Below are 72,089 nucleotides of genomic sequence, written 5' to 3'. Positions count from 1 at the left end.
CGCGTTCCAAAGCCGGGCGCCTTCGGCACCCTCACACTAAAAGAGCCGGGCGGAGCCCGACGTACGCGTTGCGAAGCCGGGCGCCTTCGGCGCCCTCATACTAAAAGAGTCAGGCGTAGCCCGACGTACGCGTTCCGAAGCCGGGCGCCTTCAGCGCCTCATACTACTGCATGCATTTCTGTACTGAAGACGCCCTCGCAAAAGTAATATAAAGTGACTTTGTTTAATTTTATTGTTCTATATTTGTTGTGTTTTATGGTGACTTCTTAGTGTCTTATTGTTAGTTTGCTTTTATGAAACTTGAATTTTGGGTCATTTTCAGTCTCTGACCACCTGCAACGGAACGAGTTCCGCTGGAAAGCAGTCAGGCCTGCGCAGACGTTGATCTTTGGCATTTGCAGACCTTGACGGCCATCATCGGATATAAATTAATATACCTACGAATAAAATTTACATTAACACAAATGTTGCGAGAATATTACACTTCGTTCTTAAGGCACTTTATGCGCTCAGTTCAACGCCAGCTCAAAAAAAGCATCATACTAAAGAGAACCAACGAATAAATATCGTCTTATTTTTATATCTGTACAATTTTGTTACAGGCATCTCGGATGTGGACTTCGATTTTTATAAAGAAGGCATCCTAGAACCTGACACATGTTTAGATAAATCCTCGTTTGGGTGCGAGGTTTTGGTGGGATATGGCGAAGGTATGTTCGAAATTACATGTATGTCTTTAATGTAGTCAGAAATTACGTAGCTATCGTCTACGTCAGAGTAAGGTAAATTTATACTCAGCAAGAAAAAATGTTTTACCTAGAATCGAAAGGTAGCCTCTGACCACGCAAATTTTGCAAAAACTGGGCAGTAAGAATGCATACAAACCTCTTTAAGCTCTATATTTTGACATGGCATGAAAACTTAAAGCGGTCCTAATCTAACTTAATTTCATTTTGGAAGATAATTTATTTCATGATTAAATTATTAAAGCCAAAATTAAACACACAATAATTTAATACAGTTAAGTACTTCTCATAAACTGCCTGAGTTAATGGAAATTAAACATTCGACTTCTTCCACAGAAAATGGTACTGAGTACTGGACAATGAAATTTGCGAATGGACCAGAATGGGGGGAGAAGGGGTATGGACGTATGCGTCGAGGTGTTAACGCATGCGGTATAGGCTACGAGACGTACACCGCCACCGTAGCGTAAAGGTGACAGTCCATTTCCAACGACAGCTGTACTACTGTTCATTTTACTATGGGAATTGACAATAACTCCGACGCGTTCAGTACCAGTAGTGCAGCTGCGGTCAGAAATGGAATGTTACCATAACGGAATAACAGCCTTATCCTCCTAAGGACCAACCATACAAGAATTAAATCTAATAATATTTGCATGTGAAAACTGAGTTGTTTATTTTTTTTACCATACAAAAGAAATCCAACTCTGTTCCATTTGAAAATGACTTAAATTTCGTCAAACTTTAATAAGCACTTAAGACCTTGAGGCACAGAAGGTTCGCGTGTAAGCTCCGAGGAATCTAAAGTTAATCCCGGTATGCGGTCATTAATGGTTGCGTTTGGATTGCCACCACAGTTCTTGTTCCTCGCGTTGTCCCGGCATTTTGCCACGGCTCATGGGAGCCTGGGGTCCGCTAGACAACTAATCTCATGATTTGACGTAGGCACTAGTTTTTACGAAAGCGACTGCCATCTGACCTTCCAGCCCAGAGGGGAAACTAGGCCTTATTGGGATTAGTCACGATGTTTTCCTTCACCGAAAAGCGACTGGCAAATATCAAATGATATTTTGTACATAACTTCCGAAAAACTCATTGGTACGAGCCGGGGTTTGGACCCGCGACCTCCGGATTGAAAGTCGCACGCTCTTACCGCTAGGCCACCAACGCTCTCCACCACCACACCACATGAACCACATCACATCAGATTGCCACCACAGTTGCATTACCAATATTTACTGATATGAGTTCGCCGCCGCATTACGCGATCATGACATTCAATCGGTCACAGAAATTGACATATATAGCAGCAGCATCAGCGCCGCAGCAGTAATGTCGTAACAGTAAAGCTGACAGTCCATTTCCAACGACAGCTGTACTACTGTTGCGACGTTACTGTTATTCATTTTACTATGGAACTCGACAATAACATCGACGTGTCGGAGCAGTAGTACCCAAAGGGTAAAAACTGGACCCTATTACTAAGACTCCACTGTCCATCTGTCTGTGTCCAGGCATGTCCAGGCTAAAATTTTCACAAATTATGTATTTCTGTTGCCGCTATAACAACAAATACTAAAAAGTACGGAACCCTCAGTGGATGAGTCCGACCCGCTGTCCGGTTTTACAATAGGTCAATCGTAAAGGCCTATCAATTAAACTAATTAAAGGATGACTCACGTTAGACCGGGCCGTGTCCAGCCCGGAGCTTCCGGCGCATCGTTTTCTATGGAATGCATCATGTGATCGCCTGTCATGTCATAGAAAAGTAAGCTCCGGAAGCTCTGGCCCGGACACGGCCCGGTCTAACGTGAGTCATCCTTAATACTTCGGCAGTCGCTAATGGGTCTGCATGAACTGTTGCCTGTAGTGACTTTGAAAACTTAAATATCACAGCTGACTCCCATCTAATAGTATACACTTGCAACCACTTTGGTGTTGTACATTTATTTCTTCTTTATTTATTTTTCTTCTTAAGTTAGGTTAATTATAATATGGATATAAAAGTAAAATATAAAAACACTTACAAACAATAAAAAAAAAAATATATAAACACATTATAAAAAACCTAACCTAGGGTGCCGCCGGCAGCGGGGCAGGGCCCAAGCTGCCGGTGGTCAGGGCCGCAGAGTGAGGAATCGACGTACTATACGCGCCGTGTCCAAAATTACTGCCTTCTGCATCTGACCCTTGATCCAACCACCTAGCGCGAGTCTCTCTAGGTGTTGGTCGAGACTCTTCGCTATGAGACCGTTCGCTGACACGACTATAGGAACAATGATCGTCGAGTCAACATCCCACATGGCGGTTATCTCGTGAGCTAAGTCTATTAGGTACTTGCTGGACTTGTCCTTCTCGGCCTTCACGAGATTCTCATCATGGGGGATGGTGACGTCGACGAGCACGGCCCGGCGCTGCGATCGATCTATCAGCACGATGTCAGGCTTATTGGCTACAATAGTCCTGTCAGTGATGATAGATCGATCCCAATAGAGCGTGGCACGACCATTTTCGAGAACTGGCGCAGGTGAGTACTTGTAGTACGGCACTTCACGGTCCACAAGGCCGTATAGGAGGGCAAGTTGCTGGTGAATAATTCTGGCTACGAGATTATGTCTGTGCAAGTACTCGCCGTTAGCAAGATGAGAACAACCAGAGATAATATGCCTGAGTGACTCTCCGGGACGGCGGCATGCCCGAAAAATGTCGACCGTACCGTCCTTCAGGATATATCTCCGGTAGTTATTCGTCATGATAACTTCGTCCGCAATTGCACAGGCAAAACCCTCGGTTTCTCCGAAGAGGTCCCCGAATCGTAGCCAGTTCACCGACGCGGGTAGGTCTACATCGGGTCCCATGAGGGCCTTGTAGAACCGCCCGTGTAGCTGCTTATCCTTCCATACCGCCTTGCGGTCCTCGGTGCTTAGTACTACAGGTTTGCGCCAGTTCTCGTTCGCCAAGGAGAGCGGCGTGAGGCCCCTGTCAGCTGCCACTACACCGCATAATTAAACTAATCACGTACTTAAACATTAAAACTCAAATGCAAGTGATGGAAAGCCTATCATCCATCATCTCACATAACCTCAGACACTCCCGGCACACATTCGCCCATCTCCACGCAAACAAGTCACACTCTGGCGCTGATGTCAGGAGTGCGTTGAGCAGCGATAACGCGCGGAAGAGTGGCGAGTTTCTGTGCGATACTGTGCGCGCCGCCGGCACGGCCAACAGTGGACGCGTTCGCGGCCTCAAACAGACTCGAGGAATATCCGGGACGTACAACCTCACAACTCGAACTATCAATTCCGGACAGTCCGAGTCACCGCGCAATATGCGACCAAAGAATTATATGACAAAGAACAACTCTCAATCTTCAAAAGTGTGACGAAAAATGAAATGCAAGTGTGTGCGTAAATTGTCTATGTGAGATCAAAAATAGTGATGTCATGTTACAACATATTAATAATCTGTCGATGTTTGATTGCTTTATCGACTACTTTTTCAAATGTGTTATTTTAAACACTAAAATTCTATGACATTATGACGTATAAATAACACTTGCACTGCGTTTGCCATAAAAATCGTTGCAGACTTATCTTAATGTAACTCTTACTGTGTTGGAAAGTGAAGTTATCATGACACGCTAAACATGAACACCTTCAAAAAAGTATAACAATCGTTATTATTTGAAGTCGGTTATAAAAGATAATATTCTAATGATGTCTTGTGAAGAAATAATTACATAGCTATTAATATACCGACAAGTTATCGATACTGTCATATGAACATTTTGTCAAGCCCTAGCGTAAACTAACAGTTTATGTTTCTACACAATATATTCTAAATTATTGACTAATATGATAAAATATTAGCACGGAACGGAAGAAAAACTTATAATTAACTGTATAAACCGGCTTCTTACACTTTTTACGCTGTTAATTTGACAAAATATCGCTATGAAAATTTCGCTCGGAATATCATAAATCCTCTGAAATGAGTATTTGCTTGGATTATTTGGCCCTGTGACACTGCAATCCGGCACACTACAAGACACCATCTTCACTGAATTACTTTATTTAATACTTTTCGTCCTAATCCGTGTATATTTTTCAATTTGAAAATTACCGTGATACGCTCTTGGCCGTCCGCGGCCGTCGTCAAACTCAAAAGTGGTTACGTTTTCTCATTGGTAGTCTGACTCTTTCGCACTTATGGGATGTTCATATACGTGATGGCTTCCCTTTCGCACACTTAAGCTGTCTGTCAAGCGCAAGCGAATCCTAGGTCTATGTATGCGACAGACAGTAGTTAGTAAGATGTCGTTACGCCTTACATAGTTGTCCGTGGGTATTTGCTTACCATAAGGTTCATTAGGCGATTCGTCTGCACGTTCTCCTTCTATATCTTCTAAATTACCGAACACGAAAAAAGTATTCTAAATTATCTAACGAGTGAGCAAACCGAAGCAAAGTTCTTACATTCAACTTGGAACACACGGCTGACTAAGGACACGTGCCGGCATTTAGATGTTTCTTTCCGAGCTGTCAGAGGATAGTTTGTTACGCAGTAACATTAGTAGTTCTAATTTAAATGAAATCGGTTAAAGTATTTTCTACGGTATTATAATTAAATATGTTAGTCATTAAATTATGAGCAGATTTATCAAGGGATTATGAAGCTACAAGAGTCTAGAAGGCCAAAAGCTATTTCTGGCGCTTCGGGTGTCTGCACAGCCAAAGTCAGGGGCCTGGATAAATGCACCGCCCTCACCCCAGCTTGGTACACTGCTAGACAACGACTCGTTAAGAATAGCAGTGGCACTCCGGTTGGGGGCCAGTGTGACCGAGTGTGTGTTTGAGCTGCCAAACTATGCGCGGGGCGATTCCCCAGGCACCAATCCATCAACGAAATAATACGAAGGACAATGGTCGGCTAGTTACTGGAGCCGTCTGGCTACGGACGAGAAAAGGCCGGACGGAGTAACCTTGATTCCATGGCGGAGAGCACGCTGTCTCTTTTCGGTCGCGACTTGTGCAAGTATCTTTGCCGCGTCCCATCTGAGGCACCCCTCACGGTGTGTTGGCTCGGCGGCGGGATCCGCCGCCAAGCTATAAAACACACCAAATACTCCGGCCTGGAATCAAGTTATGATATCTTGCCGGTGGCAATTGAAACCGCGGGGCCTTGGGGCTCTGAGGCTCGGCGCCTGATTGGTGAACTGGGGAGGCGTCCACAGCAACCCCCGCTCTGGATCGTACCTGGTTCAACAGATCTCAATTGCAGTGCAGCGAGGGAATTCTGGAGGCATTATCTTTGAGTCGGGGACTTTTGAGCCAGGTACGATGCAGGGTGGAGGCGCATATTAGGCGATTAGTTTATTAGTAGTTTTAAATGTTGTGTTATTTATTATTAATGTTTTTTTCTGAGGGATACTGTGACAAGGTGCGAAATGGTACTGATATTTAATTCCTTAAACGTTCATCGACAAACTTCCTGCTTCGCACAGCTAAATTGTGGTGGAATGAACTAATGCCTGCGGTATTTCCGGACCGACATGACCTTCAAACCTTCAAAACGAAAAGAGCGTACTTCCATCTTAGGGACGCTCCGTAGCGAACGAGGGGAAGAGTGATAGAGAGACACGAAGCGATTCGATTTGGATTCGATGGCGATTGTCACCTTGACTAGGCCGCCTGTTCATCAATAAGTTATTTAGTGCAAGCTCTTAGGGCTAATCTTCAAGGACCATATTTGTCTGAGTCCGAGTTCTTACATGTAATAAATAAAAAAACAAGTATTCACACAGCAAATCCAAATTTCTTTTATTTTATATTAAGACAACAGAAGTTTTGTTGAAAAGGGTTTTGACAAATGTTAGTAAGTATATGCTTATTGTAGCATAGTTAATATAATAAGGCAACACAGTCACATTAGCTTATGTACGTTAAGTGCCATTGACAAAGACTAGCTTATTGTGTATAGACATCAACCATGGAAGTTCCTGCATAAATTCAAGTATAAAATTTAGAATATTTTTTCCTATCTACAATTTTATTCTACAGTCTAGAGGGGACTCTGCGCGGAATCGTCTAATGTTTTACGTGTCCGTGTTAATTCTTATTATGAAAATTAGGAGATATCAAGTAACTTTTCACGAGCTTCTAGTTGTTGGAGAAAGAGATATGATTTGATGACTCAAAATTATATTTAAATAACATATTAACATTGTAATTAATGATAATCAAATGACATCATTAAGATAACACACAGGTTTGAATTTGCCTCCTTATTTAAGTGCGTTATTGCATTTCAGCGGACACTGCATAAAAGCCGTCACTCGCTATACCGCACGCTTTGACCCCGCGACGTATGCGCACGTAGCCCCTTTCGCCCCATGTCGGTCCATACGAATTCTTCATTGTCCAGAACTGTTTACCATTTTCTGTAGAAGATATCAAATGCTATTAAGTACATTACTTATGCTAAAACTAAACAGATAATATAGTTTTATTATTTATTAGAGACTTTCTAATGATACTGCACTTGACCTAATAACGAGACTGAAATTTTTGATGATTCCACCAACTCTCATTAGTCCTTACACCCTGGCGGGTGCTGCCTCTGCGTGCGTCCCATGACACGGGCAAGGGCAGCATCCGCTCGGTGTTCCCCTTACATTTCATTAAAGTGTCAAAAGGGCTCTACGTGTTGGCTTCGGCTCCGCGCACGCCTCCCAAAGGTCTGGAACGCCATTGTTCCGTGATGGGAAAGACATGTATTATGTCAAATACTAAAAAAAAACGCAAAAATATGTGTCTATGTCTACCTACGCATAAGTTCTGGTATATACAAACCTTCTCCATACGCTACTAAGAGCACGCAGTGATCTGAAGGCTTGCCGGTGCACAAATCAGGTTCCAGGATTCCTCCAGAGTAATGTTTAAAATCAGCAGAATTTAAACCTGAAACGACAAATACTTAAAACCATTTTTTTTAATACGTAATGTACTATCTTATCTATATAAGAGCCCGTTCCGGGGTCAAACAGATCACTGTGTTATGTCTTTCCTGTAGACATACACAAGAGTTAAGGGCTATAAAGGTTAATTAGAGTTCCGTACCCAAAGGGTAAAACGGGACCCTATTACTAAGACTCCGCTGTCCGTCCGTCCGTCCGTCCGTCCGTCTGTCACCAGGCTGTATCTCACGAACCGTGACAGCTAGACAGTTGAAATTTTCACAGATGATGTATTTCTGTTGCCGCTATAACAACAAATACTAAAAACAGAATAAAATAAAGATTTAAGGGGGGCTCCCATACAACAAACGTGATTTTTGACCGAAGTTAAGCAACGTCGGGCGGGGTCAGTACTTGGATGGGTAACCGTTATTTTTGTTTGCCTTTTTTTGCATTATGGTACGGAACCCTTCGTGCACGAGTCCGACTCGCACTTCCCGTTTTTTTTTTTCTTATTTAACCCTTATCCACGTGAAAAGGTCCTCCTTTTATTTAAAGAACTATGATAAAATCATTACTTACATGCCCACCAGCTGTTACCTATTGCCCACAGGAGTAATTTAATTCGCTTTCTTTACTTTTCAAAAGGGCCCGGCCTTATGTGCCGAAGGACCCAGCATAGTTTATGGCGGCCTTGCTTCGCAGAATGGTCCATTCTTTACTTTATGAGCATAATGTAATAAGTAAATTTTTCGGTTATAAGTATAATGTTATACTCACAGATAGCTGGAGGTCCCAAATTTACTAAAAAGAGTATTAAATAGTCTTCATGTGTAATTTTCGTTCCCCCCCCAATAGCTAGCACGTGAGTAACTGCCATACTCTTATTTTGACGACAAGTTTGCTTTTCTGGATGATATGGATAGTCTTTTTCCAACATAACTCCAAAATGGCTCTGCATGTAATCCCTCCTTAAATAAATAATAAAAGGCGGTTGATGAGTAGATACAGTTAGTTTGATATTTACCAGTCGCTTTTCGGTGAAGGAAAACATCGTGAGGAAACCGGACTAATCCCAATAAGGCCTAGTTTACCCTCTGGGTTGGAAGGTCAGATGGCAGTCGCTTTCGTAAAACTGGTGCCTACGTCAAATCATGGGATTAGTTGTCAAGCGGACCACAGGCTCCCATGAGCCGTGGCAGAATGCCGGGATAACGCGAGGAAGAAGAGAGTGATGAGTGGATACAGTCAGGGTTAAGCCATGGCCAAAGCTGCACAAATCTGTGTATAAAATCTTCCTTTCTAGACATAAACCCTTAATTCGGCAACGAAACGTCCAACATACTGGACAAACTTTGATCTTATTTTTGTATTTTTTTCTTAACCAAAATCATTGCTCCTATTGAGCGCCGAACGAGGTTTGAACTCACGACCTTCCGTGTTTTCTGTCGATTTAAGGGTTATAGTAATGCATAATTGTATTTTATACAATCGTGATATAATGGAGGGCTTCTCAGTCGAGTACCGTGCCGTGTTAAGGAAGCTTGTTGAGTTACATGTTCTTGCTAAATTAAATTTTTAGTAAGTTTTTTCTCGATTTTGGCGAGCTGTGATTGGTCAATTTCATTAAAGTTGACAAAACCATTTCGAAATTAATAATTTAGGTGAGTTGGGAGGCATACTTATACATGAAAATTGAAAAGTACCCAATTACAGTTTGGTGTACGAAATCTTAATTCAACCATTACAGTCTAAGATGAGTAGAAAAAAAGAATTGTACTGTTTAGTATGTGTATCCGTTGATAATTTTAGACTTTGACTATATACACTTAAATAAGTATCCCATATTTGCATTTACCCATTTTATAAACAACGAGGTTTGGCAGTTAACAAACTTATCACGAATTATGTACTTTAAAAAATGTCGTCTTATGGAATAATCGTACGAGTTTGCTATTTATTGTAAAAGGAAAAGATAAGACTTGCTGTATGAATGTCCACGGGTCGCCCCCATTGCATCCAGTGTTATTGTAACAGTCAAGGGCCTGACTCTCGGAGAACGCCAGACACTCCCTATGCTTCATAGCGTATCTGGCTTCCATCGCAGCTGTAAACAAACAACTCGCTTCTTTAACCAATATGTCCTGCCCACCATGACCTACAGTGCCGAGACATGGACGCTCACTAAGGGGGCTGAGCATAAAATCCGCGTAACACAGAGAGCTATGAAGCGTGCCATGCTCGGTATAAAGCTTCAAGATCGAGTGAGGAATGTTGAGATTCGTCGCCGCACCGAGGCGCATGACGTGGGTTTCGTCATTACCAAATTATAATGGAATTGGGCGAGACACGTTGCTAGGCAGAGTGATGGCAGGTGGACTTAAATGTTAAAAGAATGGTCGCTGCTTTCGGATGAAAAAAGCGCCTGGCGGCCGTTGGCTCATTGAGTGGACGACATCCGGAAAAGTGCGTGTCACTTCTGGATGAGATTAGCTCAGGACCGGGACAAGTGGCGTACTAGAAGAGAGGCCTATGCTCAGCAGTGGGTGATAAAGGATATGCTGATGATGTAAACAATATGAAAAATACTGAATAATTCAACACATCATTTCCCTCAAAAAAAAAAAATGTATTAGACAACTACTTTGAGGCGTTGAATTTTTGTTTGATATTAAAATTAAAATACACCTACCAATTGAACTAAAGATAAACCCGCAGCCACATTTTCCTTGATCCTTGACAGGTGTGATGACCCCCATTTTCCTCCAGTCGAATTCATTGGGTAAGGGTGCCTTTGTGCGATAAGGGATAGTTTTTGATACATTACGTACAGGCACGATACCGCGATATAATTCAAGCTCTTCGGGTGTTAAATCAGAAAAATGATTAACCTTAAACACCGTCTCAGGATACTTTTCATTTCGAAAGTTTATATCTTTTAAACTTTCCTTGAAAATTTCGAGTCTTTCCAAATATTACCTTCCATTGTATACTTTTCCATGCTGCTTGATGAAGTCTTTGAAAAGATTTTCGGCGTTGTCTAGATCGTAGTACGGTTTTTCAAGAGAGACAGCCATAACGGCACTGCTGGCGAGGCAGACCGCCACCCAGAAAGTTATTAGCATTGTATATTATTATAAGAATAACAGCCGAAAAGATCGTAAAGAAACTGTAGACGATGCACATTTAGGAGTCATTTTATATATAAACTACTTGTTGTTATATGTACTTAGGTACGTGGATATTATCGCATGAGTATTTTATGACTGAATGTTTGTAGTACTTATCACAAAAAATGCTATAACAATTATACGACCGCAGGGTTCTTAGGTATACAGTTCTGTGATCAGTGTCTGAATTTCAAAAGCATGGGTTTGAATCCTGGCAAGAATAACTAGGTAACTTGGTTTCGTTGCTATGGTTGGTTTCGTTGGTTGTTTCGTTATGAAGCTTGGATAAATCTGTGATGAAATCCATTTAGGTATAACCTCATTCATTATCCAAAAAACACTTCATCCTAAGAGCGTTTTCATATTGTCTGATTAGATATCGGATGTCAGAAGGAAGTAAAAAGTAAAATAAATACTAATATGTGTTTATTTATGCATTTAATAAATCATTATTACTAGAGTTACCAAGAAAAGTCTGCAGCGATTTTGATAGCCCACGCAGTGTAAGTGTAATTTATACGTCATAATTTCATAGATAGTTTGACATTTAAAATAACACTTTCACAGCGTGGGCTATCAAATCCGCTGCAGACTATTCTTAGTCTGACTCTAATAAACTATAAATAACGCAAAAGAGGTGGAGTTAATGCCAATAGCACTCTCCTGAAGCTGTTTTTGCCATAGGCGCCTTCCGACATCCGATATCGATATAATTATGATATTTTCCTTCATATAAAACACGATTTGAGTCTTCGCGGAAAGAGAAAAGTCATTAAATGTATAGTTTCCTTATAATCCCTGACTCTTCTTTCCAGACACCCCGATTCGGACTTTAAGATACGTCAAATTGCTCATATAACGTCTAGAACCGATAAGAGTGTCAAAAGTGGCGTTTTTGTTTGAATAAACGTCACTTTTGACACTGACATATCTAATCCATATCATATCTAGAGTTGATAATATATTAAAGTTCGAATCAGGCCGAGACTCCACATTACTTAATCATCAAAGAGTAAAAGCTATTTAATCCCTCTAGGCGCAAAACATAAAATCACCCGAGAGGGACTACCGCGAACATCGATAATGTAAATTTGCTATCTGCCTCTCTATTACTCGATTATGCAAGAACGATAGAGATGCAGATAGTGTAATTTTGAACTCGCTTTAGGTAGATGTTTTTACCAGTAAGGGCAATAAGGTTAAATTAAAATCAATTTAAGTAATATTTTGTATGTTGCTTGTCATATATTTTTTATTTGTTATTTTTCTACTTGACGATCATAATATAAATTACTATAGATTAGTGTAAAATAATTTACCGATAACGATAACTTTTACGATATTGCATGTGGAATGTGGAAAACTAGATAGTATTTTGGTTCAAGTTTGCCTTCGCATGCCATGTTTTATTTCTTGCATATTTTTGCGTATTTTTTGCACCCGGCACCAAACATTATACTTTAAGGTTCCTTAGGAATCGAATAAAATGTTATAATAAGAATCACTTTTCTTTTCTTTTGCCTAAATTAGTTATATGTATTGATAGCCGAGCAAGCGAAAGATTCCAATATTAAGCACAGAGCGTAGCAAGTGGTTAGAAAAGTCGAATCTTGAACCTTGCAAGGGCTTCAAGGCACGAGGGTTAATCAAATTTTGGGGTTAATCAAATTTTGAAGTCGGAATGAACGCGCGAATGTTAGCAAACTGATAATTTATGTATCATTATGTGATGTCAGACTCAGGTGCACGTACGAATTGGCCTGTAGGTAAGTACTTATAATGGTACAGTCACCTGCAAAAATATGTTACACAATACACAACGAAGGCCGCAAAAATATCTGACACGACCTTATTTGAAGAGCTATAAGAGCGTGTCACATATTTTTGCGGCCTTCAAAGAGTAACATATTATTGCAGGTGACTGTACCCTTGGAATCTTTGGGCTTAAAACTTTCTTCTATTCAATCGTATAGAAAATACGATACGACGGTAAACCGAACCGACGTTGATCAGGGGCCAAATTCGACACGTACAACTGTCAGATTTCGCATCCACGTCAAATCAACAGTTGATTTTATCGCATACTGAGTGTTGATTCCATCAACGGTGGATAATATCATTGGGTACAACCAAAACTCCACTCTAAACTAAGGGTGGTTCGATTTGGTTTGCTTGTCACCCTAACTGTGGATTGTTAATGTCAAATTTTGACATTGTACGTATTCGAGAACTTATGATTTTTCCCACATCAACGGGAAATCAACACGATACGTCAAACGTCGCTTGTCGAATAGGGGTCCAGCGCACGCTTTAGCCGCGTCGGCAAAATGACAGAGCGCCGCTTCCGGTATCGGAAGACGCCATTTTGCGAGCTCTAGATACTACACGCGGTACAGTCTGCGACAGTCATGTCTCTTTAAAGTCTGTCTGGTACACGAACCTTACCGCCGCCATACAATCGAAATAACGCTCTCATAAATTTGTCTTTAGTATTTACATATATAACTTCGCCTTAACTATACCTACTCTGTCTCTTTAGGTATATCCTCGTGCCGCCCACCATATAAAATTATAGCCAAGGAAATTAGAATCTTGTTGTATTTTCAATTGGGTTCATTTTCATTTGTTCGAAAATTTTACGAGACAAATGAAATGCTACCTACTTTCTTATTAATTAAGGTTGACATTCCATCGCAACTGAGTGTACATCCTACTGTACATTGGGCGGCACGAGGATATAGGTACTTAAATAAAAGTAAACAAATAATTTGTACATTTTCGGATAGTTGTAGCTTTTATTGATTAACCAACCAAATATAAAACCACCATCTGTCATTGAACTTTAACCTACGGTATTAGATCATGTAATGTTTTCACCTACCTACCCTCAACTGGATTAAAAAGCCATTTGAGGGTAGATTTTGTTTACTCTTTTTTTTTTTAATTTATTTATAATAACAGTACAGCTATCATGACAGTTGCCCAATGCGATAGTGTAGCAAATATTTAACCTAGGACTTAATACTATTATTATTTCAAGGAATTACATATAACATAATACAAACAAAGTGATTTTATTGAAGTCATTCTCAGAAAAATGGAACACATCAATCCGGGTAGCAACTCGATTGAGCGTGCGCAGAGCTCTCGTCCACGGCGCCTCGCGCAGCAGGCCGGTGCGCGCGCGCGGCTCCGCCAGCAGCGGCGGTCGGCGTCGGCGCCACACATACCGCGGGGGCGCGCACAGGCTCACCGTGGCCAGCACCCCCGGGTTACTGATTCTACCGCGCAACAATTTAAATATTGTAGCGATGCTACATATTTGCCTAGGATAAATACATGCTTTTCCATACAAGATAACCGGTACAACATGACTGTCGCATTTCCAACAAAATAACATACACCAGAGTATGACACTTATGTAAAACTATAATGTACCTTCTCAGCTGTAGGTTGTTTAGCATATCCTGCCTCCTGGTTAGCTGGTTTCGAAGAAACAAGTCTAAAGAGTATGCCACTTGAACGGAACTTGTCACCCAAATTGCGCGGAGGTTGTTGAACCAAACCTGGCTTCATGCATATCAAAATGATCCCCCTGGTCTACCCCAACTGCTCAAATAGGTCACTTCCTAATTTAATTAGTATTTTAGAATCATTTTCGGAATTTTTATGAAACATAAATAGTGAATATGAAGGTGTGAAAAGGTTGAAATTTTGACAGGAGAACTGTCAGAGAGTAGACTATGCGTTTAGTTACCGCATCGGAAAGAAGGTATTCTGAATGAAACAAGGTAGGAAACGTACGATAGAAATATAATTATTAGTAATTATTATTAACCACTTAAAATATTACAAGTATTAATGAGCATTGATATTTTTTCGAGAGTCATATGATTTGGAAAAGGTTTAAGTTGGTTTGACGTTTGATGCGTCGATATGGATCGAAACGGAGGGCTGGGGATTTTTCTAGAATCGACAATGGATGGGGAGTTGGTACTGGGGCACGCTAGCATTTATACAGTTCCTAATTGAATATCGAAATAAACCGCCTCGCCCCCTTCCGCCGCCTGCCCTGGCCGGTGGAAGATTGGGATATATGTAAAGTGCGCCGTGTGTGTATGTGTTGTGCGCGAAAAGGGCGTAGCCCACCGAGTGCTTTCCGTGCCGCCGGCGAGAGCAAGCATGGCCGACGGTCGCGTTGCTCCGAGCGCCGTTGCGCGCTCCCTGATGTGCTGAGCGTCGTGGGGACGCTGGTTTTCACCGCAGGGCGCAGTTTCCAAGGCCTGTGGACTGCGTGCCGCCTGGCGATCCCGAGGTGCTTCACACAGGCCTCCCCTTCACTTGCGTGGCCTGTCGACTCCGAGGCGCGACACGTTGGCGCCACCATCAAGCCGTAGGGCACGGCCTTGACCCGCGAGCCGTGTGTCGGACAGCCTTGCCGCGGTCCGACGACCCCAAGGTCTCATCGCGCGGGTCCTTCTTGTGGAACTCCTGAGCGCCGCGGGTTGTTCTCGCCCGGGCTTGCCAAAGCCGGAGCTTGAGGAACGCCCGCCGCCCACCGTCAGCGATCCGCCTGCTGCGTTAAATACCAGCGGGCCTGTGGATGATAGCTACGTTCGGTACCCGTGAGTGCACTAGACTTTTATCCCAGGTTTTGGCCAAAACCCCGCGTCTCGTTCATCTCGCGATCGTAGATTAAGGTTTACTATAGTGTCACCCCATAACCGCCGACAGTTTAGAGAAACCGATTGTATTCTGAGCAGCGCCCGCCCTAAAGCGGAGTGCATTGTAGTAGTTAGCGAATTGTATTAAATTGCATGTCATATATTTGGTCTTATCTTTTCAATATCCTATCAAGTTCCCATTAACCAGGTTAGAGTAATAAGAGGACCCTTGCACTCCAAAGGTGAAATGTTTTACTGCGGATCTTATCCGAGGCATCACTTCCATTAATCATTTAGACATCTTAAAAACCTTATTATTTCCTATACACAACAACATTATTTTTTATATACGACAATGGCGCCCGAAAAAAAGTTTTAAATATCAACCTGGTTGCTGTGAGCTTGGGAGAGCGATAAGATAAATGTATAAAATTAGTATCAGTTAAAAAAAAAAGAATTAAATGCAATTATTGGTCTTAAAAAAATACAATACCATTTAATTTGTAACTTTACTTGTGACAGAGTAGCAAATTTATTATTTATTGTAATTATTATTAGGCTACACTATGAATAGTTAGCATAGCGCTTAGCCACAAATTATTTTTTCTACCACGCTCCAGTCGAGAGCATAGTGGTAGTTTACTTCAATACTTCATATATCTACCGAAGTGTTATTAGCTTATAATACTTAGGTGCACACCCTGACACAAGTAAAGCAGCAATCTTACCGACATGTCGGACGAGGAAGGGGACGAATTCCATGACACAGGTGCGAGGGAAGTCAAACCCCCCACCACTACTCGTGAATTAACAGGATTCAATCCTTCGTATGTCAATACACGACCGCGGGGTGCTGCTGCAGACGCCCACCTACCCGGCCCATCCACGCCAAAACCACTAGAGTCTATTTTACCATATTTGGGGGCTCCGGGCCTTGTCCGTCAAACCAACTCAACCTTAACAGGGGCAGTCACTACAACCCCTACGACGGGGACTACAGGCAGTACAGAACGCATCGTGCATGTATTGCGCGAGGACCATTTGCGGTCGTGGAATTTGAAATTTTCAGGTGACTCAGATGTCACCGACTTCTTCCTTAGGATTGATGACTACAGACGTAGCCGAGACACTCCGGAGCGCAAAGTGCTTAAATGTTTTGCAGATTTACTAAGCGGTAAAGCCTTAGATTACTATAGGCACATACGCGACGGAGTCTCCTCGTTGTCGGAATTGCAAGATCTTTTCAGATCGTTTTTTACATCAATAGACAATGATTATACTTTAGAAAAAACTATTCGAGAACACCGACAATCACCAGGCCAATCATTACATTTTTACATATTGGAGATGCAAACTATGAATGCGCGGCTGACAACAAAATTATCGGAAACAACCTTACTGCAGATAATTAAACATAACATTTTGCCATCATATGGGCACCTGTTGGCTGTCGACGACTCGAATAGCATCCAAAATCTTATTGCCATAGGCAAACGTTTTGAAGCTTATTCAGGCTTACCTGGGCCTACAAATAATTCCAAAACAACAAAACAAATAAAACAAATTAACGAAATTAAAACTTATAATCAGAGAAATCTCAAGAGCAATAATACACAAAGACAGGTAAATAATAAAAACAACCAACTTACTTGTAAAAAATGTAAAAAATCGGGACATTCATACCAACAATGCCGCACTATTCCAGGCATTGTTTGCTTTCAGTGCGGTCAGAAAAATGTGCTTACAAGCACTTGCCACAAATGTAATCCTGCCAAGGGCAGACCAGCGCCGGAAGCAGACAATGTCCAAAAAAACTAGATAGACCAGGAGCCATCAAAACAATATCAAACACACTATATTTAGGTGCGGTGACTCCTGGTGTAAAGGCGGTTGAAGGAGATAACCGAATTTACATTGATTTTGAGGTACGAGAACGAATATATACAGGTCTAATGGACTCAGGAGCAAATTTAAGTATAATAGGGAACAATTACCATAAACATTTCTTAAACTTAGGATTTAATTTAATAAATTACACTACAACTGCGACTTGTGCAAACCGTTCTGTCGTTGAGGTCATAGGTAAAATCCTATTACCAATCAATTTCAGAGGGATGCTTTATAATATCATGTTTATGGTAATCCCAGAAGTATCTGATGACTTCATTTTTGGCATGGATTCTATATTAACACTAGAATTAATAAATATTTTTAAATTAAAAGATATTCACCTTCTAAAAAGGAAAACATCACTTAGGCCGGAGTCACTAAAAACATTATGTGCCATAGTGCCAAAACATGATCTCTCTCCTCTCGAATCAATTCAATTGGACAAAGTAATAAATGAATTTAAGTCAATCAGTACAGAGGAGCGAGGTCTGGGTAAAACATCTCTAGTAGAGCACAAGATCACAACAACGGGGCCACCAATAAAACAACGATATTATCCGCTTTCACCGGTTAAACTGAAGGCTTTAAATGACGAAGTAGACCGGATGCTTCAGCTGGGCGTGATAGCACCATCTAAATCACCATGGTCTAACCCCGTTGTTATGACCCCAAAAAAAGACGGTTCCTGGAGATTTTGTTTAGACGCCAGAAAACTTAACGACGTCACAGTCAAGGACTCATATCCTGTACCATACATTAATTCAATTTTAGATAATTTACGTGGCACACGTTATTTAAGCTCAATCGACTTGTCGGCGGCTTACTGGCAAATTTCTTTATGTGACTCCGACAACATCGACGGCTCCGGCACGTCATGTCAAAAATGTGCATTTGTGGTACCAAACCGCGGACTATTTGAATTTAAACGCGTCCCGTTCGGTATCTCGAACGCGGGCTGTGAATTACAACGTTTGGTAGACTCTCTTTTTCACCATAAATACGGCGAGAAGATATTTGCATATTGTGACGACCTTCTCATAGCCACCAATTCGTTTGAAGAGCATATCGTTATTTTAAATGACGTTTTTCAAGCTTTAAGCAAGGCAGGTCTAACTATAAATTTTAGTAAGTGCGAATTTTGTAAATCAGAGCTTAGGTACCTTGGATACATAGTCGGTTCACAAGGTCTACTAACAGATCCACGAAAGCTAGATAGCATTAAAAACTTCCCGCGCCCAACAACCGCTAAGCAACTACGCGCATTTATAGGGCTCTGTTCTTATTACCGACGATTCGTGGCAAATTTTTCAACTATCATAGCCCCGATGACAGCTTTAATTGGCAAGAAGAAGGGTAGAGACACCGTAGACTGGACAGTGGAAGCAGAGAGGTCATTCCTAGCGCTTAAAGAAGCCCTCACCCAGGCTCCGGTGCTCGCTTGCCCTGATTTTTCCAAACCATTCCAGATCCATTCAGATGCATCAAGCGTCGGCATCGGGAGCGTACTTATTCAGGAATTGAGCGGTATAGAACACCCTGTAGCTTTTTATTCTAGGTTGCTTACGAAAACCGAACGAAATTACAGCACAACTGAACGTGAACTCCTAGCATTAGTGGACTCAATAAATCATTTTAGACCGTACATAGAAGGTAGCCGCTTTGTGGTGGTCACCGACCATATGTCGCTAAAATGGCTCAAAACGCTAAACAACCCTTCAGGTCGTTTGGCGCGATGGGCAATGCAGTTATCTTGTTTTGACTTTGAAATTAGACATAAAAAAGGCTCCATGCACGTAGTATTTACCAGACGTTTTGTCACGTATTGAGGCAGTAATATTCGAAGGAGGTTGCAGTTCTAAAGATAATTGGTATAATAAATTATTTAAAAATGTAGAAACAAACCCAGTATTTCATAAAAACTATCAAATAAAAAATAAAGTACTATTTAGATATTCAAAACCAATATCAAATTTACAAACCGAAAATAATTGGAAAATAGTTTTGCCTAGAGAATTAATACCAGAATGCATTAAAGAAAATCATGAAAAACTAACAGTACATCCTGGCACATTTAAAACTTTATCAAAAATTAAAGAAAACTATTTTTGGAAAGGCATGTATGCAGACGTGAAAAATTATGTGGCCACGTGTGAGAAGTGTAAAGCATACAAACACTCAAATCAGCCTCCACATGGGCACATGACAAACCAGAAAAAGGTTAATAAACCTATACACACTCTATCTATCGACCTAATAGGTCCTTTAGTACAATCATATTCTGGTCACGTCTACATACTATCTATAGTTGATGTATTTACAAAATATTGTTGGATTCACCCACTTAGAACTGCAACAACTAAAACAGTAACTACATTTATAGAATCAGAAATTTTAAATAAAGAGGGAATCCCATGTGTTTTAATCTGCGACAACGCAACAATATTCCAAAGTAAACAATTTAAAGATTTCTGTGCCACACACTCAATACCAAGGATATTTTATAACGCATATTACGCACCACAATCTAATACAGTAGAACGCTTTAATCAAACTATTGAGACCTGCCTAGCTATTTTAGTAGGACAAGACCAAAGGAACTGGTCCAAGTACCTACCGCAAATCCAGCTATCTTTGAATAGCACTATTAATATTGTAACGGGGCATACACCATTCTTGTTGGCAAAGGGGCGAGAGATGATGACGGATGGCATGCTGCATTCCATTAGGGGCGGTATTCCAAATTCGTTAGACGACCTCCAAATTTCCAACCGGTCCGACAGAGCAACTGCTCTCAACGAGATGGCAGATATTTTCCAGCGCGTCACTGATGCTTTGACCAAAGCGTACAAACAAAACGCGGTACGATATAACCTGCGCCGTAAGGAACTGCGGCTAAGCGTAGGCGATATCGTATGGAGGCGTAATTTTGTACAGTCAAATGCAGCACACTTCTTCTCCGCAAAATTGGCACCGCGCTTCCTGAAATGCAAAGTCATTAAGAAGCATTCGGATGTCGTATATGATCTTCAGGAGATAGACACGGGTAAAATTGGAAAGTATCATGTCAAGGACATAATTAAAGTCCCACAAGGTGTATGTCACACGTAACAATTTATTTTATATTATTAGGGCATACTAAGATTTAGCCCATTCTTTTTTTTCAAGCATACATGCTTCTTTGACCCAACTGGTCAACATTTGTTCCAAGCATTTCCTAGGAAATCAAATTTTATAAGTAACTACATACCCTAAGGGCCCAGGGTGACTCAATTATGGTGGATATAATACACTAAGTAGGACATGGAAAAGAAAACCAAGTTTTTTCTTTTTCAATTAATGCAAGCCCATTGGCTGCATATTGGAGTTTGATTTAAGTGCGGGTTACAAGTGGCTTCCACTATTGCTAGTATAAGTAATAAATAAAAACTACCAACTAGTAACCACATTATATTAGGGTACTAGTGGCTTTGTATTTGTAGGAATATAGGCATAGCAGAGCATGCTATAGTAAAACATAACTATTAGTATATCAATAGGTAGCATTACATTAGGAATAGAAATACATGTAATATACTAATTAATTAGAATAAATTAGCCTAATCAAAAATAACTAATATTTTTGTTAGCATTAAAAGACATCAATTAGCCTCAAAATGAGAGTTAGCTCATTATTAACTATAGCGACTACATTATACAACTTAAGACTATTTCAAAGGAAATCTAGGTAATATTTTTTAGTTGAGTAGCAGAAACCACAGTGTGGTGGCCACACGCTGTGATTTCTAATGTGAAACACGTGATAGTCATGATCTGACCACAGCATAGTGTTAAGAGGTATACGTCTACGTTATAGTTCTAGAACATAATATAGGTAAATTAAAGATAAATATTAAGTAGCATACTAAATAAATAAATATAGGTTTAGTGTCAAACGATAATAAATATGGAGCGCATGTATATGTCCGCATGTATAGTTAACGTCCTACTGGACCAGATGATTTTTTGGGAAAAGATTTTTTTTTTTCTCCGGTTACCCCGGCTGCCTCGGTTAAGCGGCGCTTAACCTCTTTGCCGAGAGAGGGGATATTGTAGCGATGCTACATATTTGCCTAGGATAAATACATGCTTTTCCATACAAGATAACCGGTACAACATGACTGTCGCATTTCCAACAAAATAACATACACCAGAGTATGACACTTATGTAAAACTATAATGTACCTTCTCAGCTGTAGGTTGTTTAGCATATCCTGCCTCCTGGTTAGCTGGTTTCGAAGAAACAAGTCTAAAGAGTATGCCACTTGAACGGAACTTGTCACCCAAATTGCGCGGAGGTTGTTGAACCAAACCTGGCTTCATGCATATCAAAATGATCCCCCTGGTCTACCCCAACTGCTCAAATAGGTCACTTCCTAATTTAATTAGTATTTTAGAATCATTTTCGGAATTTTTATGAAACATAAATAGTGAATATGAAGGTGTGAAAAGGTTGAAATTTTGACAGGAGAACTGTCAGAGAGTAGACTATGCGTTTAGTTACCGCATCGGAAAGAAGGTATTCTGAATGAAACAAGGTAGGAAACGTACGATAGAAATATAATTATTAGTAATTATTATTAACCACTTAAAATATTACAAGTATTAATGAGCATTGATATTTTTTCGAGAGTCATATGATTTGGAAAAGGTTTAAGTTGGTTTGACGTTTGATGCGTCGATATGGATCGAAACGGAGGGCTGGGGATTTTTCTAGAATCGACAATGGATGGGGAGTTGGTACTGGGGCACGCTAGCATTTATACAGTTCCTAATTGAATATCGAAATAAACCGCCTCGCCCCCTTCCGCCGCCTGCCCTGGCCGGTGGAAGATTGGGATATATGTAAAGTGCGCCGTGTGTGTATGTGTTGTGCGCGAAAAGGGCGTAGCCCACCGAGTGCTTTCCGTGCCGCCGGCGAGAGCAAGCATGGCCGACGGTCGCGTTGCTCCGAGCGCCGTTGCGCGCTCCCTGATGTGCTGAGCGTCGTGGGGACGCTGGTTTTCACCGCAGGGCGCAGTTTCCAAGGCCTGTGGACTGCGTGCCGCCTGGCGATCCCGAGGTGCTTCACACAGGCCTCCCCTTCACTTGCGTGGCCTGTCGACTCCGAGGCGCGACACGTTGGCGCCACCATCAAGCCGTAGGGCACGGCCTTGACCCGCGAGCCGTGTGTCGGACAGCCTTGCCGCGGTCCGACGACCCCAAGGTCTCATCGCGCGGGTCCTTCTTGTGGAACTCCTGAGCGCCGCGGGTTGTTCTCGCCCGGGCTTGCCAAAGCCGGAGCTTGAGGAACGCCCGCCGCCCACCGTCAGCGATCCGCCTGCTGCGTTAAATACCAGCGGGCCTGTGGATGATAGCTACGTTCGGTACCCGTGAGTGCACTAGACTTTTATCCCAGGTTTTGGCCAAAACCCCGCGTCTCGTTCATCTCGCGATCGTAGATTAAGGTTTACTATAGTGTCACCCCATAACCGCCGACAGTTTAGAGAAACCGATTGTATTCTGAGCAGCGCCCGCCCTAAAGCGGAGTGCATTGTAGTAGTTAGCGAATTGTATTAAATTGCATGTCATATATTTGGTCTTATCTTTTCAATATCCTATCAAGTTCCCATTAACCAGGTTAGAGTAATAAGAGGACCCTTGCACTCCAAAGGTGAAATGTTTTACTGCGGATCTTATCCGAGGCATCACTTCCATTAATCATTTAGACATCTTAAAAACCTTATTATTTCCTATACACAACAACATTATTTTTTATATACGACAATATATAGGATGTTAGAGCAAGCTCCCTCCTAACCTCCAACTGGTTATACCCTACCATTTTTAAATAAGTACCTAAAGACACAGACTGTAGCACTAGGGATCTGCCCCGGCTTCATACGGGTTAAATAAAACCTTAACAAATTAGGTATATACATAAGTACCTAAACTTTCCTCAAGAATCACTCCGATATCGATAGGTGAACAGCGCATGAAAATCCGTTCAGTAGTTTTTAACTTTATCGCATACATACAGACAGACAGACACGGAGGGAGACTTTGTTTTATAAGAATATCTTAGTGATTAAATCACAATCCTGCTATAAATTGTATCATTGTATTCATCGCATATTACATTAAACACTTTAAGATTTAGAAATAAGTTTAAGTATAATTTTCATAATAAATAAAAAATTTAGGTTAAGCTTATTAGTTGGGGATGGGCGGCAAATTAACAATTGGATTATAATAGATACATTTGAACAAAAACTGTAGAGATTAAAAATACTTAAGTACTACTTACTTCCCTGGCACAGCGACCCGAAGTGGGTCTTGGCCTCCGACACTAGATTGCGCCATTCGGTCCTTTCCTGTGCGATCTGACGCCATTCAGCCGATTCAGATTCAGAAATTAAAAATAAGTTAAATTAAATACAATCCATAAATATTGATTTATTTCTAGTTGGAAAAGTATTTCAGTGTGGCAGATGATTTTACTGCTACTTTCCAGGCTGACTGTACGAGTTCTAGAATATAAATAATCTGTGCAAGTCTGTAGATTCTGAGTCATCATTACAACTCATTTCCCGCAGTGAAACTATTTAAACATGTCTAATGATGGCTCGGGAACATGGAACGGGAATATTATCTCGAATTAATGGTTGCTTATAAACAGTCTTATGAACGTACCATTTAGCTTATTTATCTTACTTATTTGTTAATGGATAGGTATACATTCTAATAAATTGTGATAGTAGTAATTACCTATACTAATTATTTGACTTTCGATTACAATAAAATATAACGTCGGGTGACAAGCAAAAGTCACTAAGTACTGTCCAAAAATTAAAGTAACAATGCACTTTATTACGCTTGCAATACGGTTTATTGTCCAATAATTTCAATGGTACTTTTGCTTGTCACCCGACGATAATGTGTGATCAAATAATGTAGGTTAAAGGTTAAAGTCAGGTTGTTCAGTGACAGATCCATGTGGGTTTGTATTTGGTCGGTTAATCGGTCGCGATTAGTGTTATAACTACCCGAAAATGTACAAATTATTTGTTTTCCTCATTTAAGTAGCCTAATAGGTACCTAAGGATACAGAGGTATATTACTTACTTATGGCATGTTTTACGAAGTATTCCGATTCATACGCAAGAAAATTGTATTTCTACTGGGTAGTATTAGTTTAAATTAGTCACCACAGTATACTGAATGCGAGTAATGTGTGGAGGGGGTCAATTTCGACTGTGGGATAATTTCAACTAATCGAAATATCTTCCATGTTTTACATTATTAACTAGAGTCACACATAACACATCTTTTTCGCTATCTGGACATATCGTTGCTTATCATGAACAGTGGTACAACTAAAAATGAAATGCTATTGCATTTAATATTCTATCTTTTACTGGTAAGATTTAAAGTCGAATGGCATTTCATTTTGTTTTGTGTCACTATTCATGATAAGCGTCGATATATGGCACTAGTTAATAATGTAAAACCATGGAAGATATTTGGATTAGTTGAAATCCTATGTGTGACGATTAGTTTTCATTAGCTCAATAAAGATAATAAATAGATGCAACGGAATGCAGTGGACAGCGAGAGTTGCGGTCGCTGACTCGGCGCGTGCGTTTAGAAAAGTGTTCGCTCACATCATATTAACGTTTAATCACGGGGAAAAATAAGAGTGTTTTATAATTGCGTTGCGACGGAAGACGTGTAATAAATATATCCTTTACGTGACCAGTGGGGGATCTTGGGCTGTGGAATGAACTGTCGCCTGCGTGGTTTCGGACCGATAAAACCTTCAAGCATTCAAGAACTAAACCTTCCATCGTGACGAGCGATCTGGCCTAGTGGGTAGTGACCCTGCCTATGATGCCGATGGTCCCGGTAAGGGCATTTATTTTTGTGATGACACAGATATTTGTTCCTGAATCATGGTTGTTTTTTTAGAAGACCCTCTTTCCCCTCTCTCTCTCTCTCTCTACCCTCTTTCAGAGGATGAGAAATGAAAAATATGAATAACTTCCATGTGATACCGCGGGGAACTGGGTTAACAGGGGTAAGATAATTATCCTTCCTACCTTCCTACCTTCAATCTACATGCTTAACATACTACAAGGTCGGTGTTACATAATTATACTTAGCACAAATTAACCGGTAAGTAACTAAGTAACATTGCTAAGTGCTTACACGATGAAGGATCGAATCAAATACATATAACGAACATAAGTGTCACAAATCGACCAAGGACTTCTAAATGAGAATAATTTTTTACCACATTTACCTACTAATATGCGTAGTGAAAGCAAAGCCTAAATATCATGCTTTCTAAGGATGTCGAGGTTATTATGAGTTAATTATTTAAATGAGTTCGATGATTTAACATAGATGATATTATAATTTCAGTAACATTCGTAAACTATGTTTCGTCTTTATGCTTCTATTAGGATCAACTCCGAATCCGAATCGAAGCATAATCTGTGATGGAAAATGGGATTGCCTGAATGAGTAACCCCAGCATGGTATAATAATATACTCCGCCTGGTAGTCTCTTCCCGTCTTTTCTAGTTCACCTGACTGACACAAGCCTACGTCATCATGCGACCGCGCTATATGATAAAATGCGATAGCGCTATACATATATAGCGGTCATGTTAATTGTGACGTAGGCTTGTGTCACTCTGGGAAGAGAAGACCATGTTTTATTAGACTATGGACCCTAGAATACATCAAACCCTCGGAGGCAATAGGCACATATAGAGTTGGCAACGCTTAAGAGCCCATCAACGTGCACACTAGCGCCACAGCTAAATTATCGTGATTATTTAAATTTAACGAAAGATATTGAAAAAAGGGGGCCTCTACGTACTGTATTGTGTTACGTTTTGTATATGTCGGCGGTAGATCGTAAAACCGGGCATATCGAGATATTCCTAGGCATATCATGTAACGCCGCCGTTTCCCGATCTGACTAAGATTTGCCCAGGCATATCACGAATCCCTTATTTAAAAGAGGCGGCAGATCGATCAGAGCAATGCATTCGTTGATATTCCTAGCATCATACCGGACGCATCGTAAAATAATTCCTTTATTTGCTACTGGTGGCGCTGCATTCTATGTGGCGTTTTGAGCAGCATACGTAGGTAGGTAGGTGATATTCCTAGGCAGAACATGAAATGCCGGCGTTTCATGATATGCCTAGGTATATCTCGATATGCCCGATTTTACGATCTGCCGCCGACATATACATCAAACTAGTTTTTAAGTTGCTGGTTTCGTCGATCTAGGAGCTCAAATCAAAAATGGCCATTTTAACTATGGACGCATAGATGTGACACAGATGATGTAGCTGTGGCTCTAGTGTGCACGGTGATGAGCTTTAACCCCCTGGCCTAGGTATGGCTCAAGTGACTTGATCCTCAATTCCTCAACACAAGCCTGATGGACTGATACCATTAATGGGGTTGGCAACTGTCAAAGGTTTGCATAGATGGCGCCATCATAGCTTGCCCCTTTTTCTATGAGATTTGGCTTAAAAGCCTGGCATCCAGGGCATTAAAAAAACAAAAATTTGACACAATCCTAGGGATTGACAGGGCAAGCTATGATGGCGCCATTTGCTAAATACTTCGCCCGGCCAACCCCATTATGTACTTGGCACATCAGTACAGCTAGTGTAAAATTAATTCGATAACATGACGTGACGTGTACGCGTTTACGTTGTGTCATTTGGGATTTTGAGTTTCCGTTCTCCGCTTTGCGCGCTGTTCAGAACCCCATACAAAAATAGAAATAACGCAAACGCGAACGCACGTCACGCTATCGAATGGGATTTACACAAGGGGTTCAGATCAGGACTCGGAACCGGTATTTTTTAAAAACCCCGAATTAGCCCAATATTTTGAATTATTTTATGCTCTTTACGTAGGACTGAACCATGTTTTTAGATAACAACTTTGTGTGATTAGATTGTCCCATTAAAAATGAAATAATAAACCAAAGGACGTAATAATAATTATACCGGTATTTTTGTATGGAGCATATACCGGTTTCCGACCACTGGTTCAGATAGACTGCACTATTGTTGTTATATTTAGTTTTGTATCGTAGTCATATGAATGTTAGCACTGTCACTTGCCCTCGTCACGGAACCATAAAAACCGGCCAAGTGCGAGTCGGTATCGCGCACGAAGGGTTTCGTACCATTACGCAAAAAACGGCAAAAAAATTACGTTCGTTGTATGGGACGTTGTACTTACCTTAAATATTTATTTTATTTTGATTTTAGTATTTGTTGTTATAGCGGCAACAGAAATCTGTGAAAATTTCAACTGTCTAGCTATCACGATTCATGAATTACAGCCTGGTGACAGACGGACGGACAGACGGACAGCGGAGTCTTAGGAATAGGGTCCCGGTTTTAAGCTTTGAGTACGGAACCCTAATAAAAAGACCCAGGCTACCGACCTCACTAATTACTAACCCAGCGCTTTGTGGAAAGCGAGCACCGACCCGATGAGGAAGCTAATCACGCCCTGCTGACGCAATGCGTAGGGGCCCGATTCGGATTTTGAAATAGATATCTATTAAATATCTTTTAGACATCACCTAGATACGATAACGATATGTTTAAGATCTCACCTGTCAAATTTGACATTTGCACGATTCTGGGGATACTCTTGAACGATTTCCATAGGATATGACTTAGAGATCCAATTCACATCTAAGTAATAGATATTTTACTCTAACGTAAAAGTGACATTGGTTACCCGAATTGCGCTGCAAAAGAGAACTAGTTGATATCTAAACTATAACGTATCTAGAATGGATCTAGTACGTGTCGTCTCTTGTGAATATCTTGAAGTTCGAATACGGCAGTAGGCCTAGGAAATAGATCTAGGAAGAGGAAAAAGATACAAGCCAGTTTCGATAAATCACAGGGTACTGTTGTTTCTTTATAAAATTATACAATTTTATAAGGGTTGGTGTTATTATTTACTTCCGTAGGGTTTTTGAAATTCAACTCTGACAAAACGAATTCTGCGAGGATAAAGTTATAGGAAAATATGTACTTGAAATCGTTCTAATCATGCTTCGGAGTTTTCATAGTAGGTACGGTAAGACAAGAGTGAATCTATGGAGTCGATTCACTAATCTAGTCCTGTAATTAGTTGAGGTATACAGTAGGTAATACAATCATTGGTCACAGTTTTACAGCAAGATTCTTATGGGTCCTCAGCAAGCTCGGTTCTCCGTACAACGACGACTGGCTAGATTGCTCTGATACTTTAATTGTACTTACTTACAATGGGTTAAGGTATCTACCTAGTCCTATAATTAGTTTATGTAATGTTAAAAAAATATGGAGGATAAAATATTCATTCTAAACTTTTTTTTGCTCTATTTCGTTTGTATTATAAACTGGAGCTATGCAGTATGTAAACTTACTAAAACCATTTACTCAAGCCCGTTAATGAATGTGTCACACTGAGCAACTTTTACTATGGCCCCCATTCCTTAACGGGCTTGTGTAAATGGTTTTAGTAAGTTTACATACTGCATAGCTCCAGTTTATAATACAAACGAAATAGAGCAAAAAAAAGTTTAGAATGAATATTTTATCCTCCATATTTTTTTAACATTACATAAACTAATTATAGGACTAGGTAGATACCTTAACCCATTGTAAGTAAGTACAATTAAAGTATCAGAGCAATCTAGCCAGTCGTCGTTGTACGGAGAACCGAGCTTGCTGAGGACCCATAAGAATCTTGCTGTAAAACTGTGACCAATGATTGCAATACTATAAAGTTTCTAACTACAATCAATACTAAATTAATGTACCTTAACGGAGGAATTAACTGTAAAGTTTATTTTAGTTAAGTATACTTAATTGCAAAACATACAAATAGGAACTAATCAAGACATAAAGTTTAGTACAAACCTTAGAAAATAAATTAACAAGCCCGCAATTAAAACAAACGATGCCCACTTAAAAACCTACTTAACGACCAATAAAATGATAGTTGCTAATACGGGCGACTGACCACCCTTCTCAGATAATCGCCGCTAATATCTTAGATTGTATGCCTAATCGGCGCGTGTGGGGGGCGTATAAAGACGAGCGTTGACCCATTTCAAACCTCATACGTCAAGTTCGCGCGGACTTGAACAGTAGGTATAGAACTGATTTGAGAATTGAATACTTTCTCGGCAGGATTCTGAATTTAAAATTTAATTTGTGCAAAAATGGATTAAGGTGGTGTGTGTGAAGTGTGTTTTTGACTGTAGTGACAGTTTAGATCTACATAATGAAGGTAAGGACCGTTACGTTTGAATTTATTACACACATTATGAGGTAATATTCTTACAATATGTAGAAATGGTGGACTAAATGTTATTCTCTGCCAGCCTTATGGCAAAGCAGCTTTCAGCTAAAAATAAATTTGAATGGATTATCCATTATAAATTACAGAAAATAAAGCCTACATTATTAATTTAACCTTGACTTTGTCATAATAGTCCAGTTTTCCAGCCGCAAGGTCCAGAAATGGCCAGTTTAAAGGTGTTAAGTAGGTACTGATATTATAGATTACAGCGATCTGCAAATTGCAATTTTGCGGCTGAGTGTACATAAAAGCTGCGAAAACGTTTGTATGGAAAATTTAATAATAATAACGTAAACTATAAAGGTGTATGTAATGTTTGTATGTTGTTTGTTTGTCTGAAGCTTGAAATCAACTTTAAACGGAATTGTCTATATGAAATTAACTACAGAAAGGCACTGAACTCTCGCCCTATACTATAAGTATACTCTTTTAACACCTAACATATGCATATGAGTTTAAATGCGATAAATAAATACATAAATATTAGGGGATATACTTACACAGATCAACCTAGCCTCAAACTAAGCAAAGCTTGTACTATGGGTGCTAAGCGACGATATATGTACATACGTATATAGATAAATAACATACTTAAGTATACATAGAAAACACAGATAGAAAGTGAAATTGCAAAGATGGATGACCTTTTAATTAACAAGTTTGCCAATCCATTACCTCTTTAGACATCAGTACCATATAGGGCTTTTATTCAGTGGAAAGTTCGCATGCCACATGAATGGCAACTTTTTTTGCAGTAGGGTACGGTCATTAAATATGTAATCTTAACTCGCTCGCAACTTTGTATAATTTAAACGACACCTACTGAGCTCTATAATTAATTGCCTTATCAGTTGCTGCCAGGTTTAAGTAAGGCCTGTGCACACCGGGTGCGTGTGCGTAGACGTGCACGTGCACACCGCTTGCACGTCTACGCACACGCACCCGGTGTGGCCTGGCCTGGCCTTTAGGGCCCCCCCACATCTAGCGTCTTTCGAGCGTCGGCGTCTACAACTCTATGGCCTCTGCTCGACGCAACGTCGACGCAACTGCGCAGCGACGTCATTTTCTATAGCGCTGACCAGACGCCGACAGACGCCGACGCTCGAAAGACGCTAGATATGGGGGGGCCCTTAGGCTATGGTTGACTGCATAATATTGTAACACTAGTTATCTTACAAACGAAATAAATGTAGGTAATGTATGTAGGTACGAAAATAATATTATAGTGACCAATATAAATTTGTTTCAAATAATTTTTAAGAAAAAAAAACCGACTTCCATGGGGGCCGATGAAAGATTATTGTAGATGGTACACTATGTAGAAAAGGAGGTAAAACTACCCACTTTTCTACTAGCATTTCGCTTCTGTATAATGGCTCCTCTACAGGATGGGCCAACGCCGCCCACTCCAAGGGACGCAGCCATGCGGTAGAATGAGATAGCAATATCACTTGCTCCCTCTAACGCATAAATGCGTCCCTTGGAGTGGCCGGCGTTGGCCCATCGTGAAGAGGAGCCATGAGGGTCGTAGTTCTAGCCTAACCTAACCCACTCCTCAGACAGCAGTTCGGTTCTGTGCGGATCGCAGTTCGAACCGAATCAAACCCACTTTTCAAGTAGCATTTCGTTTCTGTAAGGCTCGCAGTTCTAACCTAACCTAATCCTTGTTCGGTTCTGTGAGGATCGCAGTTCAAACCTAACCTAACCCACTTAATGGCGCATGCCGTACGGTGTACGGGGGTTTAAGCGGGAGGGGCTAGTAAGATTGGCATCATCGTACTTTATACCTACATTAATTTTATGGTAGGTAATCATAGTTGTTTATTTAGTTAAGGTATCATAGTGGTTTTCTGGGTCAAGGTCCGGGTCCGAGACCGGGTCCGAGTCCGGGTCCGTGTCCGGGTCCGAGACCGGGTCCGAGTCCGGATCCGAGTCCGGGTCCGAGTCTGATTCCAAGTCCGGGTCCGAATCCGAGTCCAGGTCCGGGTCCGAACCGGATCCGGGTATGAGTCCGAGTCCGGGTCCCAGTCCAAGTCAAAATCAAAATTCGTAATCACCAAACGTGTACCATGCGTCATTGAAGAGTTCTGTTCTGGTCATCATCAGCAGTTCCACTTCATCAAATGCGACAGTTTTTAATGTAAATGCTTGATTTTATGATGAAAATACAAAAAAAATCTATACGTATGCCTTTAATATTTGAGGAGTTCCCTCGATTCCTTATGGATCCCATCATCAGAACTCGAGCTTGACAAAAATGTGGCTTAAAAACTTAACTTGCTTAACGAACATAACGAAAAGGAAAAATCGCCAAACGTGAACTATGCGTCGTTGAAGAGTTCTGTTCTGATCATCATCAGCAGTTCCACTTCATCAAATGCGACAGTTTTTAATAAAAATGCTTGATTTTCTGATGTAAATACAAAAATCTCTATACGCATGCCTTTAAGATTTGAGGAGTTCCCTTGATTCCTCATGGATCCCATCATCAGAACTCGAGCTTGACAAAAATGTGGCTTAAAAACTTAACTTGCTTAGCAAACATAACGACGAGGACAAATCGCCAACCGTGAACTATGCGTCGTTGAAGAGTTCTGTTCTGATCATCATCAGCAGTTCCACTTCATCAAATGCAACAGTTTTTAATGAAAATGCTTGATTTTCTGATGTAAATACAAAAATCTCTATACGCATGCCTTTAAGATTTGAGGAGTTCCCTTGATTCCTCATTGATTCCATCATCAGAACTCGAGCTTGACAAAAATGTGGCTTAAAAACTTAACTTGCTTAACAAACATAACGAAGAGGACAAATCGCCAACCGTGAACTATGCGTCGTTAAAGAGTTCCGTTCTGATCATCATCAGCAGTTCCACTTCATCAAATGTCACTTTTTTGGGTGTATATGCTTGATTTGTTGATAAAAACCCAAAAATCACTATATGTATGCCTTTAAGATTTGAGGAGTTCCCTCGATTCCTCATGGATCCCATCATCGGAACTGGGTTTTGACAAAAACGGGACCAATCTGTATGCATATACATTCAATCAAAAAAAGAATTTTCAAAATCGATCTAGTAATGACGGAGATATGAAGTAACAAACATAAATAATTTTTAAGAAAAAAAAACCGACTTCTATGGGGGCCGGTGAAAGATTATTGTAGATGGTACACTATGTAGAAAAGGAGGTAAAACCACCCACTTTTCTACTAGCATTTCGCTTCTGTAAGGGTCGTAGTTCTAGCCTAACCTAACCCACTTCTCTGATAGCAGTTCAGTTCTGTGAGGATCGCAGTTCAAACCTAACCTAACCCACTTAACGGCCCATGCGGTGCGGTGTACGGGGGTTTAAGCGGGAGGGGCTAGTAAGATTGGCATCATCATACTTATATACTTACACATTTTATGGTAGGTAATCATAGTGGTTTATTTAGTTAAGGTATCCTAGTGGTTTTCCGGGTCAAGGTCCGGGTCCGAGTCCGCGTCTGAGTCCGGGTCCGAGTCCGGGTCCGAGCCCGGGTTCGAGTCCAGGTCCAGGTCCGGGTCCGAACCGGATCCGGGTATGAGTCCGGTTCTGGGTCCGAGTCCGGGACCCAGTCCAAGTCAAAATCGAAATTCGTAATCACCAAATGTGTACTATGCGTTGTTGAAGAGTTCTATTCTGGTCATCATCAGCAGTTCCATTTCATCAAATGCGACAGTTTTTAATGTAAATGCTTGATTTTATGATGAAAATACAAAAAAATCTATGCGTATGCCTTTAATATTTGAGGAGTTCCCTCGATTCCTTATGGATCCCATCATCAGAACTCGAGCTTGACAAAAATGTGGCTTAAAAACTTAACTTGCTTAACAAACATAACGAAGAGGAAAAATCGCCAAACGTGAACTATGCGTCGTTGAAGAGTTCTGTTCTGATCATCATCAGCAGTTCCACTTCATCAAATGCGACAGTTTTTAATAAAAATGCTTAATTTTCTGATGTAAATACAAAAATCTCTATACGCATGCCTTTAATATTTGAGGAGTTCCCTCGATTCCTTATGGATCCCATAATCAGAACTCGAGCTTGACAAAAATGTGCATTAAAAACTTAACTTGCTTAACAAACATAACGAAGAGGAAAAATCTCGAAACGTGAACTATGCGTCGTTGAAGAGTTCTGTTCTGATCATCATCAGCAGTTCCACTTCATCAAATGCGACAGTTTTTAATGAAAATGCTTAATTTTCTGATGTAAATACAAAAATCTCTATACGCATGCCTTTAATATTTGAGGAGTTCCATCGATTCCTTATGGATCCCATCATCAGAACTCGAGCTTGACAAAAATGTGCATTAAAAACTTAACTTGCTTAACAAACATAACGAAGAGGAAAAATCTCGAAACGTGAACTATGCGTCGTTGAAGAGTTCTGTTCTGATCATCATCAGCAGTTCCACTTCATCAAATGCGACAGTTTTTAATGAAAATGCTTAATTTTCTGATGTAAATACAAAAATCTCTATACGCATGCCTTTAAGATTTGAGGAGTTCTCTCGATTCCTCATGGATCCCATCATCAGAACTCGAGCTTGACAAAAATGTGCATTAAAAACTGAACTAGCTTAACAAACATAACGAAGAGGACAAATCGCCAACCGTGAACTATGCGTCGTTGAGGAGTTCCGTTCTGATCATCATCAGCAGTTCCACTTCATCAAATGTCACTCTTTTGGATGTATATGCTTGATTTGATGATAAAAACCCAAAAATCACTATATGTATGCCTTTAAGATTTGAGGAGTACCCTCGATTCCTCATGGAACCCATCATCAGAACTGGGTTTTGACAGAATCAATCTGTATGCATATACATTCAATCAAAAAAATAATTTTCAAAATCGGTCCAGTAATGACGGAGATATGAAGTAACAAACATAAAAAAAAAAAAAAAAAAAAACATACAACCGAATTGATAACCTCCTCCTTTGGGATTTGGAATTCGGTTAAAAAAATAAAAAAAAATAAAAAAAAACATACAACCGAATTGATAACCTCCTTCTTTGAGATTTGGAAGTCGGTTAAAAAGACGAGTCCGATTCGCACTTGTCCGGTTTATTGTAATATTCTAAACGTACTGAACTGCTGCTTATTTTTACTTAGGCGCGATTATGTGGTTTGATCTCAATTTGGTCTGCGGTCACAAAAATACTTATTTTAGCGATTAAAGAATTTAACTTTATAGACAATTTGTCGAATTTCACTTTTGAAACTCAATTTCCTTTTGTATTTTTTGGAGAATTATAGCAAGCTTGCTAGCTAACTTTATTTTCGGTTTTTAGTTTAATTAGTAGGTAGTGTGTCTACATGAAATAACACAACATAATAGTGCATTTCATGATGTAAATTTAATGTCACGACCCATTCAAAAAATGTCGAATATAGCTCCAGTTGTTGATAAACATAAACGTTGCTTTCTGAAGTCAAGACCAATGAACGGCCTTGCCAAAACCGGTTGCATTCTGCATGCTAATACAATTTCACCACTATCTTATACTTTAATCAAAGAATTTCAAATAGCCTATTCCTTTCATTATCACTACTTCAATTTAGACTCTTAGGTTATACACTAAGGTTCACTTTCGAATGTTCTTAAGAATGTAAATGAGACGTTTTGAAAAGTAGATCCTTACAGGTGACGAGCTTAACTGCTAAAACAACGCCCTTTAGATCTCTACCTTCAATACTAGACTTTGTGGGTACTGTTATAAAGTTTCTTTTCAAATAGGTGTACTGATAGACATGAGATGTTTTGAAAAGTTAGACGTTTTGAAATGACTGAACGTAACTACGATAAAATAACGTAAGATAACCCGACATCTAGAAAGGTCTAGTTAGTTAGTAGTTGTATAATTCTGCAGATAACTGGTAGTTTACTGCTAAATGGCTGAATGGTTTCACTATAATTATTTTTAATTAAGTACCTGTTAATTAATTTACATAATTTACATACCTAAACATGATTAAGTTTTAATATCGTCTTATCTGTATTAAATAAATTGAAATATTTGTTCTATCTTATACCTTTACGAGCAATTATTGTATAATATATAATATATTTGAATATTTCGGGGACCTCGGAAACGGCTGTAACGATTTCGATGAAATTTGCTATATGAGGGTTTTCGGGGGCGAAAAATCGATCTAGTTAGAAGTCCTATCTCCAATAATTTGAGAGTGCACTATTCGCCGAATGTCTTCACAATATTGTATAATGGGGTTGGCAACTGTCAAAGGTTTGCATAGATGGCGCCATCATAGCTTGACCCTTTTTCTATGAGATTTTTGGCTTAAAGAGCTGGCATCCAGGGTATTAAAAAAACTAAAAATTGACACAATTGTAGGGATGGACAGGGCAAGCTATGATGGCGCCATCTGCTAAAAACTTCCACCGGCCAACCCCATTATGTACCTACTAGTGCTAAGATTTTTTTTTATTTTTTTTTCTCAAGTCAAATAGGACCCTGTCCAAGCAACCATCAATAGCTGAGAAATGCACTCTGTTTACGTTGCATGTGAAATCTGGATCGACCGGTCCGATGGGACGAGTTGACGAGTCTATCGACTCTTGGCAAAACAGAAACACGGCTCTTTGCTCTAAAAGTGCAGTCGTTACAAAGTTGATTGCGATATGATGTGCGCGGCTTCATTTTGACTGCTATACCTAGACCCCTATTCGACAAGCGACGTTTGACGTATCGTGTTGATCTCCCGTTGATGTGGGAAAAATCATAAGTTCTCGAATACGTACAATGTCAAAATTTGACATTAACAATCCACAGTTAGGGTGACAAGCAAACCAAACCGAACCACCCTTAGTTTAGAGTGGAGTTTTGGTTGTACCAAATGTTAGTATCCACCGTTGATGGAATCAACACTCAGTACGCAATAAAATCAACTGTTGATTTGACGTGGATGCGAAATCTGACAGTTGTACATGTCGAATTTGGCCCCGTCAAGTAAATCTTGTCGGTAGAAAAAAGGACGCAAATTTGAAAAATCGTGGGTTAGCAGCACTACGTTTGAATTGTTTGAAAATCGCGTGTTATTGTTATAGCTTATCTGTGGAACTGTTTTATTTACATTACATCGTTGTTCGATGTACATAATATTGCTGCTTTTTGTTGGTTTCAAGAGATACCATACTTTAGTTTCCTTTACATTGCTACTGACATATTCAGCTTGACAGACTATAAGAAGTTTATCTTTGAAAATATTCTAGATTCTAACACATTTTAGTTCGTCACAAGAAAAAAGTTACTTGTTTGGATAACACAATAAAAGTTGACGACTCTTGGTTACATCATTTATATTAGGTACCTATCCTTGTATAGATATGTACGTATATTTCGGGAATCTCAGAAACGGCTCTAACGATTTCGATGAAATTTTCTATATATGTAGGTTTTCGGGGGCGAAAAATCGATCTAGCTCGGTCTTATTCTGGAAAAACGCGCATTTTTGAGTTTTTATGTTTTCCGAGTAAAGCTCGGTCTCCCATATACCGGGTGTGGCCTGTAACATGAGCAAATAATTAAAACATAGATTGTACTCCTCAAACGGTGACACTTTTGTTCTACAACTTTTAAAAATTATGAATGATTTAGACTCCCTATTTTTCATACAAAATAAATATTATCTTCAATGGACGCCATCGCCACGCCATATCATTGTGTTTAACGTTGCTTGTCACGCCTTAAACGAAACACAATTCGCAATACATTGCGTCTTAGAATAAACTTTAAAGTGTATTAAAAAGCAAACCACAAGTTATTTCTAAAAGTTGCTGAACAAATGTTAGTCAGTATGAGGAGTACAGCCTACAGTTTAATTTTTTGCTCATATTACAGGCCACACCCGGTATAACTTTATTATTAGGTACTTAACGGTCAAAACGATAGACTGTACCAACTAACCAATGCATGCAATGCTGTATTGCAGCTATTACCGGCGCATCACAATGCACCTGTTATCATCCGGAGCGATAAACAGCACATTATACGTTAACGGTGTCCGCACTCTACTTAACTGGACTGCTCGTGAAGCTTGCCATATGTAGGGGAGAACCAATATAAATGCGATTTCGTTCATTCGGGGGCTACCCCACGCCAATGATCTTCAATCTGTATCCCTTAGTTTTCTAATGTTTCTTGTAGTTTATTATACAGTGAAACCTGGATAAGTGAGATCTCAAGGGACGAGCAAATTTGTCTCACTTAAAGAGGTTTTCCACTTACACAGGGTCCCAGTTAGCCAGGTACAAATAAATTTCTGTTTCATTTACAGAGGGTCCCATTAATAGAGGTGAGAATAGAGGATATATATCAGTTATAGAGGTGGTTAATAAGGTATTTTGTAATTATCTTTAAATTTTTAGGTAAAATAATCCTTGTCCCTAAATATTTTTTAAGTCTGTTTAAATATTTCTTTGAATTTATTTCGAATGATTTTCTAAAGGATAATTTTTTTCAATTAAATTTCATACGGACTTCATTGCATCTTAGAAATACATATATTAAATGAAAATTTGTTTATTCTTGTTACTTATCAAGATTTCAGCTTTCGTTTCGATAGTTTTAACTACATTATAGTAACTATTTAAACGAAACTTGGAGTTGTTTAGACACAATTAAGCAAATGCGTAAATTTTGGATAGACTTATAGACTAAGCTAAGAGTTAGTAAGAATACGGAAATAGATCAATAAAGTCCAAGTTAGAGAGGTCATAGATTAACGTTATCTCAGATACAGAGGTAATTCGTATAAAATTTTAAAAAAAAAAACAATTCGGAAAATGGAATCTTATAAATATAGTCTCAGTAAAAGAGGTAAAATACACTCTCTGTCTCAGTAATAGAGGTAAATGTGACTATAAAATCACAACAACTAATCTCAGTTATAGAGGTCTGTTATTTCTCACTAACAGAGGTAATTCAGCGCCAAAGTGCCGGGACCGCACCATGAGTCCCAGCTATAGAGGTTTCTCACTTATCCAGGTCCCACTTAACCAAGTTTTACTGTATTAACAGCAACGGCTTTAAGCAATATAGTATCCCAGTTTACTTCAAAGTTCATTGTCTTCTTGATATTTGAATGGCATCAAAGTTGAACAATATTAGGCTAAATAATTTTTAAGAAAAAAAAACCGACTTCTATGGGGCCCGGTGAAAGATTATGGTAGATGGTGCACTATGTAGAAAAGGAGGTAAAACCAGTACCTACTTTCTAGTAGCATTTCGTTTCCGTAAGGGTCGTAGTTATCTAGCCTAACCTAACCCACTTCTCTGATAGCAGTTCGGTTCTGTGATGATCGCAGTTCGAACCTAATCAAACCCACTTTTCTAGTAGCATTTCGTTTCTGTAAGACTCGCAGTTCTAACCAAACCTAACCCACTTTTGTTCGGTTCTGTGAGGATCGCAGTTCAAACCTAACCTAACCCACTTAACGGCGCATGCGGTGCGGTGTACGGGAGTTTGAGCGGGAGGGGTTTGGCATCATCATACCCACATTTTATGGTAGGTAATCATAGTGGTTTATTTAGTTTAGGTATCATAGTGGTTTTCCGGGTCAAGGTCCGGGTCTCTGAGTCAGAGTCCGGGTCCGAGTCCCGGTCCAAGTCCGGGTCCGGGTCCGAGTCCGGGTCCGAGTCCGGGTCCGAGTCCGGGTCCGAGTCCGGGTCCGAGTCAGAGTCCGAGTCCGGGTCCGAACCGGATCCGGGTATGAGTCCGGGTCCCAGTCCAAGTCAAAATCGAAATTCGAAATCACCAAACATGTACTATGCGTCGTTGAAGAGTTCTGTTCTGATCATCATCAGCAGTTCCACTTCATCAAATGCGACAGTTTTTAATGTAAATTCTTGATTTTATGATGAAAATACAAAAAATTCTATACGTATGCCTTTAAGATTTGAGGAGTTCCCTCGATTCCTTATGGATCCCATCTTCAGAACTCGAGCTTGACAGAAATGTGGCTTAAAAACTAAACTTGCTTAACAAACATAACGAAGAGGACAAATCGCCAAACGTGAACTATGCGTCGTTGAAGAGTTCCGTTCTGATCATCATCAGCAGTTCCACTTCATCAAATGCGACAGTTTTTAATGAAAATGCTTGATTTTATGATGAAAATACAAAAAATTCTATACGTATGCCTTTAAGATTTGAGGAGTTCCCTCGATTCCTTATGGATCCCATCATCAGAACTCGAGCTTGACAGAAATGTGGCTTAAAAACTAAACTTGCTTAACAAACATAACGAAGAGGACAAATCGCCAAACGTGAACTATGCGTCGTTGAAGAGTTCCGTTCTGATCATCATCAGCAGTTCCACTTCATCAAATGCGACAGTTTTTAATGAAAATGCTTGATTTTCTGATGAAAATACAAAAATCTCTATACGCATGCCTTTAAAATTTGAGGAGTTCCCTCGATTTCTCATGGATCCCATCATCAGAACTCAAGCTTGATAAAATTGTGGCTTAAAAACTTAACTTGCTTAACAAACATAACGAAGAGGACAAATCGCCAAACGTGAACTATGCGTCGTTGAAGAGTTCCGTTCTGATCATCATCAGCAGTTCCACTTCATTAAATGTCACGTTTTTGAATGTATATGCTTGATTTGTTGATAAAAACACAAAAATGACCATATGTATGCCTTTAAGATTTGAGGAGTTCCGTCGATTCCTCATGGATCCCATGATCAGAACTGGATTTTGACAAAAACGGGACCAATCTGTATGCATATACATACAATCGAAAAAATAATTTTCAAAATCGGTCCAGTAATGACGGAGATATGGAGTAACAAACATAAAAAAAAAAAAAAAAACATACAACCGAATTGATAACCTCCTCCTTTGGGATTTGGAAGTCGGTTAAAAACTGGTTTTCTGGCCATAACTTTTGTGTTAATTAGTTTAAAATTTAAACCCTAGACACGTATTTTCAAGACGTCAAAGACAAACCCAAGTACATATGTAGATTTCGTACATGTAAGATCCTTCACAGCAAACTAGATACGAAAAAATGTATGGTTTTTGAGACAATATAAAAAAAACATAAAAAAATAAGGATTAATTTCTTTCAAAATCCGGTAGACAAAACCGGAGATAAAAGATTGAAGAACCGACAACCATTTGTCTTATAATTCTATCTGTAATGCAAAAAAAGGAGATACGAATCAAAACTTGTCAAAAATCGATGAAAACCTCGGGTAGCCCCTTAAATGGTTTGTCATTTTTAGGGTACCGCACCCAAAGGGTAAAAACGGGACCATATTAGTAAGACTCCGCGCGCTATCCGTCTGTCTGTCACCAGGCTGTACCTCATGAACCGTGATAGGTGGGCAGTTAAATTTTTCACAGATGTTGTATTTCTGTTGCCGCTATAAGCTGAGAGAAGCGCCAGGGATTAATCCGAACAATTCCTCGGAGCACTCCCTGTTAGAAAACCTCATCGAATGTGGAATTTATTGCGTAAGCATAATTACGGTAATCAATGAGTTTTCAATGAGCCTTTATTTTTTTGTACGGTTGTTGTGCAGTATTTCTAACAACTAAATTGGAGGTATATACCTAGGGCAAAATCAGTCAGACAGAATAGCTAAACTATCGTTAAATTAGCTGACCAAAAGGTCAAATTATGCTGGACTGGTTCTGAATCACGTAAAAATGTTTTATGAACGGTAACTGCGGATCGCCATCGATATGCAACTATGAGTAGTAATCAGGCTAGCCTGATGATGGAACTCAACATTATAAGCGGATGTTATTAGAACCTGCGATTTACTGAGGCTTATAATTTTACATTAGTTAGGTTATGTTATAGGGTAGGTATCTTGTCCGCTATAGGTACATATATACGCTTTTTCTCAAAATTGGTCCCTGAATCATAAGAGCGGCTGCTCTTATAATTATTGTACACATGGCTATTTAATTTATTGCTCCTGTTACAGGAAGCATCCTGTATACGTCATAATCTCATAGAAGTTTACAGTAGACGTTTAAAATAACACTTGCACTTCATGTGCTATCAAAATCTTTGCAGACTTTTCTTGGTTCAACTCTTGTAACAATGTCACCTCAAGCTAGAGCACCCTCATCAGCATTATCACCATATCATCCTTTTATCCACCACTGTTGAGCATAGGCCTCTCTTCGAGTACACCACTTGTCCCGGTCCTAAGCTAATTTCATCCAGATCTTCTCATCCCATAATTGTACGTGATCTTGTTAAGGTGAGGTATGCCCGGGGAAAATTTTCAGATTCTGTCAAATTACCCCATTTCACACACAAGCACACGTCACGCACACTACCTCACTTTACCGGGACAGGTCAGTGACCCATCCTATTTTTTTTAAGATGCAAATGAGAGTATTTTGAGTTTCGTCTTAACAACTAGCCTCCTTTGAGGAAGAGAAACTCTAAAAAAGTTCCATTGAAAGAAGGAAGACAAAACAATATATTTTATGTTGCTCTCCTTGTCTGTTCATGTCACATGTGACGTACTTAAATGTAAATTAACTAAATAATCGAATTCATTAGATACTCGAACTAAATAAACCGAATAAATACAGAAGTCGTCAAATGAAAAAAGTTATTTAGGTACTACTCTAATTAATAGGGCTTTCGATAAGGCACAAATCAATTCAATGACAATTTCATTAAAATCATATGTGTATTCCGATGATATTATTATTATATAACTTACCTTAGCTTAGCTTCAATTTGTATATATTTAGTTATACTACCTAGCTACTAAGCAAAATTTGCATGCTTCTTCAAGTGAAATATAGGGGAGAGCGGGGACAAAGGTAACTGCGGGTGGAAAGTAACTATTGCTCTGTAGGTTTATCTAATAGACAAAATACCACTCCGCTGCTATTAAGCGATAGACAGTGGTGCCCCCTTCACTCAGTCAGCGCATTCAGTCGAAACGAGCGCCACGTGCTATTAGGTTGTGTGAGAGGACGCAACGTGAAATTTTTCGAATCAAAAGTACGTTTTTTGACTTTTAGTTCTTTGATGTTTATGTTGTATTAAAATTCATACATTTTCTGAATATTTGCATATCCCCTAGAGTGGCATTGTCTGGCTAGGTCTCTATGGTGGCGGGGAGCCGGGAGATGGACAGATATAACAAGCCGTTGAATGGCGGCGCCTCAGATTTAACGGTGGCTTGAGGTTGAGTGGTGCGGCAAATTTAGAAAAATATACGTCAAGTGGCGGCGCCTCCATGGGTGGTCATCGCGAATTTGACGTGTGCTAGAAATTTGACCAATTCTCAAAAATATGTATGATTGAATTGAATTCAGCATAAAATAGCTTTTATGATTGTATAGGTACCAATGAATTTCATTATATTTATTTGAATTATGCTGGACTTGATCAAATCTCATATTACCAATTATTTTTTCTTTCATGTATAAAAATATGTATAATTAGGAAATAAAACAATTGATTGAAAAAAAGCAGTCTTTATGACAAAACATTACATTTAACACGATTCACACAGTTTATTTCACTTTTTATCACTGCGTATTCCATTTGTGTACCTTTGTAAGGACAATGTTGTTAGCAAATAAATTTCTGGTTTCTGAATGTTCGCGGCTCGACGGTCGGTGCGTACGAGGTCTGGTGGGGCGTGAACATCACGCCATTTCTAAAAAACATTATTTTACGCGGGAATTCAACCTTTAAGGAATACCATCCTTGTTTAATGAAGAATGCATCTTGCAAAAGTGAGCAAGCAAGGCATAGTTTTAATGGTTTTATTTTAGGCGCAAAATACGGCGTCGCACAGAGGCCGGGAGACGGTCTCTGCCACACACGGGCTTGTTGTGACGGAACCGTCTCCCGGTTCACCGCTAATTGGGGAGTGTCTGGCTCCCGGCCTCTGCCACGCAGGGGCATGTTTTAAAAATGGCCGCGCCATTTTTCCTACCGTTCAACCGGAGGCCCTGCCACCCGAAGGGATATTGATTAGATTGATTGCAATTTATTTTTCTCGCACACGTTGCGTTTCAAATTCAAAGACATCTTTCATGTTTTCAGAAAAATGCGGTCGGGTACAAAAGTAACAAAGCCATACAAAAGTAACATTTACATCCCATACAATATACCTATTGGATCTATGCCATATTAGTAAACGATGTATGCCATATTTGTAAGTGAAAAAACTCTGACCCCTGAATTATCTGATTAGATAACATGTTTATAAGACAATAATTGATCTCATCACTTGAAATAAAAACAATTTCTAACGAGGAATTAATATTGATTTGTTTTCTTAAAATACTAATGTTTATGTAGTTGAAATGCAAATATTAAAGTGTGTTATCAATAATAATTTACATGATTAGTAGGTACTTTTAGGGTTCCGTAACTCAAAAAGAAAAAACGGAACCCTTATAGGATCACTCGTGCGTAGGGGTCACAAAACCGTGCGTATTTTATAAAACCGGTTTTTCGGTTTTTTCGGTGATTTCGATCTTACGTATAATTTGTAAAATAAGCAATTATTTTTAGGTTCAATGTTTTGATATTACGTCTTCCACGACATTTCTATTTACTTTACCAAGACCATATCAATAAATTAATCCAAATCCATCAATAAAGTTTTTAACTAAGCAGTAATTCTAAACCGGTTTGCCTAAGCAACCTATTATATGACAACGGTGTTCACATAGTCCTCCTTCTGGAAATACACCGCTGATGATGCCCAACTCGCTAAACGAGATAAAATACCGGGATTTGATTTGGTAGCGGCATTATAATACCATAAACAATTAATATAGAACTTCGACATGCGGCCGGTCTTCTCTTACTGCCCTGGTCAACGTGATTTCAAATAACATCGATGGCAACAATATCGCCACCACGATTATTCAAATCGGCGGAACGCGGATATGCAGCATATATAATCCTCCACGTAGCTGCTGGCATACTCCACGCCTTCCTTACTTGGAACACCCATCCCTTTACATTTGAGACTTGAATAGCCACCATACCGGCTGGGGATAAAGGAAATCTGACGCCAACGAGAAGGCGATCATGGACTGGGCAGATAGGAACAAAACAACACTGTTTTAGTCGTTTCTCACAAAGGCAAAGGAACTTTCAAATCAGCTCGATGGAGAAGTGAACCCGGACCTAGTCTTCACAACAAGAGCAATAGACGGTACCCCAGTGGCCGCCGAGCTGTACGCGCTAGCGGATTTTCCACACTCTCAACACAGCCTATTATTAGTTGTCATAGGTCTGAAAAGGTCTGAGTCGTATCCTGCCTAACACCACATCGCGGAAGTTTGCTTATGCGGATGATGCCCTTGTGACACAAAAAGACAGCTTGAAAATTGAACTAAATATCCTGGAAAAGGACCTGGATCTATTAGATGACTATTTCTCTCAGTGGCGTTTGTGCCCCTGCCCTTCCAAGACCGAGGTGTTCTGCGTTCACCAGTGCAACAAACTAGCCAACACGGAGCTGATATTAAAATTCAGAGGCAATCTTCTCCGACACAACTTTCTTCCTAAATATCTCCGAAGCATCCTGGATTGAAGCCTTAACTTCAAGGACCATCAAAGCAGTCTATCTGCAAAACTGGGCAAATAGATATAACGTTGGAGACTAAAAAGCTGTTCATTTATACAATTAGTGCGTATAATGTATTGTTTTTTTATTTTGCTCTTCAAAATAATGAAACTATGTTTACAAAAGTGTAAAATCGAAAAACTCGAAAAAGCCGGTTTTATTAAAGTAAAAACCCGGTTTTGACAATTGGCTGTAAACCCGGTTTTTCCGGTTTTTTCGATTTCGGTGAAACCGGGTTTGTGACGCCTACTCGTGCGTCTGTCTATACGTCTGTCACAGCCAATTTGCTCCAAAACTATTGGACAAATTAAGTTGAAATTTGGTACACATATGGAAGTCTGCTACCCAAAGACGGACATGTAATATAAACAAATGAATTTTAAGTATAGGGGGCTATTTTAAGGGGAATATGAGAAAATTAGAAAACCAAGTTTTGCAAACCATATCGTGTTACATATTAAAAGGGCTTATTTTGAGGATCTCAAATATATATTTTTTTATAATTTTATATAAAACAGTTTAGAAATTATTTAAGAAAATAGGCAAAAAATGACCGCCCCCCCCTTATCTCCGATAATATAGGGTCTAAAATTTTGAAAAAAAAAATACACAACCTTCTACCTCTAGATGACAGGAAAACCTATTAGAAATCTAGAGTCAAGCGTGAGCCGGACTTAAGAAAGAAAACGCGGTTGGGCTGTTTTAAGGACACAGCCGTAATGGTTTACGTGAAACTAGCTGTGGACAGCTTTTTCGAAAGCCGATGGCCGAGCTACGCGTAGGGCCGTAGGCCCAAGCATCCCTCAGAGGCTTTTTAAAACGCACGGCCGAAGGCCGAGTTGCGGGAGGTTAGTGCTCAAACACAGAACAATTATAGTTCAATTGTCTGAATGCGAAGGTCGAAAGCCCTGAAGGCCCGGAGCCTCCGACAAGTGCATGCTCCCCTGAAAGGAGATTGTCGATTTTGTTCTATCTTTTGCTAAGGGGTCATCCATTAATTACATTGCACGTTTAGGGGGAGGGAGGGGTCAAGAAAATGTGACATATTGTGACATGGGGGAGGGAGGAGACACAAACTTTGTGACGTCACTTTAACTTCATCAGTAACCGAAAATTTATTAAAATTATTTTATTCGCTGTACATTTAAATAACAAGTTTTTAAAACGATAATCGTTTTTATTCGTTTAATTTTCTTTCCTTCGCAGTGTTGGGTTATAAAATTACTAATATTTCATCATCTCAGCCATAAGACGTCCACTGCTGAACATAGGCCTCCCCCTTGGACCTCCATACGTGCCGGTTGGAAGCGACCCGCATCCAGCGTCTTCCGGCGACCTTAACAAGATCGTCTGTCCATCTTGTGGGTGGACGTCCTACGCTGCGCTTGCTAGTCCGTGGTCTCCACTCGAGCACTTTTCGACCCCATCGGCCATCTTCTCTGCGTGCAATGTGGCCTGCCCATTGCCACTTCAGCTTGCTAATCCGGTGGGCTATGTCGGTGACTTTAGTTCGTCTACGGATCTCCTCATTTCTGATTCGATCACGTAGAGAAACTCCGAGCATAGCCCTCTCCATAGCTCGTTGAGCGACTTTGAGTTTTGAGATGAGGCCGATAGTGAAAGACCACGTTTCGGAGCCGTAAGTCATCATTTCTAATATTTATATCGTCAAAAATATTTTGATAAAATATTTATAATACTTAGGTGCTTACTTAATTCGATTTGGCGATTTCGTAGAAAAAATGTGACGTCACACTAGGGGGAGGGGTTTGCCAAATGTGACCAAGTTTTTTTTTTATTATTATTATTTTCTTTATTTATTTTCCTTCTTAAGTTAGGTTAATTATAATATGCATATAAAAGTAAAATATAAAAACACTTACAAAACAATAAAAAATAAAATTATAAACACATTATAAAAAACCTAACCTAGGGTTATTATTATTATTATTATTATGAATGGCCTTACTCATGGCCACAGACTAGCCGAGGCGTAGACGTGGCCTACGATGGAGCGAGCTCGCCCAGAAGGTGCCTGTTCACTCTTGATTTGAAGGTTGCCGGGTTATAAGAACACGGAAATATAGACGCCGGCAAGGAATTCCATTCCTTGGCAGTGCGCATAAGGAAAGTAGAAGCAAAGCGCTTCGTGCGAATTGGTGGAATATCTACCAAGTAAGGATGGAAACCGGCCGTGCGTCTGAAATGTGACAAGGAGGGGGGGAGGGGTCAAAAAACCTAGAAATTCGTGTGACGTAATTAATGGATGACCCCTAAGCGATTGGGCCCAATACCTATACATTACTGGTAAAACGCGTAAGAAGTCTGCAACTAAGCGTGAGCAGGTCTTGATAATAAGAATTGTGGATAAGCTCTGTCAGGGCCACAACCGCAATTGTTTACGTGAAACGTGGTGCGGACAGCTAGTGCGAAGGTTGATGGCCAAGCTCTGCGTTGGGCCGAAGGCCTGACGCATCCGAGAGAGGTGCACCTCCACGCAAGGTCGAAGCATGACCTTTAGGAGGTTAGTGCTCAAACAGAACAAATAATTGGTTTAAGTACGAGTAGCTAAGTGAGAAGGCTGAACTGCCGTATATCGCGACCATCGAATTTCGCAAATTGCGGGGATTTTTCTATTACACCAATGAAACCGTAGGTAATTAGAGTGACAGAGAGAAATGCCAGCAATTTGCGAACTTCGAGCTTCGATTTCCGCGGTTATAGCCCTGTTATCTTGAATTAACAGAGACACACCTAACAATGAAAAAAAAATGTAGGCACTATGCTTAACATAATACTTGAACAAAAAAAATGGGTAACTAACTATCCTAAGATAGCCAGCTGTGTGTGGACAAATTGAATAAACAGTTGAATGTACTTAAGAACTTCGCTTTGCTCGCTCGTTCAAAAATGTGTGCAGTACGGAACCCTTGGGACGTGAGTTCGACTCGCACTTGACCGGTTTTTATTTTGATTTGATATGTCATATTATATTAAATTACAGCCCACTGTGTCTTGTTACTTTTGACCCACAACGTGTTACTTTCTGCACGCCAACGGGGTGATTCGTAACAAAAAAGGATTTTTTAAAAACAAAATACACAATTATAATGTTAGTCAAGACGTTAATGTACAGATCATGCACTGACGTTATATATGATACATTAAACTCATCAAAATAATAAGGGTTAACCAGAAACTAAGGTCAAAGTACAAAGTGTTACGTTTCTCCCCGCTCTACCCTACGCATCCAAAATTACTGTCCACCTATGTTCATAACTATATGTATTTTTTGCAAATAAATATATGGTTATCTTTATCAATAAATTAAGTCCTGGCAGGGTGGAACTTTCATTTTGGCGGATTCTTTCTCTCTGCATCTGACTACCTATAGCTGTTACGGCAATTTTTTGGTAAACTTACGGTTATATGTTCAGACTCTGAATCTCTATAGTAATTTAAGACGAAAATATTTAAAATATATGGACATACCTCTGGTCCTTGAACTACGTCCAAAGAGAGGTATGGGAATGGGAACTGAGAATGACATCTCGCTTCGTGTGGTAGGGCACAGCACAGCGGATGTCATTCCAGATCTAGAGCAGAGCTCAACCTTACAGAAATCTGCAGCCAAATAACACTAGCACTAGACTCTACTCATAGTGTCCTTCCTGCCGGTGAGTATGGTTGCCAGTTATCAACGAGGGGTGCGGAGTGTTAGACTCGGCAACGCGCATGGAGTTGCAGGCGTCCAAAGGCTACGAAGATTGCTTATCATCAGACGGGCCGGGCCGTATGCTTGTTTGTTAGCGACGAGGTATAAAAAATAAAATTAAATATGCACAGAATATCATTGAATTAAAAACTTTGTTTTATTTTATAGTAAATTAGTATAACACTCGATACACAGGCAATCACAATCCAGGCCGCAGCGATTTTGGGCTGTAAGCCTCGTAGGCCAGTAGGTATATATCGGCCTCACAAGCCTCAAAAACTCGCTAGGACTGAGTCTAGACCGTACCTAGCCGTTTATTTATTCTTGATTTCATGAAGGTTTGCAGAACAGTACGTAACCGCATTATACATCTATCTTAGACGGACCTCACAGCAACAAAACAGGTTTAGCACTGCACGATTTTCAAGTAGTACACGAAATATTTACATAATGTTCCGTATTAATAGGTAATATTTGAAGATCAAAAGTTCTGTAACATAAATACAAGATCACAACATTGTCTTCACAGTTCATTGACGTTGACGTACAAAAGTACGTCAAATAGGTATGCAATATTAATACCAGCATAATGAAAATTAATTCCAATCAGTAAGTATGAGTCTTCAAACTTTTTTCATTCTAAGCCGGGTTTCAAGGAGCAAATTACTTAAATGATATTGGAATCGTATTGTTTTAAGATAGTTTACTGCCTTTTTCAACCATTATGCCCCAACAAATCAAATCTAAGATGAGACTCGAGCTCCATCTGATGATAATTATTTACCCTGTTTTTTTAAATAGTATTTGTCTACTGGTATACTTTTTCGTATATGTATATGATTTAATGTCGAAATAAATGCCAAAATCAACTGTCATTTTAATTAAATTTGCGATACGTGTGCTTTGATCCGAGCCCAGCGGGCATCTGATCAAAGAAGTTGCGTGCACGGAACCGCTGATATCATATTTTCGAACTTATTTATTGAATGTGAAATTAAAAAAAAAAGTAATCCTGGTAGTCGCTCAAGCATACAATTGCGCGTTATTAGAAGCAGTTTTCATATTTTTATCTTTTGTGCACAAATTGTTACGAATCTTGAAAGTCCGTTTTAGACCTATGTTCGTGATCGTTTTCTATCGAGCAAAAGTCAAAAACTTAGGATTCTATTCACTCTAATCAGTAGAAAAAGCCCTCAAGTTTGCTAATTGAATGTATGGCAGCTGTATCGTGATCCAAAAAAGAGCTACGGCTTTTAAAAAACTCCGTTTTCTGAACTCACTGCACCTTAAGTACTAACCTTTATTACTACTTTCAACTTGTATATATATATATATATATATATATATATATATATATATATATAATATATATATATATATAAGGTTAGTACTTAACGAGATCACGTACAATTAATTATATATATATATATATATATATATATATATATATATATATATATATTGTATTGTATTGTATGTATGTATGTATGCTAGTATGTATTTTATGTATTTTATGAGTTGACAATACGTTAGTTTACTTTTTCTAAATATTACTGTACATCCCGTAAGTTTGTCTATCTGACCTGACTGGAGTTTTCCTCTCATCTAATCGAAGTTTAGCTGGAAGAGATAAAGGGATAAGTTCGCCTTTGTACTTCCATTACTGTAATTTATTTTTGTAAACCTGTGTTGTGTACAATAAAGTGATTACTACTACTACTACTATAATCTTTCTAATGGCCATGCCACTCATTTCATCCGAAAACGGCCACCTTTAAGTCAACATTTTTGGTATACTTGCCATCACACAGCCTGGCATCATGTCCCGCCCAACTCCATTTTTCCTCCTCCCATCTCAATTTTGCCACAGCTAACAATCCTCCGCTATTGAACGCCAAAAAATTTAGACTGCGCGCGTAATACCTCCTGATGCTGCATTTTCCAAACGTTGTCTCTTCAGGACTTTTCACCCCCCTAGCTAGGGTTCTAAGTGACAAAAAAAGGTCGAACCTTTTTTTTCTTGATTAAAGCATGAAACTTGGCACAGTTGTTCCTTATATCAAAACAAGCCGATTTCGATCGGTAGCCCGAAGGAGCCTCCCCTCTGGGGCCCGAGAGGGGGGGGTCAAAGTCGGAGCGGTACCCGGCTTCATTCTTAAAATTCTAACAGGCCCCGTTTAGCTAATAGGTCATATTTGGTATCAATTTCGGATAAATCAATAACGTAGAATTCATTTCTGGTATAAAAATTTAGCGATTTGTAGAAAAAATTAAAAAAAAACTCATAGTATCTAATTTTTCAAGTGTAATTTTTGTTTCTTATTTATTGTCAAAATTAAACTGCCTGGTTTTTCTACATTAAAAAAATATGATGATAAAGCCTATTTAATGCAGATTTTAAAAACATAACTTTTACATACCTTTATTTAGAGGAAATCGCATAAAAAAAACTTATATCGTCTCGCGCCGGTGAATATCTTTTTACTGACATCGGCATCGATATAGACAACATCCGAAGTACACACTCTGGAGACCGATTAAAAGTATTGTTTATTGTTGTAGATCCTATTATAAAGATAGAAAAGCGTACAAATATTTTTTTATGTGTCGTTCAGTGAAAAAAGGGACCTTGGAACAAATTATCACAGAGCCTCGCGTTTGTATAGAAGCATACTCGTATTTAGTTAGTGCCAACCACTCCATGGACTCCATGGTCGCTGTTCTCAATATGGGATATTACTGCAATGTTCTGCCGCCAGAGTGCAGCACTACCGACTCTAGTAAATTCATAGACTAACTTATACATGTAGATGTAGATGTAGTGTAGGGACGCCCGGTCAGAAGCAGGCGGGCTGTCGATCGCTTGTCGCGTTCATTCAGCCCAGTTTCCTGGAGTTGGAGCTTCAGGTTACTGTCCCGGTGGCATTCCCACACTATTCTCCTCAAATCTTCTTGTTTTCCTGCAGAATAAAAGGACATCTTTGAGTTCGACGTCCTTTAGTTCGTTTTCTTTTAGTATGTCTCTACCGAATGTATTATATCGCGGTGCCGCGTACATAGTACATTCTGCTAGTAAGTGTAAGCTAGTCTCCTCCTTACCACAATGTGGATAGGAGGCGTCTCTACTAATTTCCATTATCTTGAGGTGTCTGTTGAGAGTATTGTGACCTGTAATGATACCTGTCAATAGTCTCAGACTGCTCTTACCTAGTTTCAGAAGATACCTGGTTCTCCTGTGGTCTATACCTTTGATCATCATCTTCGACTGTCTGCATCCAGTCTCTTCTTCCCATTCTCTCTGTACTTCCATCTCTTTTACCTTCTCTATGACTCCCTTCGTGACATCCGCTGACATAGGCAGAGCCGGTTCCGGACCTATGTATTCCGTCTCCGCCCTTATCCTCGCCAGCTCGTCAGCTTTCTCGTTTCCCGTTACTCCCTGGTGTCCTGGAACCCATGCCACCGTGACACTTCTTTGCTTGCCTATCAAGTTGAGCTCCTCTCGACATTCTCTAACGAGAGAGGAGGTAACTGATATTTTCTTTAGTGCCTTTAGTGCTGCCTGGCTGCCTGTGTATATTACGACAGCGCCCTCTTGTTTTACGCTCTTCTTGATTATGCTTGCGCAGCGCGTTATAGCACATACCTCGGCTTGGAACACGCTAGCATATCTACCCAGTGGTACTGATTCTCTCCCAGTTTGAGTATCACTATGCCCGCTCCTGCTAGTTTCATCGAGCTTCTTCTTGAGCCATCCGTGAAGCAGATGGTCGTCGGGTGTCCGACTTCCACCTTCCATCAGTTATCTCTGTCTCCTATGTGTATTCTATATTTCTTGTCAAATATCTCCTGCCTCTTTATAAGGTCATTATTGGCCATCAACATTTCAAGTTTTGATAGTGCCTCTCTTTGTATCAGCGCGTGTCTCTTGTCTACGCAGCTTCCTCTCCATTCGTTGCATGCTTTCATTCGGTACCACTGTTCGGTGGCTCTTTTCTCTACCTCAATCCAGAGTGGCTTCAACTCTAGCATTACCTCCATTGCGTGTGTCGGGGTCATTCTCATAGCCCCCGTCATCATGAGGCACGCTAATCTCTGGACTTTGGTTAGGTCTTAGGTCTCTTTGGTTTTCTTTAATATGTGCTCTATACCACCATGTCACGGCTCCATATAGCACCCTGGGTAGTATTATCGCCTTGTAGATCCAGTGGATCATTCCTGGCTTCAGTCTCCAGTTCTTTCCTATTGCCCTTTTGCATTGGAACAGTGTTCTTATAGCTTTAGCCGTCTGCTCCTTGATGTGAGTTTTGTACCTGAGTTTACTGTCTAAAGTAACGCCCAGATATTTCAACTCCTCCACTATGTCTAGTTCTATACCTTGTATCTTTATGGGTTTCATCTCCTTTATTCTTCTATTAGTGAATAGCACCAGCTTTGTTTTCGATGGATTGAGATCCAACCCTCTCTCTCTACACCATCTCAGTACCTGTCTGAGACCTCTTATCATTATATCTCTTATCGCAGTGACAACCATTCCTCTCTCTAACAGCACTCCATCATCAGAGTAAGCCTGCATGTACATGCCTCCTCTGTTGAGCTCTTTTACCATTGAGTTTAGAAGTGGGCACCACATCAGGGGGGACAGGCATCCCCCTTGTGGGAACCCTCTTCTTGGACTAATCGTCTTTGTTACTCCTCCCAGCTCCGCCGTAATGGATCTACCTTTTAGCATTTTCCCTATCCATTGCGCTATTGCCGGGCAGATGCCCTCACTCTTCAGACTTTCCTCTACGGCCTCGAAGGTTGCTGTGTCAAAAGCCCCCTCAACGCTCAGTCTGTCTTCTTGGAAGCAAAAAGCAAATGACTGTTTCCAAACTATTCTGACAACCCTACTGTGGCCAGAATATGATTGAAACTGACATATATACTTACAGTTTACTTCTTATTCATTGAGAACAGCGACCATGGAGTCCTTGGAGTGGTTGGCACTAATTAAATACGAGTATGCTTCTATACAAACGCCAGGCTCTGTGATATTTTTTTCCTAGGTCCCTTTTTTCACTGAACGACACATAAATAATAATATATGTACGCTTTTCTATCTTTATAATAGGATCTACAACAATAAACAATACATTTAATCGGTCTCCAGAGTGTGTACTTCGGATGTTGTCTATAACGATGCCGATATCGGTAAAAAGATATTCACCGGCGCGAGACGGTATAAGTTTTTTTATGCAATTTTCTTTTAATAAAGGTAAATAAAAGTTATGTTTTTAAAATCTGCATTAAATAGGCTTTATTGTCATATTTTTTGTATGTAGAAAAACCAGGCAGTTTAATTTTGACACCAAATAAAACATAAAAATTACACTTTAAAAATTAGATTATTTTTAATTTTTTTTAATTTTGTTCGACAAATTGCATTTTTTTAATAACAGAAATGAATTCTACGTTATTGATTTATCCGAAATTGATACCAAATATGACCTATTAGCTAAACGGGGCCTGTTAGATTTTTTAGAATGAAGCCGGGCGGAGCGGTTCTTTGACCCCCCCTCCCTGGCCCCAGAGGGGGGGGTCCTTCGGGCTACCGATCTAAATCGGCTTATTTTGATATAAGGAACTGCTGTGCCAAGTTTCATGCTTTAATCAAACAAAAAAAGGTTGTTGCACTTAACATCCTCACTACCCCTCCCCTTGCATAATCCACTCTAAACTAAATTTTGAAGTTCGAATATGCAGACACAAATTGTCTTATGCCATCATTAGACCAGTCAATGACCCTCCTAAATAATGAATGCTATGAATTCACGCATCGCATGCCGCACGCCTACGATTATATGCAAGAAAAAGTGATTAACCGACGAGCTAAAATAAAACATTATTAAGTTGCATTCTGATTATTAAATTGCTGGATTAATTGATGTTCATTAGGAGGAACACAACGTTATATGCATAAATTAAAATTGTATTATAAGTAGACTCTATGTATCTAGCACAAAACGCGCATAAACTCTTGTTATTTTGTCATTTCAGGTGCCAAATGCATATATACATACATATTTATTGCTTCATTTTATTATATACCTTTAAACGATCAGTTTTTGTATATTTATTTATATATATATATTCGGGATCTCGGAAACGGCTCTAACGATTTCGATAACATAGTCGGGGGCGATAAATCGATCTAGCTAGGTCTTATCTCTGGGAAAACGCGCATTTTAAAGTTTTTATATGTTTTCCGAGCAAAGCTCTCTCAGATACTTATTACTAAACCTACTAATATTGCTAATCGTATGCAACAACGAAATATATGAGTAGGTAGGTTTATATATCAGGCAAACATTATTGATTTCGAACATATGACTGAATGTTTGTACCTTCTCCATAAATATGGACCCCACCCGCAGCATTGAATCTTCCCATTGATTTAATTTTCTCATTCAGTCCCATCCTATTCCCCCATTATACTAGGCGGTTTTGGGCACAAGCAATGTACAGATATATTTGAAAAACCCTTCTCTTTTTAATTAACTTGGTAAAACTACGCGTAATGCACGGTCAAGGTATCGTACTAAAACAAATAACTAAAAGTAAAACCTTATCTATCAAAAATATTAGCGTTTCTCTCGCAGTATTTAATTGTTGAAGATCATCTCTTGAACGCACTAAGATTAAACCTTATTGTATAAGGAATAAGACTCAAAGTAATCGCTTGGATGAGTTAACTATAGCGGCAAATATTAAATTAGAAACGCATAGTAATCGCGCTCGGTTTCGCCCGCACCCACCCGTAACGGCGTGTTTCATTGGACACTTACGTTTTACGTCGTACGAGGTTTTTCTTCACGTCAAGTTTTCAGATGTTGTTTACCGACAACAACAGATAAAAAATTGATGTAAGAAAAGTTAATTTGGCGAATACTAACGTTTGTCTGCTTAAAATGCGGTCTTCTAAACAAAAAGACACGTAACGAGTAGGTACCTCATCATCATCATCTCAGCCATAAGACGTCCACTGCTGAACATAGGCCTCCCCCTTGTACCTTGAATAGGTACCTCATCATCTCAGCCTATAATATGTCCCACTGCTGGACACAGGCCTCCTCTCATGCGCGAGAGGGCTTGGGCTATAGTCCCCACGCTAGCCCAATGCGAATTGGGAACCCCAATGCGGATAGGTACCTACTCGTAGGTTAATTTACTGTAGGTAGATAAGTACTTATTTGAAATTATTTGGGTGTCCCCCTGCTGGCCATGTAGTTAAAAGTTCCGAATGCTGGGCTATAACCGCGAAAATCGAAGTTCGCAAAAATCGCAAATTGCGGGCATTTTTCTCTGTCACTCTAATTACGCCTTCATTTGAGTAAAAGAGAAAGATCCCCGCAATTTGCGAATTTCGATTTTCGCGGTAGCTCCACTGAGTGTTTTACAAGTTACAAGGTACACAAGTAGGTAGGGGAGACCGAGGTTAGTTCTAACAGAGGTAAGTTGAATCAACTTGGTAAGTAAATGTGACATCGCTGACCGAGCTGGAAAAAAGCAGTGTTTAGCCGTGCCCCATCGTCTGCGAGTTCCTTAATACGTTTCCTTTACGGTTACCATCAGTTTCTCACTGACATAAAAGCCATGACAGACTAACTCAACATAAGTAAATATATATCATTGTTGTATAAATGTATTCCGCTATAATAAGTATTTTGTATATTTTATTATCTATCTGTATGGCAGTGCGAAGTCACGTTCAGGTATAGTCTGTCCGTTTTTCTAAGATCAAGTACGCCACAGTAAATGTATGGCGAACTTGATCTTAGAAATCGGACTGGCTATACAGTCTGCAAAATTTACATGGGTACAAGAATCGGGTCAAAAATATATGAACAGGCGGAGTCACAATAAATCCCCACTTTCAGTTCAGAATATTTTATATGTATATAGCCGGTCAAGCAAGTTTGTCAGTAGAAAAAGGTGCAAAATGAAAATTTTGTATGGGACCACAGCCGTTCGCGCGGTGTACTTTCGTTTGGGCCAAATACTTTTCGCCAAATTTCACTTCCCAACAAACTTATCGCAATAGTTTCATTTCCCAAAGGAACCTTTAGCAAAGTGACACTTCGCATATAATTTATTTGGTCAAATAATCATTTGGCATGATTTTACTTTGTCAAATTGTATTAGGACAAAAACTTATTTAGCAAACGTTTTTTATTGTCTAATATTATATTCCAAAAAGATGTTTGGTCAAAATTGTCACTTCGCAAATTTGACAAACAGGCATCTCTATTTAAAGTACTTTTTGTAATGCTAATATAGGTACGTTAAATTCTACGTAATTTGGGTGGGTTCGGTTAGGTTTGAACTGCGATCCTCACAAAACGGAACCGCTATCAGAAAAGTGGGTTAGGTTAAGTTAGAATAGAACTGTGACCCTCACAGAATCGAAATGCTATTAGAAAAGTGGGTTAGGTTAGGTTAGAACTGCAGTCCTTACAGAAACGAAATACTATGTACTAGAAAAAGGTCATCAAAGTGGATTAATTAATTTAATAGAATAACGAGAAGTAAAGAATTTGCATGACATATTAAACTAAAATGTGGTTTACATATTGGTGGTTATTTACTATTTTTGGGTTACAATGATTACTTTGGTGTTATTTGCTTTAATAGAATAGCAAGATGTAACAAATTTGGTTATCATTTTACATTAAAATGGAGTTTTAATTTTAGTGATCATTTACTACATATTTTTGGCAGTAAGAATGTTTTTTTTGACGTTACATTTTACTATGTATATGTAATGATCAATTAAATACCAGACAAATAAAATTCTGCAGCCTCCTCTCTATTTGTATGTAAATTATATGCCATGCAATATTTTGGGACATGTAAGTTATGCTTAATGATACATTTGACTAAATAATATTTGGGAAAATGAAACTTGTCTAAGTAATTATTTGCTAAACAATAACTTGCCAAAAAAGACTATTGCTAACTGAAAATTTGCGATAAGTTGTTTTGCCAAACATTTTTTTGGGAAATGATAATTTGGGAAACATAGTTTGGGATGTGATACTTTGGGAAACGTTTTTGGCCCATTCATTAGTAAACCCAAATGTATCATTAAGCATAACTTACATGTCCCAAAATATTGCATGGCATACAATTTACATAGGTACTAATAGAGAGGAGGCTGCGGAATTTGCTAAAGGTTTCTTTGGGAAATGAAACTATTGCGATAAGTTTGTTGGGAAGTGAAATTTGGCGAAACGTATTTGGCCCAAACGAAAGTACACCATTCTAGATATCTTGCCAGGCATCCACTCAATTTCATGTCTCTCTAATTGGACGCTTTTTTCCATAGTTCTCTGCGAATAGCATCTTGTGGGAATCTGAATGGAAAGTAATGTAAAATGGCAATACCAAATTTGATTATTAATTTGAAATAACTAGGTAGTTTTTTTATAGCTCCATCTCATGAAATAAAAAAGGAAAATACAAATCTGTAAGAAGGAATTTATTTATAATTATATATAAAATACCTAAACCAAACACAAGTTAATAAAATAGTCTACTTCATTTGGCATAACACCATCCCTATTATCCTCGCAATTTAAAAAGTCGTATGTTGTTATGAAAGTCGTATGCAGTTGTTACGTTTTAGCTTAGCACGGTAGTATTGAAAACAAATCGTCATGTTTTTTCCAAATTTTACTGAAGTTATCTGTTTACTACAAGTGAAAAGTGATTCCACTGTCCTTGGTATGAACTAAAATAACTTCTGCAGCACTTCACGACACATGAATATATTTTTAATTACAAAAAACGTTGTTTTTATAAATCAATTTAGCCATTTGTCACTGACTGTCATCTCGGTCGCGTACTGAGATTGCCAATCGAGCAGTTTGTAAGTACCGCCTATCGCGGGGTAGTTTGCGTTGGGTCATAATTGAGCGGACAGAATACTTCCATGTATATCTTTTCGCTGCTTTCTATACATCCCGTTTGTACTAATATGCGAGTGCGAGCGAGATGTATAGAAAGTAAATTACGTTCTCGACGGCGTTTATGTCAGTGAGAAACTGATGGTAACCGTACTTGTCTCAATAGCGAAAAATCGATGTTGTTTCTACTTACCTCTGTTACAACTCACCTCGGGTTTCTCTACATTCGGAATGAATTGTCTTTCGGCGCGTCATATTCATTAGATACCTATAGTCAGACCGTAAAAAGTCTGCAGCGATTTTGATAGCCCACGCAGTGCAAGTGTCATTTTAAACGTCAAACTTCTATGCAATTATGACGTATACATAACACTTACACTGCGTGGGCTATCAAATCCGCTGCAGACTTTGTTTGGTGCGACATTATGCAAGAAAATAAAATAAACAGCGGTAATGGTTGGTAAGTAAAATTGGGTAATACTAACTACAAAATATTTTTTTAAATCACGTAACTGGCAGCCATATGGACCGTTTTTAAAAGTCATAAATGTATGGATGGAGAGACCCCTAGTAAATGTTACAGTAGTACAGTCAAGGAATTTAAATTCCGACCCATTTCGTACTTTGTCACAGTGACAATCAATATGAAAACCGCTAGAGACCTCATACGGTTGTCACTGTGACAAAGTACGAAATGGGTCGGAATTTAAATTCCTTGACTGTACGAGGAGGTACTGAACCAAGGGGCGTTCCTAACTGCGCAAACTGAACTACTGTCATTATTAAAGTAGCACTGATAATGAGCAGCTAATAATCATCAGCTCTTTCCAGATGGCACGTACAGTGTAGAGTGACCGCCTCTTCCTTGCTCTGGTATAGTTTACTTTATGTTTTAAGTTTGTCAATGTTAACCGGCAGAAAAGTGGAATTTGGGCTATGTGTCAGCAAAAGCCCTATCTCTTTAACTTTGGTGACAAATAAAAAAACAGCCCGATTGATGGCAAGTGGCTACCTTAGCCCGTGGACGATAGACACTTGCAACTGAATATAAAGAATAGTACCGACAAGTACCCTCACAAAATATAGATACCTAACAAACAAAAGAACCACATTTGAAGGGCCAATGCCCAACCATACCGTTGGTGTTGGTACCTACAGCCACCAAAACTTGGTGTAGTTTGTTAGGGTTCCGTACCCAAAGGGTAAAACGGGACCCTATTACTAAGACTTCGCTGTCCGTCCGTCCGTCCGTCCGTCCGTCCGTCTGTCACCAGGCTGTATCTCACGAACCGTGATAGCTAGACAGTTGAAATTTTCACAGATGATGTATTTCTGTTGCCGCTATAACAACAAATACTAAAAACAGAATAAAATAAAGATTTAAGTGGGGCTCCCATACAGCAAACGTGATTTTTGACGAAAGTTAAGCAACGTCGGGCGTGGTCAGTACTTGGATAGGTGACCGTTTTCTTTTTGCATTTTTTCCGGTTTTTTTGCTTTATGGTACGGAACCCTTCGTGCGCGAGCCCGACTCGCACTTGCCCGGTTTTTTTTAAATAGGTAAGTTATGTTTTGGTAGCTCTAGTTACCAGCACCCGTATCACCTAGGCAATATAGGGTTCGGTGAAAAATATGGATCAAGTGAGTGATTGGGTTACCTTCCATGGAAATCAACTATAATTTTCAGCCATTCAAAATAAGAAAAACACTCCTTCAGCGTTGATAATACCTTATTTAAAGTTTACGTACTGATCAGGCCGCGTAGCCAAGATGCCAATCGCTTACGCTCCGTAGCGATCGAAACTAGGGTTTCTGCTCGAGAATTCCCGAGGCGAGAAATCTCGAGAAATTTGTCCTAAGTCGAGACGGGAAAAAAATAATCAATGCCTCGAGAACTCGAGAAATAAATCTCTTGTGATAAGTAAAAAGAAAACACGCGTATAACACATGATGTGTCTATAATGTATTTCTTTAGGTAGTTAAATAAATATGAACAATTTTTTTTTTACATTTTAGGTAGGAACCTACTTCAGACATTTATTACCAACCAATTAAAAAACTACCTTGATTCGTGTCCTATCGTTTCATGTTTTGAAACTTTTGAACTATATTATTCATGACATTCAAGTAGTGTCTTTTTATTGAAAAATGTTTTAAAAATTTTTGTAACGAATTATAGGACCATGTAATAAGTGTAATAACAAATTTTACAAAACTAAATTACTATTGATAAATCAAATCATCCCGATATATTCCTATAAGCAAAATATTACAATTTTTAGCAGCTTTATTGTTACGTTGAGTAAGTACGAGTAATTAATATTACGTAGTAAAACTTCTGTAAGTTTTGTCACATCGAGTTAAATTTATTGACTTGAATATTGCTGCCTAATATTATACCATATTGTGTATGTTTACATTTTGTTGAATACCTAAAGAAATACACTATAACATACTGCATAACACATCGCCGGTGCGCACGCTTTCACGTATAGTTTTTTTTTATTGTTGTATTTTTGATTATTAAGTGCAATTTATGGTGACTACAAATGTACCATATGTTTGATTATTGATCTCACCTACGATTCCTATGAGTTTGATTTGTAAAAAAGCAAAAAAAAAAATAACATGGTGTTATTTGGAGCTTTCAAAATTTCTCGAGATACTCGAGAAACTCGAGAAATCTTGGTCGAGAATTCCCGTGCCTCGAGAAATTAAAAAGGTCGAGAAACCAGAAACCCTAATCGAAACGCAACTGTCACTGTCACACTAATACGGAAGAGTGATAGAGAGACATAATGCTTTTCGTTGTCGAAGCGATAGCGATTGTAACCTTGGCTAGGCCGGCTGCTCTTACTATGATTTGCGGTTATTTTCGCCAACAAGTATATCCCGGCAACTTATAAAGTACAGTCAGCATCAAAAATTAACGGATCAGAGTACTCGTCAAACGAGAAACGTGACACAACTAGGTATACTATTTAGTGTAGGTAGGTACCAGTGGCGGCGCGTCCATAAAAGCCGATTCCCACCGGCTCGCCTGTTTTTGGACGTTTGAGTAAAGTTGTAAAGGAAATATGTAAGCCAAATTAGCCCCGGCTTGCCTATGGATATGTTTGACGCGCCGCCACTGGTAGAGGTACCTCTTATGAGAGGACACAAATCAAAATTAAATAACGTGTTATCTAATGAAAATATTAAAATAATTGAGGCGCCGTAGGCCCTTAGGAAATTGCATAAGACAGGAGACGACACAGGTGGCCGAGCGGTTTGGGGATCTGCCGCGATTGTAAAGCTCTATAGGGGCTATTCATAAATTACGTCATTTCAAATTAGGGGGGGGAGGGGTCTGGACATCGGATGACGGTAGCATGAAGAAAGAGGAAATGGGGTCATTTGAAGCATGATTTTTGGATGATTATAGGGGGGGAGGTCGAAAATCGACAGAAATCAATGACGTAATTTACGGACAGCCCCATAGTTCGTATTTTTTTGCATTAGAAATAAGGTAAACAATCTTGATATGACTTTTAATTGAAAAACACATTTTAAAAATAAGTTAGGGCAAATATGTAACAAATATGAATCTAATACGATCATTTATATTCTTCTGCTTTCATAAGTAATAGATACTGATTTTTTAAAAGCGTTTTTCAATTAAAATACATGTCAAGATCGCTTACCTTCTTTCAAGTTCTTTCTAATGCTAAAAAACGAACTATAGTACCTACCTACCAGTGGCGGCGCGTCAAACATATCCATAGGCAAACCGGGCTAATTTGGCTTACATATTTCCTTTACAACTCTGCTCAAATGTCCAAAAACAGGCAAGCCGGTGGGAATCGGCTTTTATGGACGCGCCGCCACTGCTACCTACGCTACGCTGGTTTTTTTTCAGCCTTACACTGTGCACTTGGTCAGTTTTTCTTTCGTATATGACATTTATTTCAGTTTATAGTATCTACGAGATAAGTCTAATAAGTATGTGTAAAACAATAACTTTTGAACGCGAACTATTTGGAAGGGCGGCAGATACTTTTGGACCGTTATTTCATCTGATGCTGACTGTACCTTATAGTACCTACCCACAACGTAACTTATAATTTTGAGCTATACCTATCAAATCCAGGTCCTACTTTGTTTTACCAACGCACTAAGCTGCAGTGCAAAATACGGTCATTATCAAGTGGCGAGCAATAATCGCCTCGATACCGAGAACTGTTTTCACGCACCTTTCCCTGCTTGACTTTTACGGAATGTCGCTAGGCGTGTTACCTTGGGATTCATTAATACGAGTACTGCAGCTATTTTGATAGGTTGTAAATAAATACTTACTGTTATTAGTTATGCGAATGCAGAGAAAATAAGTCTCCTGTTGGTATCCATAAATAAATTGGGTAACATTTTTAAACAGCACCATAACGCCTATATTATACGGTAGTATTTTTCACAAAGCTTGATGACTTGATGAGTAGTTACGGTGACCGCGTTCATCTTATTTTATTATTTTAAGTTTATAAATTGTATGGAATAAATTGATTGGTATAAATTTAAAAGATTCCTGCTAAAATTACGTAAATCAATCAGCCGATACAACTCTTTATTGCACAAATTCACACCGCACACAGTTTACATTACATGTACAGAAACATAAACAAAGACAATTGGATAGAGGTAACAACAGACGGTCTTTTAGCTTAAGAGCGATCTTTTCCAGACAACCTTTTGGTAGTGCCAATACTGCAAGTCGGTAGTGATAGCTAGGTGCATCCCTACAGGTCTAAATATTTCTTAAATCTTTAACTTGTTCCAGATCCAACTAGTCTACCTCACGCTATGGTCGCTATCCCAGGCCGCATACATCAGCCGCATGACGGTCAACCGCATGCGGGTGCCGACGGCCTTCCGCCCCGGAGTCACGCTTCACCGGCCCTGGACCCATCCTCGGCTAGTCCAGGCCGCGTCGCATAGGACGCCTTATGTTATATACAGGAACCCACCTCACAGGTACTGTCATGTCTGATGAAAGACGTCCACTGAACGAAGATCTCACCATCATCCAAGAGTTTCCTGTAAATCGTCGATCCACCTTCTGAGTCTCTCAGCACCAGCATAAGTCTTGGTTCTGCCTCCAGCTGGTCCAGGCTTTACATATGACGCCTAACGCCTTATGTTACCATACAAGAACCCACCACACAGGTACCTACTGTAAGCCGAGTATATTGACTACTAACTCCATGCTGTAAAGCCTTTCGTTCCGGAGGCACACTTCGATTACTCCAGGTTTCACATTTCAACAATTTTCATACAGAAACTCGCCACATAGCAACTATCATATATACTCGTAATGAGTATTCTAGTTGACCACTATTGAGAGAGGTTCAGCATTTAAGGACATCGTAATTCTACCTTTTTGAGGGTCTCCTTACGATGATTCCACTTGGTAGCTACCGTAATACCAGAGAAGTTACCAACCTAAGATCTAGTGAATAAATTGTTGTACCTTATTTGACATGTAAAATATTATGTTTTATGAATAAATATAGAATATGAAGTGATCATCCAGAGTCGTCTCGATTGTTGAGTCTTAGATCCTTCGTCGTTCTTTAAAATAACTAAAAATATCAGCACTGTGTAAGCAAATTTAGCCGCTAATCCCTAAACCAAACAGGCCAATTTCCCGCAGATACGCCATGAAGCACTACGGGCCCAACCCCAACAACAACCGGAACGTGTTCATCAACAGCGGTCCATGGAAGACGACGGCCAGACTACCGACGATCACCAGCGTGACGCCGGAGTATGAGTTCGTGAAGGCTGCGTCTGCGCCGACTGCTTTGCGAGTTAACGGTGATAAAGGTTCACTTTGTAGGCACTGCACTTTTCTTGAGGCTTTCGTCGGGAGTCGAGTTATTTTAAATCTTATATCTGACATCTGACATAGTTAGCCGCGCGGGTCCACATAGAGCGAGCATACGCGTGAGGCAATTTCTTCGCATACAAATTAAAACGGCCAGTGTAGACGAGCCTCGACCGAGGCGACGCGCGCAAGGCACGTCTATACTGGCCGTTTTGTAGCCGGGCTATTATTACTTTTGTAACGTAGGAATCAAATCTAAGGATCCTAATTAGGGGAATTCCAATTTACATTCAGTTTATTTAATTTGATATTTGAGAAATGAGACTTTCCACCAGAGAAACAGTCTTTTGTTTCATGTGCAAAAATTGTGTAGGTATAAGGACCTTACCATCAGAAAAATGGTCTTATTCACATGGAGCATTTAGGACTTTTTTCTGATAAAAAGCCATACACGGGTTGAATTACATAAATTATTCCCAAGAGTAAAATCTTACAGTCCGTCACAATTTTACTTGCACATGCAAAAGGTATGCTCACAATGCTACGTACTGTCCTTACACGCATCTAATTTAGTTTTATTTTATTTTCACTCATATTTCTACTTTCAGATACGAGCTATCGAAGGCCTAAAATATCATCTTTTCGTGCACATATGCACAATACTTGTTTTTATTTATCGCTTGTGGAAATGTTGGAATGTCGCTTTTTAAGTAATAATTTACTTCTTCTACACTGAAATTTAATCGAGCAACCACCCTTAAGAGCCCACAAATTGGCATACTGCATACCTATCATGTTAGTGTTGAAATGGATTTCCACTATGGTTTACCATCTTGAGTACTAAATCTAATGTACTTCAGATTTTGCGCCAGTAAATAGACTCGAGTCTTAGAGTCTAAATTCTCTATGCTCGACACTGTGCTAAAAAAAGTTAAAACAGTTATGTCCCGAGTCGAGTCCTTTTTTAAGCGCAACTCTAAATGACTCGAGCCTCCGAATGATCAATTTTGTAGGTTCTAATCTAAATACTAGTAGCAGTTGAGAAAATACCTATAAGTATACGCTTAACCATACGGTGTACCTACCTAACCCATGAATCTTAGAAAACTGAGTCGAGCCTTGCCTTAACCAGAGGGCTCAAAACTCAAAGGACTAGAATATTAATACCTCAATAATACTTGAAATTTGTAATTTTTGTGGAAACTTGTAATTGGCTTACTGTTTCTATGTTTCTAACTTGTCACCTACTCTAGCTGTAAGTTTTCCTAACAAATAAAATAAAATACATAAAAATCAACACTATACCAATAAATATAGGGTTCCTCCGCTGCTACGTACTACGTATACAGTTCACACAGCTCCCTAAGAACCTGATAGCTTCATACTAAACAAATGCATCTTCACCTAGCCACTTATTTCATACATGATACACGAACAAGCGACTTACATTTCCATGGGCGAAAGCAAGCGTGTTCAGTCAGTTTTGACCCACAGGTGCCATCCACACGATCCCAGCGCCCAACCTGAGTCTCTCGGAGAAGCCAATCGTGGTCATCGATGCGACGGAGCATGGAGTGAAGGTGACTACTGAAGGTGTAAGTACTTTGTGTTAAGCTACGTTGCATTCCCGTTGGTCTCCGCCGAGCACAGATGGAAATAGGTGCTCCATACAAATTATTCCAAGCTGTCCCTGCCCCTTGTATGGCGGCGGTCACGTGGAGCGGAGACAAATGGGAATACACCCAAGTAAGCTGCTGTAGCTGCCAGCATACCCACTGAAGCCCTAGTCTTATGTTCGAAATCAAAATTCTAAGTCAACGGACGTTAGCCTTAAACAATTTTATTATCCTTGATTAATAAATTTAATATTTAACTGACTTTAAAAGGTTTGTTTTTTTTAGCCAAAACCAACATACGAAGTAACAGAGAAATACATAGAGCCGTCGATCCATGTCGCTAAGATCGAATCGCCTATAGGATTTTCTAAAGCAACGGTAAGTATCCAACTATACATATATCTGTCTTATGTTTATCTCAAAAGTTCAGAAGGAAAGTTTTTCTATTTAAATTCGGTCAAACGTTGCCAACTTTTACTAATCGAGCAATATGTTATTGGTTCCAGTCCTTAACGGGCCCTGAAATACAAAGCCTGGTCCGAAACGGCGCGGCCCTACAACTGACATCAGAGTACGGGCTGCCGGCGATAGCTATGTCGCAGCATCAGGCGCAGCTAGTGCCGCAACAGTTCACTATACAACAGGTAATTCTCGTATAAATCCTCCAGGCCTAAGGCCTCTGAAATACAGACCCTGGTCCGAGCTGCCGGCGATAGCTGCCTGTATACTTAATATATACGTTGCCTAACAACCATTAAAAATTACTATTGTTTATTATTAAAATTTACTATTATTTACAATAAAATAACTTAGTAAATAACATATACACATTTCCATAACTATGCCAATTTCTAGGGTTTCAGTGCCATGCCAACCCACCAAGATCTTGTCCAATCCGGCGCTGAAGGCATCATAATACCGCCGAACGCATTATACCAACCTGACCCCGGATATCTGCAAAAACTACAGAACCAACTGTTGCAGAGGTACCCTGCCGTCGAATTCATACCATACGCTGCTGACATCCCCACGGAAGCACAGATCCAAACTCAAGCATCGCAAATCCAGCCCCAAGTCATCCTGCTCCAAAACAAAGTTACCAAGCAGGCACCAGCACCATTCGTCGCAAGAGAACAGCAGAACGATAAGAACGTCGTACAGAGGGAAACTCAAGAAAAAACCGTAGTAACATTAGTCCCGCAAAAACTTATAATAACCACTCAAAATGTAACTGAGAAGCCAGCTGAAACCACCACCCCATACCAAACTACAACGCCACAAAATATAACTGTTCAAGTGGTCACTGAATCTCAACCTTCATCAACAGTTAAATACATAGTAGAAAGTACTACTGAGGAACATAAGACGACAACTCCACTGTACTACGCCCAAGTTGGTCAAAGCGTTGGAAGCGCAATAGCAAGTGGGTTTTTCTCAGCAATCAATGACGTCAGAGCAGCAGCTGCATTAGCTCAAGTAAGTGAGACACCACAAGAACCTGTAACTACTGAAGCAGAATTGAATACAACTACGTCATCGACCTCGACAACCACAACTTCCACAAGCACTACAATCAATCCAGAATTTCAGCCATACTTTGTACATAAGACGGATGATCAGAAAAACGAAACGAGTGGAGAATTAATATCTGTATTAGGAATTCCTTTTGCGAAGCCAGAGCCCGTCAAGCCAATACCTAAGCCTGATGAAACAGTGAAAGTAGCTTACACTCTATACAGGGCTGACGATAAAGACCAGAAGGTAGCAAAAGACGGAAGCGTATATGCTGGACAGATAGTGGAAGCGAGTATAAGTGAAGACCAAGATTTTAACAAGGAGAAGAATAGCATTATGTCCAGAAGGGCGCCTGTACGGCTGATAGCTGTTCCAGCTGAAAATCCTAGCACGTCCACAACGTCAACTACAACGCAAGTACCACAGAAAATAACAGTGGTGAAAGCGAAGATCCCACCAAAAAGCAAGTTGACGTTTGATGACAAAACAGGCGAGCCAGTCCTGAGAATTTATGCCAGTTATGTGGATACTCCTCAGCAGGTAAGTTTGTTAGAGACAGAAGTTAGTTCAGAAGATATAAAACTATGAAAATTGCTTAATATTTGATACGATAATCAGGAGTATGTACATAGATAACAATTCTGTGTCTTGTAAATTCACATTATTATTTTTTGTCCACTGATGAGCATTCCTAGTTGCAATCTACTAAAAATACATGAAGCGTTTCGACATTGCAAAAGACTAACTTCAAAACGAATGAAGTGGTATCATAAGGCAGAAAACTCACAACAGCAAGTGAGTTCACTGTCTTAAGTATGTTTCCTTAAAACATCAGTGTTTCATACGTAGGGTACCTACTTATTTCTTGACTAGTTATTGTAAAAAACAGTAAAACATTTTGCGCAAATAGTAGAAAGTAGGTCCCAGTCACTGACGCGTTACACCATATTCATATACAGTCATGTTTTACAATTTCAGAAAGAAGTGGTGGTATCCAAGCTAGCAAACATGAAACAGAAAGAGGTAACCCGAAAAACAGACAGCGTCGACAACTGGAAAGCAGCAACCGTAAAATCAGTAGACAAAACCCAGGGACCGAATATGAACCAAGTTACTCAGTTCGGACTCAAACTTAGATCGAGAAGCGACGATTACATACCACTGTTCGATGATTACGAAGATTAGTACAACTGATATAATTATGAAAAGTATTTAGTCTACAAGACTGTCTCCTTAGTATTACAAATTAACTGTAAATATGCGGATCCACGCAGAACGAGCTGCCTCGCGAGGAAATTGCCGCGCGAAACGGCTTGACCTGTGTAGATGTGCCTCGGCATCTCCAGCCGGGCTAGCACATGATAGGCGCGAGATAGACTAGCCTTCCCTCTTTAATTAACATGGTTGGAAAAACAGTTTATCTCGTCGCGAAATACTGTCGCGCCAGTCATGTGCTAAGCCTACGGCTTAGAGAATATGTATAACCAAACGGAGTGGTCATTAACAGGCGTTCCCCTCTGTCGAAAATAGGCGGCCAATGGTCAACAACATGTCAACCACATGTATGGACTGACGTTTATCTGACATGGCAATTGTGACGTTACGCATACATTTGATGTTCCCCTCCCCCGCAAAAAACGGCAGACTATTTTGTACCGAAAATTATAGACATGGCGTCTCCGTTGGTTATATCCTCTAAGGCCTACGGCGACCGAGCTACTTCGCGCGGCAACTTCCTCGCGAGGCGGTACGTTTTGTGTGGTCCCGTCTAATGAAGTAAGATTGATGTAAAATCAAGCACTGTGCATTTAGAAAACTAGAAACCATCTGTATTTTATTCCCGATAGAAGACTACATGCCATCATCCAGAATAATAACAGAACATAAATAAATAGTTTGGTAAAATATACGTTAAATATTAAAAATAGTTTCGAAACAACTCTCGTGCATTTACTTCATTCATTTAAATAGCAGTATTTAATAAGTTCCAATAATTTTTAAATTAGTTATAACGATGATAGCTTTGACTCACCACCAGTGATCTTCAGAATACTTAATTAAAACTTAAACGATGAAAGTGCTCAAGTAAAACAACATAACATAGCGACTGACTCAGTGAACCAAATATGGGTTCTTAATGTTCTTTATTCTTAGTACTTCTATGTTATAACACAGAATAAATAATAGTACTAGGTACAGAAGACTCACTCTCTAACAAAACGCGTCTGTCACGATCAGCACAGATATGGCCGCTAGGTGGCGACAGCGCCACGCGCGGCTTATTGCGAACCCCAAAATTGGGGTCGAACGGATGTACTTTTAGCTACCTGTAGCAAAGCGACGAAATCACGGAGTGAGCGACGCCTGGTTATAAGTTATATAGATTGATAAATTATTTACTTGTAAGCATTTTAATGTATTGTTTCAAACTTCTTGAGACTGTGTTATTTATAATACTCGTATTCTAAGTTAGGTTAACATAGAATTAGTTTTGTTGACGCATTTCGTTATTAAAACCTATTTATTTAAATGTAAATAATGATTATTGTTTTGTTTTTGTTAACGCCAAACTTATAACTCGAGTTATAATAAAATTAAACAAAAGTATTTCATTTCATTTTATTTATTAACACTATTTCAGTTTTATAAAAGTAAATAAACTTGACAGTAAATAAAATATGGTTCCTAGCAATTGGTTACAAAACTATTTGATAAGGACATAATAATGATTTTGATCGTTCAATGAACCTTTTGGACGCCAATGACCGATATATCCGCACCGCAGGTTCACCGCCAAAGACTGATTAATCGGTCACAGACCACAGAGCAACATAGACCTATGTGCATATGCATAAAGTTCAATTTCTGTTTTGACACTTCGGTGACGTGGCGTCCGGGTGACTGCGTTTGTGTTTGACACGGCGTCGAAAAGGTTAAATCAGTCTAATAAAACATGGTCTTCTCTCCCCAGAGTGACACAAGCCTACGTCACAATAACATGGCCGCTTTTATAGACGTGGAGGGGGCATTTGACCGCACCACGTATCAGGCAATCAATATTGCAGCATCTAAACATGGCATAGAACCAACAATCTGTAGATGGATTGGTACTATGCTAAATAGCCGACTAATAAAATCCTCCCTTATGGGAGATGAAATATTAGCTACGGCTACGAAGGGTTGTCCACAGGGTGGGGTTCTCTCACCAACTCTCTGGAGTCTGGTAGTTAACTCACTGTTGGAAGAACTAAACAAAGGCCCAATACATACGGTAGGGTACGCAGATGATTTAGTGATTCTTGTAAACGGGAAATTCCCGGGAACAGTATCGGAAATCATGAATAAAGCACTGAAGCAAGTGGAAAGATGGTGCAACTGTCATCAACTCTCCATAAACCCAGGCAAAACAGTAGTAATACCGTTTACCAGGAAAAAGACCCTTAATGGCATGAAGCAGCTGAAGCTTTATGGAAGGGTACTGGAAATGTCCAATGAAGTGAAATATCTAGGCGTTACACTAGATAAAGAGCTGAACTGGAGAAAGCATGTCGAACTAACAACCACCAAGGCACTTAGAGTGTTTGGAATGTGTAGATCGGCTTATGGCAAAACGTGGGGTCTAAACCCAAAGGTACTAAGATGGATCTATACCATGATGGTAAGGCCTATCATCTTGTACGGATGCCTGGCATGGTGGCCAAGGACACTAAAGAGCACATGCAGGGATGCCCTTATGAAAATACAAAGAACGGCATGCATGGCTATTACTGGTGCGTTTAGAACGACGCCAACAGCGGCGATGGAGGTACTGCTAGACCTCTCGCCGCTACACCTAGTGATACAATCTGAGGCGCGGAAATCGCTACACAGGTTGACCCTAACAGGACTCTGGAGCGATAGCAAGCCAAAGACCAAACACACAAACATGGAATGCGACAATTTCATGG

The 72,089-nt window shown here is 39.7% G+C and overlaps 1 protein-coding gene across 4 annotated transcripts; it reads left to right on the top strand.

Annotated features, from left to right (window-relative positions):
- The first annotated feature begins 29,628 nt into the window (after window positions 1-29,628).
- LOC134664277 (eukaryotic translation initiation factor 4 gamma-like) lies at window positions 29,629-70,754 on the top strand. 4 transcript variants are annotated; one of them, XM_063520833.1, is made up of 8 exons: window positions 29,629-29,779; window positions 63,965-64,158; window positions 64,838-65,001; window positions 66,506-66,606; window positions 66,913-67,005; window positions 67,134-67,271; window positions 67,483-68,682; window positions 69,121-70,754. In XM_063520833.1, the coding sequence occupies exons 1-8, from the start codon at window positions 29,774-29,776 to the stop codon at window positions 69,325-69,327; spliced, it is 2,103 nt and encodes a 700-aa protein (XP_063376903.1). In that variant the 5' UTR covers window positions 29,629-29,773; the 3' UTR covers window positions 69,328-70,754. The 4 variants fall into 4 exon arrangements, with proteins under 4 accessions (XP_063376903.1, XP_063376902.1, XP_063376901.1 ...); XM_063520832.1 differs by having other exon boundaries at window positions 64,838-65,010; XM_063520831.1 differs by having other exon boundaries at window positions 64,823-65,001.
- The last annotated feature ends 1,335 nt before the right edge of the window (window positions 70,755-72,089 follow it).

Source organism: Cydia fagiglandana, chromosome 5 (assembly GCF_963556715.1).
Source record: "Cydia fagiglandana chromosome 5, ilCydFagi1.1, whole genome shotgun sequence".
Taxonomy (NCBI): Eukaryota; Metazoa; Arthropoda; class Insecta; order Lepidoptera; family Tortricidae; genus Cydia; species Cydia fagiglandana.
The sequence above is the reverse complement of the archived record's forward strand: the minus strand, read 5'-3'. Positions and strand labels throughout refer to the sequence as shown.

Bases quoted from the DNA above. Each gene is read 5' to 3' on its own strand.
- LOC134664277 (XM_063520830.1), top strand. The intron at 65,011-66,505 runs GTTCACTTTGTA...TTTGACCCACAG, and splicing joins GCGAGTTAACGGTGATAAAG to GTGCCATCCACACGATCCCA. The intron at 67,006-67,133 runs GTAAGTATCCAA...TATTGGTTCCAG, and splicing joins TAGGATTTTCTAAAGCAACG to TCCTTAACGGGCCCTGAAAT.